Raw genomic sequence first — 71,360 nt, 5'->3', positions numbered from 1 at the left:
AGAGGAAATAAGGGAAGTCATTAAAAGGTGGGCTATTATATGAGAGACCAAACTTCACCTGCATCCCATTCATTCCAAGTCTTATCCTCCTCTTTAGTGACTACTATTCCAAACAAGTAACCTGGCTCCTTTTACAGCCAAGCTTAATGCAATCCTTCTGACCCGTGTTACAACACTGCCCAGAAGAGAGAAGGAAACCCGAGGACGAGCCAAAGACCTAACGTAGTTGGAGAGGTCAGGCAAGCACATCACCATCAACCTGTTTTCCCACATCTGCACTCAGATGCACCCAGCCTTTTGTTCAGGACTTTTGTTGACTCCTGTCAGCTTAATTTCACTTTTGTCAAGCAAAAAGCTCAACTATCCAGCAAGAACCTTCTTTCCAGCTTAGCCATTCACTGCAACATCCAGACGGGCACTGGGACAGAGCTCTCCTCCTCCATCATCACCCCACGGCCACTGAGACACCCGGCTCCTTCCCCTGCCTCTCCCTCCAGGGTATAGACGAAGAACGGCTTGGAGTTTAATTAGGAGCTCTGTGGTCCGGTTAAGTAATCGGTCCCACTTATCAAGGGAAAAAGAACAAGAACTGCACAGACATTTCATTGAAGTAGGTAGCACAGTGTTGCAACTAGCAGCCCAGAGCAAGGGACTGAGCCCATAAGCAGCTCTACCAGGCTGTAGCACCTGGAGCCTGATCACCATGGCACCTGCAGCAGGGACACCTTCCCAACTGAGCACGGAGCAAGCAAGCACTGGCTAGGAAGAGTAGCTAAGTAGGAGGCTTCCAGAACACTGCTACTCACGGGAAAAACAAAGCTAGGCAATTAATTGAAATGATATTTCAAAACAAACGATCCTTGATCAGGAGGCAGTTTAAAAAGATCCCTAGGAGATCAGGGAACTAGGATGTCTTTTGGAACCATTTACAGAAGGTCACATTGCCAGCAAAACATGTGTGCTAACATGTAACTAAAATGCTAGGGAAACTTTTCAGTGGAATTTCAAAACCAAAAGGAAATCCTTAAAATAGATTAATTTGAATTTCATGTTGTAACACAAGGCTAGGCCAAACCCTGAACGTTTTTTTTGCATCACTATTTAACAACTGTGAACTTCTCCTTACCTGATATGACCAACCAATTCGATCAGCTTGTGACTGAAGAAGTAGGCAGTGAGCTCAGACACGTGGCTAAGCACAGAACAAACTCCGAAGAGAGTGGTCGTGCCATTCAGGTCTTCCAGGTGCCAGTAAAGGAAGGTGAACACGAAGCCATATCCAAATCCCATGAACCAAGCCACAAAGAGCACAGAGCTGTACTGGATACTACACAGCAGCTTTATCAGATCCCAAAAACTGAAAGACTGCGACTGGCTCACGCTAGTGGGGGTGTTATCAGAGGACTCGTTGGAGGTGTTTCTGTCCACCTGCGATATCTCTACTTCTTTTCTCTTATTTTCATCTTGCTTGAAGTGCACATAATGAAATCGGAACTGGGTGGCCACAATTAATGCCATTGTCATCAGAACGCCAAAAACTATGAAGACTATCCTGTAGTTCTTGTACTCGGGGGCTTTGCATCCTTGCCCTTCAATGGCCACTTCGCTATGGGTATAGTCAATGCCAATGCCCACAGAGAGCATGGCCAGCCCCCAGCCCAGAGAACCCCACATACGCTGCAGCCCATAGCGGTCCCTGTGTTTGCCGAGGTATTGCAGAGTTACCGTGTCCACGATAGTAACGGAGGAAGCACTGAAAAACTCTCCTATGATGACAACCAGAAGAATGAGGAGGAAGATGGCTTCTACTTCTTGATGATCATAGACAAGCACAGCTTGGTCTGACGGCATCGGCTTTGTGGTGCTGGCAGCTGGAGTGCTTCTCTGAGACATATTTCCTGGTGAGACTGGGCTAGTGGTCGTGTTTTTTGACATGAAATGGGTGCTGTTTTCCAAGGCAAAATCCATGTTGGTGCTCTGAGTAGGTAACAGGAATGTGATTTCAGGCCGAGCTGTCCCTGTTGTTTCCAAAGTGACTGGGTTGGAGGTGAAGAGATCTCTCCTCCCACGGACTTTCTGGGATGTGGTATTTGCTGTGACAAGCAGGGAAGAAAGCGATGCATTTTGCAGAACTGTTGTTAAATGGCTGCTTGCATTGGTAGGATGCGCTGGGGGAAGGCCCTTTGGTAGGCACCGTAAGGTGGCTGGTCGAACAAATCCAATCCCCAGGTTAAACAAAACCCAGCATAGCAGTGAAAAGAGAAGGACGATCTTCCCTTTCCTAAAGCGATCTGCCACCACCCCCCAGAATGGGGCACTGCAGAACTCAATGAAGTACCTAATGCCCACCAGAAGTCCGCTCTGGCTGGGTGACATGCCCAGCTGCTTGTAATACACGGGCAGCAGCGGGTAGAGAGAGCCATATGCAGAATAGAAGAAAAAATAGAAGACCTTTGAGATCAGAAGATCGTTGTTTATTTTGACACAGTGCTTTTCTAGCCAGTCCAGCTCTTCATCCGGGACAGTGGTTGTCTCTGTTGAAGGGGATTCATTCTGGGGCTGCAGGTCTGCATCCTTGGCAATGCCATTGAAGGGATCGGCAAGCACATACTTCCTCTTCTGTTCCTCTTCGTCGTCTGTTAAAATGGCAACTTTATCATCAGCTGCCATGGCTTTACCGCAGACATCCAATATTTTGTGTGCACTGAGAAACTGCTGCTACCCTATGGAACAAGGGAAAGAGACCATGGTGAGGTGACACACGTGGACAGACGTGCAATGCTAGTCTAGTCGTCAGGGACAAGCACAACCAATGGTTTACTGCCCTAAGCAATAAACACAGCATGTACCATCAGGGCAGGGAAGGCCATTTGCCTGGACAGGGGGGACACAGTAGGTTCAAGAAAAAACAGATTTTATGATCAAGGCTGTTCTTCCATCAGCAGCCTTAACATGGCACCTTTTGTGTCCAAGACAGGGAAAATGTGTATATTCAAAGTTACAGGGGCCATTAAGTGGTACCATTTGCAAGTCTTTTCTTTTGAGTTGTCTTTTCTCCTCCAGTACTGTTCTACGTCCTGTATTCCCACAGGAGCAGAGCAATACCAAAGGACAGGAAAGCCATGATTCCATAATTACACTATGCTACCAAATACATATCCCACTTTGTTAAAGAGCAAAATATTAGCAAAATTACTATCTGAAGGCTGAGGATTAAGCAATCTCCTCTTGAAATATGATTCTCAAAAATTAAATTAAATTTTAAAAAATAAAAGGGTGCCTCGAAGGCATCCAAGACCTGACAACAAAGAAACACAAAGACAGAAATTAAATAAAGGCCCTATAATGATCCTTTCAAGTCAAATTCTGAAATTCAGGAAAGGGGGCTAAGGGGAGGGAATGTGCTAGTCTGTGCACTTGCACTGGGCCTGCAGAGAAATAAAAGGTGGCAAAACTGACGAGCTGCCCTTGAAAACACACCCAAAGCCACCCCTGCTGAGACTCTGATTTCACACAGCTGCTTTCACATTTGCAAGCAACAAGCCATTTGCACAAACCAGGACTAAAACAAAGCTCTACCAATGGACAACCAGCTTAAAACCATTTTGTTAGGCAACTATTCTTTGCCATGCTCGTATCTGTAAATTTAACCTAGGAAAATCAGCTTACACTCATTGCAGACTGAGCATTCAACATGTTTGCGTTCTGTCACCCCTCTGCTGTTTGGATTGCTGCTAAGGACACGCAAGAACTTTGCAAGGACAAAGACTTGGATGTGACATTTTAGTAGTATTCCAGGAGAGCACTGAAGCCGTAGGTATGGAACATACCTCCAGAAAAGGGAGTATATTTTGCAGCTGTGCCCTTGCTATTCTCACAAGCAATGCTTCAATGAAGCTTCAGCCTCTTGTAGCTTCACTGCAAGCATAATTATTTTAAAGCAGTCATGCATCGAGATTGCCAGCTCATTTAAATTATTTAATTATAAGTCAGATTTTATTTCAACAGCAAACCACTGGAAGGGTAATAAAAGGGATTGTGAAATCCACATGTTTCATGCCACCCAATGTACACACAACTAATACTTCTAAAAATCAGCATCCATCGAGAGAGCTGGAACCTTACACTTTTTTTTTTTTTTTTTTTTTTTTTTAAACTTCTACTTCCCTTTCCTGTTGGAAAAGGGCTTCGGTTTCCCAAGATGTATGAAGGTTGAGTATATTAAAAATTGTTATATTTTTAAATCTCACCTGGACGAAGAATTCTAGGAAAAGCATATTTCATAACAGATTTCATAATAAGCTCAGCAAATATTTCCCCTCCCATACAGTGTAAAATAGAGTATCATTAATAACAGGGAATATACTCCTCAGACCCATAAGAGCACCAAGGCTTGTAGGAGCCATACGGCACTCTTCAGTGTTTCGATCACTACTCTGTCCGGGGGCTGGGTTTTTGGAAGTGATTTTATTCAGCAATCTTCTAAAATTCTTTAAAAAAAAAAAATGACAGAGACAAAATGGAATGTCAACTAACTGGTGCTGTTACTGGAAATGAGAAAAAAAAAAAGGAAAAAAGAGTAAACTATGGGTCTTTTCTCCTGAAAACAAAAATACATGGATAGGACAGCAGATTTATGCAAAAACCTTTCTCTTTAGATATAGGCTTGCTCCCCGAACACTTTCACACTTACAATCAGGAAGTGAATCCCTGTTTCGGCATCACCCTGTCACTCCTAAGGTTGCACCAACTCCTTTTTCAAAGCATTAAAACACACATCCTCCCTCCCCCCCCCAAAGAAACCCAACCTGGTTTTGCAGGCACAGGACTCTACATCCCTTGCTCAAAGCTACACAGGAAGTTTGTGGCTGATGTGACTTGACTTGAGCATTAATTTCCGTGCAAGAACGCGTATTCTCCGAGCCTGTTTGCAGGAAAGTACATTCATTTCTTTGCTTTCCTGACTCTGCTGGAGCAGCAGAAGAAAAACCATTTGCTCCAAGGAATTGAGCGATGGTATTTTAGCATTTGCAACAAGCCTCTTTGGCAGGTGGGAGGGACCAGGCAGACACAGGTATGCTCTATTTAGTTAGGTATCTTCTCACGTTTTAAATTGATCCTCACTTGCACCACTTAATAATTAGGGGATTTTTCAAGACCAGAAAGGGCAGAGAGCCAGTCTAGACAAGACAACCCAGCAGGACAACAAGTTCCCTCCAAAACAAAGACAAGTAATAGCGCAAGAAAACACTAGTACTAGAAACTTGGTTCTGCCTTGGAGCCACTCTTCCCAAAGGCTTTGCATTGTGTCTCAAAAAGATGCTAATCACCAGATCTGACTGGGGGAACGAATCCCTGAACCTCTCAAGGAAAGTCCCAAGGCACTTGTGGATTTGTAGGGGTTAAAAATAAACAAAAAAGCATTAAAATGTCACTGCAGACCAAAAAACAATTAGGAGGAGGAGCACTGTGGTTTTTAAATAATGCTTAATTCACCATAAATATTCGATGAGTGGATGTTAGGCTTTGCAAATTCAAGTATAATGAAGCCTCATAAAGCAAAATGTCTAAGACCCTCAAAGTCAGGGTTTGTGTGTAAACAGAATGTGTATATATGTGTGTGTATACATAAATGTATATATTTCCTCTCTTATAATTCCTAGTAACAAAATGCAAGCAGTTAAGAATAACTTTAATCATCCAAGTACCCAGTAAAACAGTTGCCCAAGGTCTGTGTTTACATAGTCTCTGAAAACATACTCTAACATGCTCAAAACGGGAAACGTTAATTAAACTCTCAAACAACACGTAGCTATGACAACCGAAGCAGGTTGGACGGCTGTCTGAATCATGGGCATAACAAAGCCAGCCTATCTGTGACATCAGATCTTACTTTACACCAGTCAGGCTTTTTTTTTTTTCCACTGGAAAATGAGTTTTGAGCACCCATCCTATTCCTCCACTCTGCTTATCTCACTGCTCTCAACTACAAAATACTGCTATCAAGGACTTGCTGCTGCAGTTTCTGTGCAGTGCCTAGCAGAAATTAAGCAAGTCTATAAGAAACTGCTGTCATAAACATGAATAAGAGAGTGTGTTTTCCCCCTTACAAGGGAGTTTCACTCCTATGCAAAAGCCTTGGGTTGTCACCTACATTGAGGCCAAGAAGAAAAACGTTACGCAAAGAGCTGACGTGTGACATAAGAGCCCATACTCTGCATTTACTCCCCCACAGCACCTCACTCTAACACACTTAACTCTTAAGACAGGTTTATTTTGCTTTGCTTGGCCTGCACTTACTTGATGTTTCAGCCTACAGCCTTTTCTCCATCACTTAATACGCACATAAACCCCCACATACTTCAACATGTTTAGTCAATTAGCCCGACGGGCTAAAAATATGTCTCAAGCATGTCAAGATTAGCTATAGAATAAGCTTAAATCATTCTGTAATAGAGTTGAAGTTGCTAAGCTGATACAATAGAACTCGTGTTAACATTAAAGTGCACTATCCGCTCCCAAGCTGCTCAAGAAAGGGCATTAAACGTGCACCTTCGCACTCTTGCTTCCTTTCCCATCCGCATTTTCTGTTCAACGTGTGCAAATTAAGAGTAAGCTATAAGCATATAAGCTATATACATATATAAGCTGTAAGTAACCTATATATATAGGCACACTTTATATATATATATATATATATATATACACACACACCATTTTTTCACCGGCGCCTCAAACTTTTTAACAGGCTACTCCCTGCTGCCCTCCACCTCCCTGAACTTCTCATTCCCAACTCGCCCAGGGCTTCCCAGCGCATTTCCAGGCGCGGCAGCGAAGCCCTGCTCCGAAACGCGAGCCCGGTGCGGCGCGGCGGCCCCGCGGAGCCACCGCGCCCATTGCGGGCACGCGCCGCGCAGGGCCGGGCCGCGGCGGGGCCCGCGCGCCCCGCGCCGTCTCCCCGGGCCCCGCCGCCGCTCGCGGGAGCGCAGCCGAACCCGCTCTGCTGCCAGGGCTGTTATTGCTGCCCGGCGCCGCGCTGCTTACTCGGTGCCGGAGAGCGGGCAGGCAGCCACGGGCACTGCGGGCCGCGGCGCCGGGGGGGAGGCCCTGCGGCTCGGCCGCGCCACTCACCTTGCCCGGGGGCGGCTGCGAGCGGGGGCCCGGCCGCGGGCATCGCGGGCATCGCCGGCACCGCGGGCACCGCCGCCGCCGCGCCCAGGCGCTGCGGGGAGGGACAGGCCGCCCCCCGCGGCGGGGAGGCTGCGCCGCCGCCCGGCGCCGCCTCCGCGCGGGGCGCCGGAGCCGCCCCCTGCCCGGATCATCGGCGCTAATAATATTTGGGAGACGCGCGTTTGTTTTACCCGGCCGCGGCTGCTGGCCTGCCAAGGGCTGCTGCGCCTTTCCCGCCGCCCGTGCCCTGCGTTGGAAATGGCTGCCCGGGGAAGCCAGGAGGCTGCTGGCGTCGGCGCGCTCAGAAGCGGCGTTGCGGGAGCAGCCGGGCAGCCACACAGCGAGAGCCCCCGAGGCCCACGGCCTCGCCTGCTGCTCCGCCGCTTCCAACCGTGTCACATAGGGCATGAGGAATTCAGCTGGTACTGGCAGGGCCTTCCACAGTGTCACTTAAGGAACCTTTCCAGAAGGATGCACACGTACAACTAGCTAAGCTCGGCCAGCGGGGAAATCTCCCTCTCTCCACCTTGAGCCAAAGTGAGCTCGGAAAATAATGGCCATGATGGAGGTGGAAATATCCAGCAAGCCCTGAATGACTCAGGAGGCTGCCAGGACATTGCAGGATAAGTGACTGCGTTTTGTACACAAGAGCTGGGATCCCGGGATATAAAACAAGCCCAGACCTCACAGGGATGTCCGGCGCAGGCAGGTAGCCCTGTGGAAGTTTCCCAAGCGGAGCACACTTCAAACTTCCCCTGACTCCACAGTGCAGCCCAATGTCTTTCGGGAGACACCTTGGTGCATGAGGAGGCTTGTTTATCATCTGCCCAGGCTAACAAAGCTCACTCTTTCTGACACCGAAAACATCCCCTGAGGCTGTTTTAACCACCTAAGAGTAGGGCTTGTACCACCTTGCAGAGCTCAGACATTCGTCAACTCACACTTTCTGTTGTGTTGATTTGATTTAAATTTAGATTACCTGCATGGATCAGCTGGAACCATGGCACATTGTTAAGAGCAGCAGATCTTGCTTGAGCAACACCACAGGAAGTACCAAGAACGCTTGGCGGTGTTCACTGAGGCAGCTTGCTCGCTTCTGGGCTAAAAGAAAAATAAAGAAAATCTGCTATAGTGTAACACATACAAAACTTTCACAGAAAAAATCCTTCATATCATATATATAATATATGCATGTTGTGATTTTGGTATTTTCCAAACGGCAAAGGCAAAGCATCTGAGATAGGTTGGAACGGTAAGTTCAAGGTGAGATTATGCTGCTAGACTTGCCCCAACACATACTGAAGCCAACAGAAAAGCTCTTCTTTCTGTCAGGCCTTTGGGTATCTTTTGCACCAAGCGGACTTCAGTCAACCCTTGGCTAGGAGAGGAAATGCTCCAAGGTGACTAAGGCACTTGGTTCTTCCTCTTTCAGGAGGTCTTCATCACATGCTGTTTGTATCTATCCCAGAATAAAAATTAAAGGAATCAAGTTCCGAGGAACAGGGAAAAGTGGCTTTTCTCTGCTGTTTCAAAGAGTAAATCTAATATTGGTCAGAGAGTACATTTCCATCAGCCAGAGAGAAATCCAGGCGGGGGAACTGAAAAACAGGCACATGGTGAATCAGCAAATCTTACAGAGCCAAAAGCAACATTAATGGCAACAAGAGTGAGACTATTCACAGCTGGTCGCACCACGAGATACAATTACAGTGGTCTGTCTGGTTTAGCAGGTGAACAGAGTATTTGCTTGCCCAGATTTTTAATTTAACACCTTTAGAAGTATTAAAATCATTAGCAAAGAGAAGGCAAAGCCATGTGCAGAAGCAAACATTAGCTACAGAAAGCATGTTTACTGTATACGCTTGTGTGCTTCTTCTGAGCTCACAAGCCTTTTTTATCCCCTCAAATTAGGTCGTGTATACACTTTATCTGTCTATACAGAAGTCAGCTTTTCCTCCCCCAGGAAGCACTGCCATCCACTGGCACATGGCAAATTCAGTGAGCGGCGATGGTCTCACAAATATTAATTTCCTGCAAGTCTGCACAAATGTCAGTAGCTAGCAAAAAAAAATCAGTGCTCAGTGTCTGAATTTAAATTTCTGAGATTAGCTTTGAGAGGAAATGCAGTAGCACTGCATTTCAAAATATTTGTCGACCAAAACAAACTTTAGCCAAGCTTCAGCAGTAAGCTTCCCACTGAAAGATGAGTTGGTCAATAAAAGTTTCTGATTTTTACACAGCATTACATAATCTGCTCCTTTAAGCCAAGGACTAGCTCTTACCACTCCTATGGCTGAAATAAGTGGTGATAACTCAGAGCAGTTTTTAACCCACCTGGCTTCTTTGAATCATATTAAATTCATGTCTTCTACAATGCAGCTGGGTAAGCAAACCACCACCAAGACATGCAAATGAGAGTTTTTTTACACGAAAACTGCTTGAATGATGCAAAGCAGCAAAGTCATCTTTTCTCTTGAGAAACACACTGAAGCGATTTCAAGCTAAGGCTAACTCCAGTAGCCGCAAAGGACTAACATCTAACTCTCCAGAGCTGAATTCCTCTCATGAAAACAGGAGCAGCACATGGCACTTCTGATACAGACATGACAAGGCATGCCTTCTTCCTCTCAAAACAAATATATATTTTTTTTATTATTATTATTATTTTGTATTTAATCTCAGGACCTCTACTGTAACTAATGGTTAATATATCAGCATCTGAGCGATCCTAGTAATTAAATTCAATCTTAAGGACAATTTCAAACATTCCCTTCCCAAAGCATAATTGACTGGTGCCCTTCTCAGACTCCAGGTGATGATGTTCCTCACTCATAAAAATAAGGACCTTCATAGACCATAGACTCCAGTTACACTGAGATTCAAAGCAGTATCGCTGATGAAAAAAGCGCATGTGAAACAAATAGACAAGCAGAAACATTTGTGTATTTAAAATAGGCTTAAAATGGGTAATCTCTGTTGTTGGCCATGCCATGAAATGGTAATAAGAACTTTAATGTGCATTGATAATATAAGCTAACGTGATTCCATTTTTCTACTCAGATTTCTGTCTGGAAATAAAACTCATTAGGAACACCTGAGAAACATTCAAGATGCTTTCTTTGTAGTGCCATCAGGGCAATCTGAAACAGACTTCATGTATGTAAACAATTGTCTCAGAAGTACTTGACAGAGCTATTCACCCGTTTTCTACAATATACAGATAATCACAGTGTATTCAAAATAGGGCTTCATATGCTGTAGGATTCGCAATGCAAAGCCTTAGAACAGCTGTTTGTTTAAAAGCCTAAAGCTGAAGGTAAAAATAACACAAATTTTCAGAAGATATTAATAGCTCTATACTTACCAAGCTCATTAATAAATTCATTGCATTCCTCCCCAGCAGTGTTTCTTTTCTAAACCTGGAAACTAAACTACTGACTGTCAGGAAAAACAACATATGTTTAGTTTTCAGCCAAATGTTAATTCAGGTTTAAGGAGCCTGATTCTGCAGACAGCCTCTTCGTCTCAGCCTCTACGACAACCAGCACCAACTGGACCTCAGGATGAAGAACGCTGAACAAAAGAACACTGAAACAAAACCAAACAGATAAACTGCTTTCCAGTGCTAACTTTTTTGCTGCTTCATTGGACAAGGGTAAGGTTTCACCACAAGGCAGGGCACTTCAGGAAAGTTAAGGCATTTCAGAGGCCAAATGGAAAAAGGGAGCGAGCATGAAGAATTTTAACAATTCAAATTGCATGAGCAGTGCCAGAAAAATTACTGTGTAAAAAAATATATATACTGATTTAGTGGCTTCACAATGTTTATAAGAGTAATTAGCTCTACTAGCTTAGTTTTACAGTAAGTAATTACTGCCTTTGCAGCACCACAGAAGTCCTAGCTGCTTCCAGCCAGCTGCTCTGCAATGAATGCAGGTCCCTGTGCCACTGAACAGAACATTTCAATCCTAGTGCTTCCCCTCGGAGATCTGCCCGAGAGCTTGAGCCACCTCTAAATTTTTCAGCTAACCTTTCACAGCATTTCCGTTCCCTTTGCCTCTTGCAGAGCACAATCTATTTATAACATTGCAGCTATTTCCAGATCTCCAGCAGACAGTGAAGGGGTGAGTCATGGCAAGGATTTGCCTTTGAAATGCCTGGGCGGGGAAATGAAAAAAGATGAGAAAGTGACAAAAGCAGAAAAATATTCTTTGCCTATCTAACACTATTAACATTTCTTACTTTTTTTTTCATGCCATATTTCACAACTTTCTTAATGAGCCCATCAGCTAGATTTTTCAATAGCTCTACTTTTGAAAACAGTTTCCTGATTCCCTTCTTTTCCATTTCTTTCCCCCTTCTACTAACATTTGAGAAAAGGACTCCTGCTGCCTGTTGGGTTAAATAATTTTAGCTGCTTTTTTGGAGGTACAAACTAGCTCCCTGAAGATTGCTGGTACTGCTACAGTGTGCTATTAGCTGTTTGTTACCAGAAACTTCAAAATAAATGTCAAAGTACTCATGAGTATATGAAAAATATTGTAAGTGCAAAACCAATTTAAAGGTAAGAAGGAATTCTACTTCGGCAAACTACAGATTTTTTTTTCCATGCTGAGAGAAACTGAGACATGGATCCCAAAGGGATTCTCCGAGAAAACCAGAATTGGTTTCCTTGTTTGACACAGGGAAAGAAGAACTGGGAAAGGTTAAGAGAAGGATGATCAAAATGATGGGATGACCCATCTGCACAGAACAGCTCAGTGCTCTGATACTCCTCGGTCTGGATAACGGACAACTAAGGGGGCATAGGACAAATCTACAAAGTCAGACCGACTTGGAGGAAATGGATGGGTTTACTCTTTCTTCCCATATTAGGGCACATGAAACACAGCTCATGCACTTAGCGCATCCCATTATTGCACTAATCCGGCCTCCTGACTCCTACACCACCTTCGGGTGACGCTCTCGGAAATACCACTCAGTCTTGAAAATTCTCAGATAAGCTGGGTCATTTATAATATCCCATGCTCAAAATGAAAACATTTATGGACATGAATGCATTGTACATGACATACAGGCTCCCTATATGTTCTGCCTCCAACACTGTCTAAACTAATAAGCATAAAACTCCATTTTCAATAGTAATAATGACAAAGAATTTTAAACACCTAAACTGTGACATGTCTCTTTGACCTAACAGCACCGAATTTTAGGTAAACATTATATCATTTAAATAAAGTGCAGCAATTCTTTTAGAAATCCTGTCTTATCTAATATACCTTTAGAGTCACTAGCTAAACAAATGTGCCAAACCTTTGGACTCTGAGCTGGGTGGAAGTGATATCCTAACAAGGGCAGTGGCTGAACAAATGGAGCACGTTTGTACCTACAAGACTTAAAAGGAGGAAATAGTTTTTTCCTCCTAGACTATGAGTTAGCTGAGGCCATTCTGAGAAAAGGAGAGGTGGAACGTGAAAATACAGTTTGGCTTCTGAAGAATTGAACTTAGTTTTTTTGCTATTGTCAGGTCTGTACTTTACAAACACAGCTGAATTGTTATTTTGATGATGTAGGTCGGTATTTTATTTTCTAGACAGATAAATAAGCTGTAAAAAGTGATGGCCATATAGAAGAGGGCATCAACATCTACAATACAAAATTAACAGGTAGTTAAGGTCAAATGACATCTTCTAGCAAGAAAGATTTCCTTCACCTCCTAGAAACAACTCACAGATCCCTCAGCGAATAGCTATGTTACAAGCTTTGTGACCTCTTATTGTGAATAAGCATCAAAAGCAAATGACTCACCACGAGAGCTGACTGGTTGGACAAATACCCAATAAACTTGCATATAATTGTATACTGGATGACTGTAAGGAATTCTGGGCTTTTTAATTCTGTAAATAATATGCCTTTTCACGCTTAAGCAGCGAGTAAGGTGGGAAATGCTCAGATGGTTGTATCTGCAAAATTCTGCTGTCGTTTTCTGTGAAGAAACTAGTCTGTCATGAGTGTGCTGAAAGCCTCCCAGGGGCTCTGGAGATGCTCCCAGTGGCCCAAGGAAGGTAATGCACAGTCCCAATATATGATTCTCTTGCTCACTTCAGGGAAAGAATATTTCCATGATGGTTACAGATTGAAAGTCATTTTTTTTTCTTGATTTTTTTTTGAAAAATTTAGGCTAAAATTAACAGTAAAAATCACTTTGCAATGCATTAATTTTGAAAAAAAAAAAAAGTCCCCAACTAATTCTACATGTAGCTAACTTCTCCTGGGTGGAAGTTCAGCCTATAACTCTGTCTTTGCAGGACCCAGATTGAAATCCTGCTGTTGACTTCTGCAGTTAACCATTTAATACGGTATCTTCTCACCCACGGAGCCTGTGCTCTTAGCAACTCTTTTATAAGGTAGTGTCTGCATATTTCTTGGCAGACAGAGGTGTGTCAAAGTAACTAAATCACACTGTGTAGCATATTATTTCTGCAGTAATTACATATTCACATGTACTGCTCTGAGCAATGAGAACATCCATCCCAGTCACCAAGTGCCTCTCCCATACACTGCAAGCAGTTTGTTTGCAAATTGGGATGATTGTATGTCTTGGAAAAACAGCCTCACTTCTGGCATGCTACCTATCCTTTCCATGAGGTTCATGATTATGTATGGTCATAGAGAGCTGGTAAATTGTGCCGCACTGAAACTAGTATTTGCTCACAATAACTCCACGGTGAAGGCCGCTAATTCAGACTTTAAACAGAAAATACCTGCAGAAGTGAACAATATATGCCTGCTTTTTAATGGCTTTGAGACTCCTGTTTTTCTTCTGCTGACCTATTTTATTCCTCATTTTTAAATTCTCCAGTCTGCTCTGCTCTTTCCATCATTTGCAGTATCAGGTGAGATGTCTTTCCCCTAGGCAATGTTCTGCAGATGCATTTCATGTAACAATTTTAGCTTTACTCCAGAACTAAGAAAATAGAAGGATTTTTGAAAACAAAATCATTTTTTAAAACCAAAGGAAGATCAAGTGAAAAATTATATCCATGCAAGGTGTCAGATGAATAACTTAGGTTTGAACACACTTAATAAAAGATACTGTCAAGCTGTCAGCCAAACTGCCCTGCTGGAGGGACTCACTTTAATACAGAGCAATAAACTCTCAGAAGAAACATCTGAGATTCAGCTCTCTCTACTCATCAAATTCCCGGACTGTCAAAAAGCTACTAATTAGCATCAGTGCTTTTGTGCTTGGATCACTATGATTTTGACTGAAGCAAATTAAGTTACCTAGTTGCTCACTAGCAACTATGGCCCTTGAGAAGAAATGGCCTACGGGATAACTCGATACTAAAGATCTAACAGTGAGAGGGCAATAAGAATTTTATATATAAAACAGATTTTTAAAGAGTATTTTCTAAAGCAGAGTTTAATTTATTCTCTTTTTTTCCCTGCTTTTTGAGTAACATAGTTCCATCACAACCAGAGGAGGAAATATCCAGCCAAACAGCAGTCGGCAAGACAGGTATATAACCTGCATTTAGAATTTTATGCACATTCATGGATAGAAATGGTGTTATAAGCACTACCTTTAAAATTAACTGAACGCATATTAAATGCAGGAGAGAATTATAAGTGGGCCAACAGTCTTTCAGAAATGCTACCGACAAAGGATTTACTGCTATGTTTCCAAGTGCCATGAACTTACGATTTGGAATGTTTTTCCTCCTCAGTGCGGGTATGCAATTCCAGTGGATTATAATTACAAAATACATAAGAATCAGTGCAAGGCTATAAAGATATATTCAAAATATTAAAAGTCATTCAGAAATTAGACTTCTGAATCACCAAGGTAATTAGTTCCAGTAAGGCTAGATCCCCATAGATTTTTTTCTCTAGCTCTTGTTGACATAAGTCCATCAAGCGATCTTTGTTTATGCACATAGGATTATTCATAATTTCCTTTGTTCTGAGCTAATTAGTGGAAGAATTATGCACACTTTTTTCATTCTACTTTGGATCAAGTCTGCAGAGCTATAGCTTGGAAGTGTCATTTCTCAAAATTCAGTAATTGCTTGTTACACTGTTTTCTGTTTTCCTTTCTTCAAATCACTGCAGACTACACCTTGATACGAGAGTCTGCATCAGTAGTAATTTTTGGAAAGGGTGAGCTTGGTGAGAAATCTAGCTGTAGCAAATGTATTGGTTGAGTTTTGGACTGAAGTCATGCAACAAAACCAGAATTAGGACAAAATCGATTAGGATTATATTCATCTAAAGGTTTAGATAAGTCAACCTGAGTCTGAATCCCCCGCCCTGCTGTTCTCGATCCTTGTTTTTGAAGTCTGCTTAAGATACTTCTTAAGAAACAGCAGGACCATTTGGCACTGCACACCACTAGTCTTAAAAAGCTCTGCTTTGCTAGAGTAGTTTTGCTACTATTTTCATGTAATACAAACAAAGACTCCCAAGTAACATCCTGTTAACATAAACAAGCTTAAATTTAATTTCTCACACAAGCACAAATTTGGAGTAATTCTTCTCAAGCCAATTGATACTCTGCTATTCCAAGTAGACCAGCAGGAACTATACCTGGGAATGCAGGCCCACGGTGTGTGAGAAACACATGCCTGTTACTGCCTCTGCTTAGGGGCTCTGAATCCCAACAGATCAAGCCCATACACTGCGTGCAGGAGACACAACAGGATATGCAATAGGATATGGCTCTCCAGGCAGGCTCCCCTGCAAGCTGGCCTGAGTGCGGCCTGCAGGCTGCCACTGCCTCATCACCTGGGCTCCCAGGGGAAAGAAACAGCTTCTTTATTTCCAGACCTGAAAAACTCAACCTGAAGATTTGATTACACACCTAAAGGCACCCTCTGCAATAAGATACCCTTGCTTTTTCTTTTCTTTCTCTCGTCTACTAGAAAGAACTGTCCTACTACCAGCAAATTCACTTTCCTAGGGCCCCATTCCCACATGCGCTCCCTAGAGCTATTTCCACCCACGCTACGGCTCTTTTTAACTATGTTCAAAAAGCAGAAAGAGAGGAAAAAAAAAAAGAGTGCTGCTGCCGCTCCTCCTCCTCGCGTGGGCGGGTGGGGAGCTGGTCAGTCCTCTGCAGCACTGCTGCTCGGCGCCGCACTGCAGCGCGTGGGAGCGCGGAGCGGGAAGGGGAGGGAGCCAGAGCCGAGCGAGCGGGCGGCAAATCACCCCTTGCCACCCGCGTACGCATAATTACATGCAAATGCAAAGCTGCCACAATAGACTTGGCAAGCAGGGCTCTCGCGAACGGCACCGAACACCTCTGCTCACAAACCCAGGCACAGGGGCGACTGGCTCTCTGGGAAGGCGGCATTTGCCTTGGCGATGGCGAGGGGAAGCATGCAGGGTGCGAAGGAGGGAGGGAAGGGGCGCTCCTGCCAGCAAGGCGCTCGTGCGTAGGTGGGGAGCGGTTTGAAGAGAGGAGCGACAGATTGCTCGTGGCAGCAGAGGGAAGAAAAGGGGTGTAGGAGGAAGCCTGACCAGGGAGCGCCGGGGTGCCGGCGGGGAGGCCTTCCCCGCGGAGCCGCTGCTGCGCGGCGGTGTGGGCGGCCGCCGGCAGCATCTGCTGCCGCACGCAGCCGCCTCCGCGCTTCCCCCCTGCCTCCGCGGGGGCCAAGGCAACATGGAAGCGCTTTCACCCGCACGGTTTCGTTATGCCTCGGCTTTCATCTCGTTCCAAACTTTGCCATTTCCCCCTGCCAATAAGATGCAGATTAATTGGTAGAGAGAGATATGAAAAAAAAAAAAAAAAAAAAAGATTTGTGTTTTTTTTTTTTCCCCTCCTCTCTCTTACACACCTACTTGCTATAGGAAAATTTCACCACTCAACGGTCTGCCCCTATCCCAGATCTCTAACTTCAGATGTTAAATGCATGCATTATCTACAAAAGCATCTGACTAAGAGCCCTGGGGAATGCTGTCTGTTCCCATGGGATTAGCCACAGTACAGACAAAAGCAACAACTTGTTTCTCTGTGTTGAATGTCACTCCTTCCCTGGCTGGTCTGTTTTAAGAGGGTGGAAGGACAGATTCGTTTTCTCCTTGTTTAGTATCTATTCCTACTGCCACTGAAGCCAAGGGGAGGTTACTCATCACAGACACGAGCTCTTGGTGTCCCTGCTGAAGCAACCAAATTTGAGCCTGTGCCATCTGTGGAGGGTTTTTTTTTTTTTTTTTTTTTTTTTTACAATATTGACAATTGGGATTGGGCAAACAGAAACAAACAATCAAAAAGCAGCATGAAAAAAAAAAATCAATTTGAAGTCCTCTTGCCAGTACAGTAATAGCCAGTTATCTGGAATGAATGGAAAGTCTTCCCCTTCTGGTCTCCAAGCCTTTACACAAAGCGTGCGTGTGTGTGTGTGTTTTTTTTTGTTGTTTGTTTGTTTTTTGTCTCCACACCCTACAGGGACAGTTTCCTTACCGGCACTGGCTGCACCTGGAGAAATCGGATGCTAGCTCTTAGATTGGTGAAGAAAAAGGTTCAGCTTGCAGGAGCACAGGACATCATCACCCACTTGTACCATTTATCTCCTCTCAGTGAGCTACGCTAGGTGTCTGCAGAAGCAAATGAAATACATATTAATCATTAGGAGTAAGTGACATGCAGCACACACCTGCTCTTGGAATCCCTTTTGGGAGCAAGAGCTGCCACATCCTGATGTGGAAGGTGGGTTTTTTTTTTTTCCTCCTCCTGGAATAATAATAGTAAAAATAATAAAAAACCCCACAAACCCCCAAAGATCTGTTCAACTCTAAAGTCCTTCCACAACCTGCAATTTATTTTCTCTTTACAAACCTGGTGAGCAGACCATCAAAGAATTTCTCCAAGGGGGAGGCATGGCAACCTGCCTACCCCTGGCTGCCGCGCTTGTATTCCCTGCTCGCCTGTTTACTAGGGATTCTTCTTGCCTCAGAACACCCTGTCTTTGCTTACAGCAGCAGCATCCACGAGCACTCAGGTTAAAGGCCATGCCACTTGATTCTTGCACAATTTGGTAGTTCTGTGCTTTTGCTGGCAAAAGTTTCACCTGTGCTGCAGTGCCCTGCCTGTATACAGAGACTTTCGGACAAAAAGCATGAAGTGCACAAACGTTATTGGCCTATCCAGCTCCTCTCAAGTCCACTCAGCGCCATTAAGACACATCCACTTCCCCAAGCGGAGAGCAAGGTTGCCCTCTGGGGACTCCTCTGGGAGTAGGGATTTTCATTTACCTCAGTGATATAAAGTTCTATATATTTTTTTATATATACACGATTGTGGAATGCCATGTTGGCCTAAAACATGCCGTGGAGCAGCGTGATGCTATCCCAACATCACGAGCAAACCCGTGACTAGGGACACACCACCCGCACAGCGCAGCGGGGCCAAGGAACAGGCCCTCCCGGCTCCGCGTCCCGGCGACCAAGCCGCGCTCAGGTTGAAACGCATTTTACGGCGACAAGGTGAAAACGCGCGAAACGCGGCCGTTTGTAACGCGCCCGCGGCGACCGTTAGAGGGCGGGGCAGGGAGGGCCGTTGGCGCCGGCCCCCCGGGCCGCCAGGCGGCGCTCGCGCCGCGGCGGGAACGAGGCGGCGCTTCCGGCGGCGGCGGGGCCGCCATGGCGGCGCGGGTGCTGCGGCCGGCGCGCAGGTAACGCGGAGCCGCGCGGGGAGGCGCCGGCCGTTCCGTTCCGTCCCGTCCCGTCCCGTCCCTGCGGGCCCAGCAGCGGCCTCTGGCTGGCCCGTTGCCAAACACAACTCGAGGCGCGGTGTGCTACAAGCGCCGAACGCAAAACAGCTGCTTGGAGAGATTGACCTGGCAAAAACTTGGCCCGACTCGGTGTCTCTTTTTGTATTTCTGCGCGTGCGTTGTGGTAACCGACAGCTGTTTTATGCTTTTACTCACCTTTACACGTCGCATTTCTCATTTCAGACTGCAGCCGCTCAGCAGATTGCAGGTGATCCTGCAGCATGTGGTAAGAAGAGTGTTTTGTTGGGCCAAGTTGGAAGCCGTTGGGCCCCACAGCTCCCCCAAGACATGCAAAACAAAGGAGTTTAAAAATATATATATATACACACCAATACATCTTGAGGTGGAGTGGGGAAACTTTAGTGTAAAATTCGAAGACAGACATTTCACGTTACATTATTTTGGGAACATGTAAACACACTTGTAAGCATTTACTTTACATACTTAAGATATCTAATGTTGTCATCTTTGTTAACTTCTGTATATGCAGAAAATGTCTAAGCATACAGATTCTACAGCTGAAGTGTTGTTGGAAAAGAGAGGAGGAGCAGGAATAATAACTTTGAATAGACCCAAGGCTCTCAATGCAGTAAATCTTTCTATGGTCCGACAAATCTATCCACAAATAAAGGTTAGTAGATCTTTTCTTTCCCAGCCAACACATGTACGTTATCAACTAGTAATAGTAAAATTCAGCAGCCTCCATGCAGTCAGTATGCACATATCGCAAACTGTACAGCAGTGTTACCACTTGGTTGGGTGCCCAAGGCAAAGGTACAAATCGTTAGGGTACAAGGTACTGTTGGTTTCATTCCTTAAAGGACAACTTTATGGAGTCAGAGGCCTGAGGTCTACAGGCAACTAAAGTATGAGAAGTTTTGTGCATGCAAATAGTACCTTTAAATTTAATGTTATTATTTATCATATGCACACAGTCACATTTATTAGTATTTGTTGGATAGTTGCCTGCATTTTTTTTTGAAAGATTATGCATTCTTAGAAGTATATTTAAAGAAGTAATTTGCAGTGCTGAGCCTTATTTGAAAAAAGGCCATAAAGGTGGCATAATGTATGAATAACTAGTACATAGAAATCTCTCTCCTTTTATCTTAATGTCCTTGACAAAAATATAAGTACAGTTCAGGGGAAAGAAAAATCCTAAGGCAACTTGTTTTTTAATCTTGATATGGTTGCATTGCTGTTGAAGTCTCAGGTCAGATTTAGTTCAGAAAAAAAGAGATCTAGCCTTTCTATGTGGCCAAAAAAATGAAAGTTTGCAGAGAGCAGGCACTGATTCTAGTCACTTTGACAAGTCCTGTCAGTAACTTGAATATTGTTTTTCGTGGCTCACATCTTAGAATCACACAGTTTTCATTATCTGGCCTGAAACATAATTAATAGATCTTCCACATCCCCAGCTTTCTGCCCCTTCATCAAGCTCCCATTTTGATTATAGGGCCCTGTTTTAAGGAGGCCAGCATTTCATCAGGGATTGGGAATGCCACATAGGCATTCTTCTGAAACACGAGGCAGCTCTGCTGATCCGTGATGTGGAGGTTGAATAGCAGTAATGAAACCCAAGCGTAAGTCAAATTCCCAAACATGTATGTTGCAAACTAGTTTATCACTGAAGTTGAAGCATGGGGCAAGCTGCTCTTTTGAAGAGGTGAAAGAATTATAGGCAGTATATGGAGAAAGAATTTGTTGCACAGATTTGGATCCTAGGTGTTTTGTTTCCTTATAGACATGGGAGCAAGATCCTGAAACTTTTCTAATAATTATAAAGGGAACTGGAGGAAAAGCTTTTTGTGCTGGAGGTGACATCAGAGGTAAGGACTGTTATCCTCAGAGTATTTGACATAGGTTTCCCAGTTACCAATTTAGAATTGATTTCCTTTATTTAGTGATTCAGGTGCACAGCAGTAAGATATTAGTTACACTGGCTTGTCACACCTTGATGTGCAGATTTAGTTACTAGTCTGAGGCAGCAGGTAGAATATGGTATACAAAAGCAAAGACTGATTTGTTAATGAATAGCTGGGTAGTGGGAAGCAGCCATCCCAGGAAAGAACAGAATCTTGCCTCTACTTTACCATCACAGATTTTCATTACTGACAGCTTTTTTGCATGCAGTTTGGTGAGTTTCAATAGGCAGCTCTACTCCTATTGAATAATGTGTATATCTGATGTTTAATTGTTCAGATACAGAGCTGACTACAGTGATCCATGGATTCACGGTTATTCTGTAGCTCTGAGCTGTAGTAAATCTCCAAACTTTGGAAGTGAACAGTTTTAAATCCTAGGCAAACAAATAGCAGAGGTATGTGACAACCCCCAGCATGATGATAATGACTCAGATTTGGAATTTTGCTGTCATTTTTGATTAAATAATTTACTCACATAGAATACATTAGGATAAAGTTAGTGTTTGACTGCCATAGGGAAAAAATGTTACCAGGCTATATTGATTTTCATACTTTTAAAAATATTTTATCCTAAGTTTACTATTATCTTTAGAATTTTAATTTAGCCATCTTATACATATCTTATCAACTTATCTTATACATTCTTAGCCATCACGGATGCAGGAAAATTTGCAAGTAGTCTGGCACAAGATTTCTTCAGAGAAGAATATACCCTGAACTATGCTGTTGGTATGTTTAATAAATTGTAGTAAATTCTCAAGTTTCTCTTCCTCCCCGCCCCCCCCATAACAGTGGCTCTGTGTGCGAATCCACTTTCTTGCTAATTATGAAAGACCAAGAATATTGAAACAGGAGTAGTGGTTTTTTTGACCAAGTTCAACACTAGGATTGTAACCTCATTCCTGTACCTTGCATGCAGTGTTTGTTTCTTGTGTTTAGGTACTTCATCTCATCCCAGGGTTCTTGGTAGGTATATTTGTGTTATGGCTGAATTAAGTCTTAGATACAGACAATACACTTGTGCCCCAAGTATTGTCGATCCACTTGAAGAGAAAAAAAAATAGAGAGTCCACTCTATACATGGCACAGGTATTACTGTATACATGACACTATGTTAGTCACAGTCCACTTCCCAAAAATGTGCAATCATTTGTATTTCTTCTAGGCACTTGCAAGAAGCCATATGTGGCACTTATTGATGGCATTACAATGGGAGGGGTAAGTAAAATACCCCAGTGTGGTATGTGATATCAGTTGTCTTAATGTATTATTCTGTATTCAAGTTGAATAAAGTGTGCACATCATATTTCAGACATTAAATTTGATAATAAACATCTTAACCTGAACTTTGTCTCTGTAGCTTAGAGTAGATAGCTGCTCTTTTACTGCTTCTGCTGGTTTTTTGATAGCTTTCACAGCTATTGCCAGATCCTCAGAGGAAGCAGTCTGGAGAAAAACAGCGGGATCCTGTCACTTCAGCAAATGGCATTCAGAGAGTTTTTGGAAGACTTAAACAGCAGCTTTTAGATGATAAAGAGCTGACAATGATTTTGCATTCAAAGTATATACAAAATTAGAACTATAATAGTGCAAGTAAGGGTGAGTCTGAAGACTGGAAAAATCTCATTCTAAGCTATAGTTTGGCAGAAGTTCAATTTTGATAAGATGTTCAAAACATGAATTTATGCTTTTCCATCAAATGGTCTGGAAACGCATCTGTCTCACCTGGACAGTACTCAGAGCACAGTAAGAAAATCCTTCCACTCCCTGCCCCAGGCCACAGTTTATTTCTAAAGATATGACTAAAGAAAAGCCCATTACAGACCCAATTACATTGGTAAACATCAGTACTATGCTTTTCTTCATACTGACATGTTACTTGTTCTCTTTGGTTTGACATCTGTTGGATATATTTATATCATAGCAGGGGATCATATATGACACAATCATTCTGAGATATTCTGAGCAATGAGTTTGACTGCAAAGTCTGTTTGCCTTCCATATTGTTGCTGAATTTTATGGGGGTGATCATAAGTATTCCTACACTGCCAATTAGGGCTGCTTCAAAACTGCTCTTAAAAAGGTACTCTCCTCTCACCACTGAAAGCAAGGATATAAAGGAACTGTTTAATCCAGAGCAACAACAGTTATGGTGAAAAACTGCTTAAATACTTATCCTGTCAGCTTACTCAGCAAGAAGAGTTTTTAGATATGTCTTTGGTTTGAACATACTTGCTTATGATATAAAGTTGAGGGTATTTATCACCAGACTTGCACAGCCTGAATATGAATGAAACCCTTATTTCTGAACTAGGGAATTTGAAACATGACATAGATGTTAAAATGTTACATAGATAACTCAGAAATGTAGAGGACCTTCCACTATACAAAATACTAGTATTTTATATTTCAGTTACATCAGTCTATAGCAGTATTTCCACAGAGGTATTTTGCTTTCTTTTGCACTTTCTGAAAGGACAAATATGCAACAAGCACTGTCTCCAAAGCCTCTGTGTTTCAGCAGTCATTAAATGCTGCCATTTAGAGGGAAAGCGTGCCGCATCCACGCTTGCCTTGCTCGCTTTTTGGCTGGATCTGATAGGCAGGGTTTTGTTCTGTGTTGCGCTTAAAACATTGCACTGCTGGCAAGGCCTCAGGCTGAGGCTACTGTTGTCTTTCATGTCAGTGCAATATGAGCACGTAGTCTATTCACTTCAGGTTGCTCTAGGGCAGGAATGAAAGCAACTGAGCACTATGTGGCCATTCACTTGTGACCATTCCCTTTCCCTATTCCCTTGTTTATCATTTCATCCATTTTGGCTATAAGCTTTTCATCTTGTGATCAAAACATTGGGCAACAACTCTCTTCCCTTTGCTTCTCCCTAACCAAGCCCCAGAGATCTCAGCTAGATAGCCTTCTTCCCCTGCACCAAACCAGTGTGCACAATTACTCATTTCCAGCACAAAGGGACTAGTCTTACAGTTCTTTTTGCAGTAAAGGCCTTTATCAGAGATATGAACCCTGGAGATTTGTGGATAAGAGATAGGGAGTCCATTTATTGTGTATTGAATAATGGCCTTAGTAGCTGTGGAAGACCAAAACCGCCTGAAAGCTGATGTATTTTTAAAGGCTGCATAGATGGTGCATTATAATTGTGGCCTAGGAAGGAATAGAAATTTGTCCTTTGAAAGTATTAGTTTTAGATTAGGAAAAAAAAAAAAAAAAAAAAAAAGCATAGTGGGTCAGATGATCATGCCAGCGCTAAGGCTGTGAATTGCCTTTCTTTTAAGGGGAGCTTGAAGTTTTTAAAAGACAGCAATATGAAATATTAGTATAAGGCACTCAAATCTGCATTTCACTGAATCCCTTCTAGACTTCAGCTGCAATTAGGATTTGAATGACAACCTGCTTGCTTGTCCTCAGTTTGGTGCAGTTGTCCTCATTCAGGGAGGCAAGTAGATTTTGACTGAGCAAGTATAAATTTAGGGGAAGCAGCACCCAAGTCTTGAGTTGCAGACAACCTAATTCTTTAATAGATGATCAAGTGCTCTTTAATTCAGACTTGTAACACCTAAGTTCACTCTTAGGATGATGCCCTATGTACAGCAGGGCATACTTTCAACCAGTATACATATTTTCACGTGCAATACATGAAAGCATAGACTTTGAACTTGCTAGTCATACTGTCACCTTGTTCTGCTTGCCAGGAGTATATACCCTATCCCATTGAAATTATCCAGTAGAATATAATCCAAATATACAGTATATACAAATACCCAATAGCGCAATTATCCAGCACTAATATGGAATCATTTTATTTATAGTACTATTAGATGCTTTCTTTTAAGCTTCTTATGTCTAGATCACAGTCTTATTCCCCAGAAGAGGAAGCATGAGCACTGCTTAAAAATAGAGATACTCCTCTACAGCTCTACACATATAGAGTGCACTGTTTCGATTTGAAATCAATTAGAAGTCAAATAGCATAATAGAAACTCAGTTATGTGTTTAGGTAGTAAATACACAAGTACCTTAGGTTTTGATGGCAAAACTTGGACCAAGAAGTGAACTAATTTTGTTTCAGTATTTTTGCCTAGAGGTTGAGATGGCTTTCTTGAGAACTTAATTAGCCAATAGATGGGGTTGTGGAGCTTGTTCTCCACAGATGCTGTTCTGATAACTCATCAAAACTTGAAGAACTATGTAGATGTGTTGTTCTCCCCATCTTTTTATTCAGCTTCATGGCAATAGGATCAAGCAACAAGACTATCTGCTTCAGCAAATATGATGTCCTGTCATACTACTCTGATGTTACACTTTTTAACTATTAGTGCTTTGAGTTTTAGGGTGAGAAAATGTCTTTCAGGAGTGCAAATAGATTTAAAGTAATACTGAGATTGTTGTGTTACATTTTCAGTACAGAAAGTGTTAGGTACAGTTACCAGCTCTCTTAGGTCCTCTAGACAGACCTATTGTTAACATTACTCTTCTCATCTTCACATTTTCCTAAATTTCCTTCCAAATAATAGGAAGCTTGCGAGTTGCTTGTAATTCATAATTTAGAAAGATAATATTCTCCTAACCTTACTGCTAATTGGGTCTTCAAGTTCATCAGTGGCTTCCTATTAGTTTAAGGCATTTAAATTTAACACACTTAGTAATACAGTTCCTTAGGGAAAAGCTTTTACTTGAATTGGGAGTCTGTCTCCAAGTTAGAGTATCCCTAAGGTGGCAGTGAGAACTATTTAAAATACTAGTTGGGATAGTACCACTCGAGTGACCTATGAAGACCGGTGTGTTCAGCTGTGGGCTGTACAGAAGCCTAGAGCTGAAAGGAATATCCAGATTATTCTTCTACCTTTCCAGGGGGATTAAATACAGGTAGATGAGCTCTAGCAAGTTTTCACCTAATCTGTTCTCAGAACTCCCCCACATCAGGCTTTGCACTGTCTCTGGGTATCCTGCTCCAGTGCCTAAATCTTCTTAGAAGTTAAAATTCCCTAATAGCTGATCTAAGGCATTAGCATGTGTGCTCAGTATACTCTTGTCTTAGTCATGGCCCAGTAAGAATATTTTGAAATACTTAGTTCTTTTCTTCTACCTGTCTCTTTTTAACAGGAACAAGGCTAGTTATTCAGCCTTTTAACATAGGTTATATTTCAGTCTCTTGGCCTTCTTCTAATCTTCTGAACTCCCTCCATTTGTGTACTTTACAGTTCATTACCAGCAACCAGACATTTTTTCAGGTAGGGCCCCATCAGCACCAAGCAGAGCAGAATGACAATCTCCACAGTCCTAGCACCATACACTGCAGCTCATGGGAACAGCAGCCTCTCAAAATATCTACTGCTGTGAAGCCATCTCTTTTGGGTAGTCTTAAACCTACTACTTTTGCCTCTTCCTCCTTGCATCACAAAAACTTTTAATCACAATACATTTCACCACTTACCTTGTTCCACTTCTCAGTCCTTTTTCCTTAAACAGACCTTGGATGCCAAGGAATCATCATGCTGAGCAAGCCTTTTTAACAGGTATCACAAGGAGAAACTAACACCTAGTTCCTGCAGAAACCCTAGTCCTGGCTTGGGTGTTGCCTTTTACAGGTGCAGCAGATCAGGCTGATGTTTCCCAGATGTACAGCATCTTGGCTGAGGGGGTGCCTTTCACTCCGTTTATGCCCATTAGTAGAGACTCTGCTGTTTCACAATGTCTCAAGTAGCTCTTTTGCAACAGCATCACATGATTAAACTGATTTAAAATCAGGGTTGCTATAACCCCTGAAAATGTCTACTCATTTGTCCCATTGAAAATGTATTTGTAATCTGTGTTTGATTTGTTTTCTCAGTTTCTGGTTTTTTTTTGCATGCTTTTTCCAAAGTGAGATGGTTTTAAAATCTGATCTAGTCCTTCAAAGTATTTGCCTTCCAAAAATGTAATCTAGAAAGTATATAAATCCTTATCATGCCATCATCCAGGTAGCTAGTGAAGTTACCAAATAAAAATCTGTTAATGATTGGCTTCTATGTGATCTCAACTGAGATACCCTCTTTGAATACATTCTCAGGTGATTGTGCCCTCCATTTCTTAGTGATACCATCTAGGCTCTGTTCCTTTAGTTTGCCTGTGAGAACAAATTATCCTGCATATGGGGAAGCATCAGAAAATTTGCGGTCTGGGGTTTGAAGCATTTTCAGAGTGCCATTTTTATTGCGTGATAAGATTTTAATTTAAGTCATAGGATTGTTTAGAGGTTCCAGAGAATAAGAGACAGACAAACTTCTGGACATGCTCTTACAATTTTGCCGTGAATTGAGAAAAAACTTGTCCTGTACATCTGCCCGTCCACCCTTTCTGAAACAAAGATCAAAAATTACTCCTTTTTTCTGTGTATGTCCTAGCAGAAAGAGTGAATTGAGTACCTAATATTTAGCTCTTTTTTCCTGTGTTGGTTTCATGGGATTTGATCAGTAAAAGATTAAAGTAGCTTATATAGATTTTCATTGGAAATAGCCAGATGTCATCTAGTTTTTTATGGAGAAATTTGCTTAGCTTAAGTTTGTATCTTTGCTCCATAATTATTCTCTGGCATCAGCTGAAGTCCATTTGTCTTTGCGAGGACTTCAGAAGAATTTCATTTGGTGAAGAGTAATATCTACTTACCTTGCAGCTCTTAAGTAAATGTTTATTTGCAAATTAGGTGTCTTCTGATATTACTTAAGCACATAAATACAACAGGAGAAACAATAAACAAAGCTCCCCCACCTCTCCCTATGTCTTGATGTATTTTTTCTTTTTTTTTTTTTTGCATTTGCTTTAGAATGTATCAATTTAATTAATGTATGTACAGCTTTTATACAGAGGCAGAGAGTTTGAGATAAATTCAAAATAAGAAAACTTCAGAAGGAACCATATTTGGAAAAATCTCCTTTTTTTTGCTCACTTATAATGGATTTTTTGATTAGAACAGTGTGCTTTCATAAAGTCCATAGGTGGATATTACTCACAGATGAAACAGCTCCTCATTTATTGTGCAGTGCACAAACAATAACTGCACCTTATTTTACATTTACTTACTAATTATTATTAATAATATACATTGCAAGGTTTCAATGAACTTCTTTGAGTGGCTTAAAGCTATAGCACCTAAATGTTCATGAAAAATAATTACTTTCCTTAGCATAGCACTTTTATCCTGTAATGGCCATTATTCTTTTAACCCTCGTTATGGCTAGGAAACTGGAATTTGTAGATGGTACTGTGAAATACACCACTGCTCCTTGGCCCGATTCACCTTTTCCTTCCTTTCTTATTAAATACCCCATTCATTTGTTTCAGTCATCACTCACTGAAGCTCAAACATCCTTGGTTTTGTTTTAATTTAAGCTCTAAACTCTGCCCTGGCGCAAAAGTAATTGTCCAACTAAATCTAGATAAGCTGCTTAGTGATTCTCTGCCTCCCTTTCCCCCTCCTCTCCCTGACTCCTCTCCAAACTCATGCCTGTATGCTGTACAGATCTGTGTCTCAAAGCTGCAGGAAGCTTGTACCATAAAGATAAATTCAAATTTTGGGAATAGTTTTCTGTCGTCAATCTTTGTTAGGCTGGCTTGTGCACCGCTTTGCTTTTGTAATGCAGAGTGTTGAAAACTGTGGAAGCAAGTCAGAAAAAAAGGATTCACTCTCTACTGATCTTGCAGCGTAGTCACCATCTGGCATGTTGGGCTGCCTGCTAAGCTCCTGCATATGATGCTCTGGACAAATAGAGCACTTCATTTTGTAGTTAATCGGACTATAATATAAACAGCTCTTAACATCTATTAAAAAAAAAGTACTAAACATTCCAGGATTTGTGTGTGATGTTTTCCCCAAAGAGCTCCTTGTAAGCACTGTCTTGAAAATAAGTATGTTAAAGTAGAGGTTTGACAACTGATCTGGTAAAGTAAGTAAAACTCCTCTCCCTCTATAACCTTCTCCCTTCAGAAGCTACAGTGACTGTTGTTTTTGATGTGCAATATAAGAAGGAACGGGTAGCACTTTTTCCACCTAGGAAAGAAAGATAGACTTCCTGCACATAAATCACACAGATGTTGGTGTTATATAATGGTACTGCACTTCAGTGTACTAGAGTCAGAGATTACATGTGCTTTACGTTCCTGCACAAAGCAACGAGAAGGAGAGAGAGAGAGACACCACCTAATAGAGCAAATGTCAATTGTCTGCTCAGAGGGAAGTCAGGGTTTAAGCTCTGCTCTCTAGATTATTATTTTTTGTGAAGTTTATATGTATTCAAGAGGTTTTACTTGCGACTTCATGGAAGGCCTCTACCCCTGCAGAGTTGAGCATGGTTGCAGAGGTCGTGTGGGTTTTGTTGCAGCTTTTTCCTTTCTAACACCAAATTCTTTCTTGCTAAGAGTCCCACTGTTTCTCTCCAATTCTGTGCCTCTGTGTAGATGTCTCATCTCGTTATTTCCCTCTTTATTAGAGATCAAGGAAAAATAGTTCTGAATTATCTTTGCCTCCATCTTCTCATATTCCTGTTAATTTTTCTCATTTCTAGGAGAATGTGAATGCTTATTTTCTCCTTGGATTTTAATATTTATCTGCCTCCTTTCTTTTCATGCATTCTTTTCCCTAAGAAATAAGATACCACTACAGAATCTCCTCAGTTTACCCTCATCATTTCAAATAACTATGTCCCTGTTTAAATACTGTTCTCTGGCATGTATCTGTTTTTAAGAGCAAGATTTTTCTCTTCAGTTGTCAGAGAAAAACCATAAAAACCTAGGTATGTGTTGATGCACCTTGCTGAAACCTTTGCCCTTGCCAGGCCTCCCTGTGCTCATTATGATGTGGTGAGATGTACATATGTACTTTACCCGTGGTAGCTGAATTTTTAGGTGATACTGGGGGGCAGAGAGCCAGAGCTGGTCTCCCAGAATTTAATTTTCCTGTCCATTAACATCTTGAAAGGCAGCAAATGCATCATACAATAAATTGCAGAGACCGGTCCAGATTGTTTTGAGAATTTGATTGTATACATTGTATTGTTGATCTGATCATGTCTAAAATAGTACTGGAATGGAGAAAAAAAAGTATCCTGGTTACTATCTTTTTCTTAGCATACATGACCAGTAAAAATATCATATTTATATAAAAATAGAAAAATAACATATTAGAAATAGAAAAATAACATATAACCAGAAAAATAACATATTTATATAAAGCAGCTTCTGGTGAAATGTTCACTAGAGAGTGTTTGTAAGCAGGTAGGATCTAGCAGACACTTTCTGTTAATGTGTATCATGATGAAAAGCTCTGAGGAGTGAGGCTGTTTTTTCCCATATGTCGCAGTTGTGCCCAGTAATCCGAATAATCTTGGCCAAAGTGATCTAAGTAACAGTGATTTTGTCAGATAACCATTTCTCTTTAGTTTGCCTATTGAACAACTGTTGAAAGAAATAAAAAAAAAAATTTTTTTCAGTCCTTGCTACTGTTAGGCCCTTGTTACTGTTACTCTTAAAGTGCTGAATTCTGTTTTAACCAACTCCATGTGAAGTGTTATTAGTGTTTGAGCCATAAACCATAAATTTTTAAACTTTTAATCTATTTTGAGAAGTGTGCATGGTAAGTCTATTATTATTTAATTTCGTAGTGAAACAGTCGGTGTAGTTTTTATGGTTATGATTATTTTTACTAACAATTTTGACAGTTTCCTTGGCTTGTGCTCCTCTCGTAGGGAGTTGGCCTCTCAGTTCATGGACATTTCCGAGTTGCTACGGAAAAGACAGTCTTTGCAATGCCAGAAACAGCAATAGGCAAGTATGCAGCATATCACCCCATATTAAAATGTTTCAGGTTTCATTGGTCATTTAATTGGGATAAAATGTGTTTGACTGAAAGAAGTGGAGGAAATGAAGTATTTTAAAATGGAATTGAAGATAGCCATATATTAAAGATTTTCCACTCATACATATTGTCAACTCATTTCAATACAAGACAAATTAACTGTACCGTAAGCTGATATGCAACATTAAGGAGACAAACTCTGACACATTACAACTTTACAGACTGTGTGCAAGCAAGATCAGTTTTCTCTCTCCCCCTTTTTTTTTTTTTTAACCAGCCGCATTTACCTTGCACATTCTGATGTTTGATCCTAAAACTCCTTTGTCAGCTCTTAAAGATGTGATAGAAAAAATTATGTCTCTGAGTTGTATGTAGTGCTATATCTCAAGAAAAGAAATTAGAGCAGCTTCCTGCTAGCTGCTAGTGTGCTGTGAATTTTCTGAACAAGTAAGTTTAGGATGAGGAAAAAATGAGACTACATGAATTTGCTAAACTCATGACATTTCTAATCAGCTTTTTTACAGGAAAAGTGAAACTAAGGCTTTTTAAACGTAAACACAAATTTTCACATGTAAAATTATTCTAACAATAAAGGCATCTTTGTTTACTTGTTGAAGTGTAAAGACATGGATAATCCTATGTTACCAAAGATGATGCATTTTACATATGTTGCTTATGTTTACAGGGACTTGTTTAAGCAAAAGTAAACCGTGAAGATCTCTAGAGGAAAAGCTCAGAACTTGCTTAGGGAAAAAAGTAATCAAACCCTTTTAGGTTTAGTTTAGAAGCCAAACTATTGAAATCTGTCTGGATTTGAGGGCTTAGCTGTGTTTTTTTCTCCATGATAACACGTTTAAAACATCTAGCTGTCTAGATATTGTAATAATAGATCTTTTTCGTATATGCACTTATTTAGTAGGCATCATAGCTCTCTTGTGAAAACAATAAATTCATTTAGCTTATGTGTTTTCATGCAGTTAATTATACACTTATACTCCACCATATAAAATGATGTATGTATGCCACTGTGCATATAAAAATGGAAGACAAAGTTCCCATTTGTAGAAGTTTAAAACTGACATAGATGAGATAAAACATAGGAAAGCAGCTCACTTGTCGGAGATGTGAAAAACCCAGGGTTTGGAAGGCCAAAATCCAGAATTATATTACAAGAAGTGCACTGTGAAGTGCAGTTATAATAATAATCGTCACTTTTAGTATAATCCTCTAGCCTTTCAGGTTTCCATAAGTCATTTACTAACATATCTCCAGCTACAACTGCAAGGTAAAGTAGAAATATAGCAGTAGTACCTTTATCTTAGTGTTGGTAATGGCAGAAACAGTTTTACATTTGGGACTGTAGTGAAGCTGATCCCATCTGTCACAGAATTGAGACACAAGTCATCGTTCCAGACACAGCTTTTAAGCTTGATCAATCCAACAGACATATAGCTCTTACTTAAGTGAGGGATTTGAGAAGTTCTTGGTGAACGCTGCCAAAAGGAAACATTTTCAAGTAGGTGATAAGAGAAAGATGAAAAGGAAAAAAAACAAACAGGTAGCAAGCAGCAAAATGTGGGAAGCGGTACTGACAGGTTCATGAGGAATTTATGGAACAGGGACAGGAAGAGAGTGAGTAAGGAAGAATGGAAGCTTTAGTGGACTTATGCAAGAGAGTGAGTTTAAAGTGCATTAGCTGCATCTTCACTTACCTTACTTGTAAAATTCTTACAATTTAAAGAGATTAAATTTAGTTTTATTCACCTCTAGATCCGGTTAATCAGCTTTATGTAGAAACTGTTTTCTTGAGTCTTGCCCTGTGGAAGGACTCTGTAAAATACCAACATGAAGATTGCTGTTTGGAATCTGAGGGACCTTTTTGGAGGATAGGGAGAGAAGTACTGCAGCATCAGTATTTTAATTACTGCAAAGAAAAGGTTGTTAAGATTGCAGTCTGGCTGGACAGGGAAAGTAATGTAATCATCATTTTTGCTTTGGAGAGCACTGGTAAGAGAAATTTCATTTTGAAATGAGAGGATCTATTGCAGGAGTAGGAAATCCAGGAGGAGGCATGAATAGAAACATAAAATTAAATGGCAGTCTTGGCAACAACATATTTATGATGGCTCAAACTGAGATGGAGAAATATGGAGTAAACTGTTCGGCAAGTGACTACAGATGAAAAAGAGGGTAAGTGATGAGCTGATCTAATGCAGCTTAGAGCTTTTGAAAGGTGCTAACAAGACTTCAGCATTTTAGAAGAGCTGCATGCCTCAGCAGTCTATGAAATTAGGAATAAATCAGTTAATGGCAACACACATCGGTTGGAATGAGAATAGCGTAATACAGTGATAACTGGTAGGAAGGGGCTCCTAAAAACAATTTTATAGTGTATGAGAGGCAGCAGAACTTAGGAAAGATCAAAAGGGAGCCAGAGGAGGGGCTGAGAGGAGACTGAGAACATACAGCAGTGAGGAACCTGTATGGGCTATGGAGAGGAAGAAGACACTGAAGAGGAGCTCTTTTAAGGATACTTTTCCTTGATTATGTCCAAAAGAGAGGAATATTCAGAGGACACTCACTACTCCCATCTTAAAACCTTTTCATGTGTATAACACGTACAATGAGTCTTGTGATCTAAGCCAAGTGAAATATTGCTGGTCCATTAATGAACTCTCAGACTAATTTTTTGTTCAAGCTTTCTCTGCAAGAGGTAGGTATGATTTCAATATTTGAGGATATCATCATAAGAGATTTTAGAGAAAAAGCAACTGCCAGTTTGAATTTGCAAAAATTACTTCACAATTCTTTGTGTCAGTTCTGTTTGGTGGGAGCATGCATGTATTCTTCAGACACCTAAAAAAGTTTCTGGAAAAGGTTAGAGGCAAATGAAATGAACATTGTTGTCTGGTATACGCTGGTAACGTGCTAATGGAAAGGATAAAATTTGAAAGGTGTTTTTACAATAGTTCGCTTTTAGGAAGAGTTTAGATGGTGGAAAAATGTCAAACTAAGTCAAGGAGAAACATCATACAACATTCATGCATAAGTCATGCAGACAAAAGTGAGCCAGGAATAAATTGTTACTGAGTTATAGTTATGATTAGGATAATAGGTTTTCCCTTCATTTGTTTTTTGTTTTGTTTGTTACAGGCCTTTTTCCTGATGTAGGTGGAGGATATTTCTTGCCAAGACTTGCAGGAAAGATTGGCTATTTCCTTGCGCTAACAGGATTTAGGCTAAAAGGAAGAGATGTGCAAAAAGCAGGCATTGCTACCCATTTTGTAGAATCAGCAAAGGTAAACAGCTAGCCCGTGCGAGCCGGGGCAGCTACCGCGGGGACACGCTGAGTTGTTTCAGCACATTTGCAGTGTGCACTTACCAGCAGTGCCAGCTCGTGCAGTTGCCAGGCTCTTGCTGCTTTTTTCTTGGGTTTTTTTTGGCTGTCATAGGCTGGCTTCACCTGCTTGGGCTGTAGCCTGTTGGCAAGCAGAGTTCTCTGCTGTTCGCTGCAGGCATCATTAAATCAGATGTTTTAATCTGATGCCTCTTTAAATCTGGCTGAAAGTTGTGGTTTTTTATTTTTTTTTGTGTAGCAGTTCTGTACAGTTATAGTATGTATATATATGTCTTTGTTTATACGTATATATATATGTAGTAGTATATACTATAGTAGTAGTATATACTACTACTATATACTACTATAGTAAGAATAATCCAAGAAGTACATTTGCTTTTACCTATTTTGCTTATTTTTAACAGCTTCCTGCCTTAGAAGAAGACTTGATTGCACTTAAATCTCCTTCAAAAGAAAGTATTGCAGACTTACTGGACTCTTACCATGCGAAGGTAATCTGGTTAATTACTGTCTCAAAATTAAATCAAGGAAAATTGTTAATTAAATATGTGTAAATGCTAATTCTTTTTTTTCATGCTACTGATCTTTGTTTTCTGGTTACAAAAGTAATGGATTTACACGCTATCCAGACTCTATTTGTAGCACTAGTGCCTACAGTGTCAAAATAAAACATAAAGGCCTATTTTTTTCTTTACTTTCTACCTTTTATTCATTTTGAACTCACCAAACCTCTTTCTTTTTCTGTGCCTGATTTTTAAATGAAAATGTTTACTCACTTTATTTCTGTTTTAGAATTACTAAGTTCTGATATGAAGATAAATTAGAAAAATAAATTTTTATGAAAGCTATTTTACATAGAAATTGCATACATAATTTACATGGTACTGATCATTTTGACAAAATGGAAAGTTACAAAATAGAATGGATTATAAATTGCACTATAGTGCTTTACAGGATGACATTTAGTGGAAAAGGAAGTTGCATATATTTGATTATTAGAGCTGGAATAAGAGGGAACCTATTTCTCATCTGCAGTTGCTGCTAACAAAACATCTGTTTATGTCCTAAACCCTTTAATGCAGCAGGGCTAAACATTTGTCACACTTTCTACTTAAATCCATCAAATCTTTCAGTCTCTTTAGCTGTCCATCAAGATCAGGAGCCAGTGCAAACTGGTTATTACAAAATTGTTATGTACTTCATGGCACTGTGTGTGTCATTTAGCTGTAAGAGCAAATTCTGCATTAGTATTAAGTGAAACAAAGGAGAAATAAGTGTGAATCAAAATTAGGCTCTTGAAATTAATATATAAATCAAAAAAAGGAGGAAAGCACAAAAATAGGAAATATCTCTAAGAATATGATTCTAAACTAAAAGCAAATAATCTAGAAAACTACATAGAATTTTATAAAGGGGTGAGAGAAAAGTGGAAGAGATGCACATTCTTTCTGTTCTGTCCTTTCTTTTCCACTGTGTATAAAACTACTGTAATAAAGAAAAGTATATATATATATTCTGAATTGGAAGTTATTACCCTTGCTTTTAAATTCTCAGGTTTTCTGGGATTTATCTACACCAGCTTTCTCAGTGGATCTGATGCAGAGCTCGATAGGACAGTTGTGATTTATGCACAAAGCACCGCTCAGTTGCACACCCTGTCCCGCTCAAAAGCAGCGCTGCATCATGACACGACACCTTTAACATTCAAACCACGTGCTGTAAAACTGAGTATCACTAAAAACGGTGGTCTAGAGAACATCCAGCGATCTACCTGTGATATTTCTGCAAATCACTGAAATTGTTCAGTGCTGACCTTTCAGATGGTCAAAAATAACAAAGTAAAATACATGTTTGTTTTTTAAATAGAGCAAAATTGATCAAGAAAAGGAGTTTGTACTTGATGAACACATGGAGAAGATTAACAGGTATTCTGGATTTTTCCTTCTTTTTTTTCCTCTTTTGGAGGGAAAATGTCAAGTTAAATCCAGTAATAATACCAGCACCCAAAAGATAAGTTGGTTCAAACGTAGTCCTTTAAACATTTCTTTTTAGGTTGCTTTACTTGAAACTCATTAGATTTTATACTTATTGTGGTATTAAATAATTCATCATTTTGCCTGATTCTTATAAGCCATCATTCTTAGAAGCAACTTATATTATTCTTATTTGCCATCATTCTTATAAGCAACTGCCCTATTACGCATTAAAACAATCATTTTCTCTGGAAACTGGACAGAGGATTTTGTGAGACTAACTGTTCAGTTGGCCAGGAAATATTGTATAGCACATTTGTGCTCGTTGGCCTGAGGCCATCTCTGTGATTAGTTTGGGTCTGATGTGTGTCATGAGAAGCTGAACTCATGAAGAGCAGCAGTAACAAGGGGGGAAAGGCACAGACATCAAACCAGTAAAGTGAAGCTAATGGCATGTTACAAAACATAGATAAAACACATGGCAGTAATTAAAGATTTGGGATAAATATCAGAACTTGTAAGTAAGATATCTTAAAATGTTAGAGATTTCTAAATAGAACATGCCTGTCAGTTAAGTTGCTTAAAATTGAACAGCTGAGTATATTGCTGAGAGCAAAGCAAATAATCTGTCTAACTCTCCATTTCACATCTCTGTAAGTTACCAGCATTTCATATGGAAGAGTAAGATAGAAGCAATTCATTGGATTATCGATATAAGATTTCTTTCTTTTTGTTTTAGTCTTTTTTCAGCAGGTACCATGGAAGAAATAGTTCAAAGATTGAAACAAGACGGTTCTGCTTTTGCCATTAAGCAGCTAGAGGTAATATATTTCTTATTTTTGTTATACATGTGAAACCACAGAAGGCAAATGCTATCATGCATTGAATAAAATTGCAGTCTGCTGAATGGGAAAAAGATTCTTTTTATAGCTTCTCATTTTATTGTCTGTGGGTTAGAATAAAAACAGGAAAAAAAACAAACTTCCAGGAAAATGTTGTTGGTTTTTCCCCCTCAGAAATCTCTTTTGAGTAAATAGCAAGCAGTTTATCATGAGGATAAATGTTTTTGGATTTTGCTTTTTTTGGTTTTTTTTTGAACTGCCTTTAATGTGCCAAAGACTGGCAGTATCCACTGCTCACAAAAATATGGAAATACTGCAGTAATTCAGCTGCACGCTTCAGCCTCATTACTGAAGCAAAAGGCAACTTTTGGTCAAAGACATTTATAGAAAACATTTTTATTTTCTCTTCTTTTGAAGTATTCGCACTCAGCTGGCTTATATTTGTTTGGCTTGGGGCCATTCAAACATTATTTACAATCATACGGAATTCAAGCATTTAAATTTAACTTTGAAGAACTTGCGGAAGAAAAATCCTGCTCTTGTACTAAATTCCTGTCACTTTTTCCCTGTGTTACAGATGGCAGGAAGATAGTTACATGAACTTATGCGAGATGGTTTGATAGTGTGCAAGTGGCAGTCCTATAGGCTGGCTCTCCTCTCTTTATAATATTGCATTAGAAGATAGTATTTTATTTTTAGATATCAGTTGTAGATTTTGTAATATCCTTGCAGAATGTTGTTTTTCTTTATGTTGATTAGCTTTAGTAGAAATCGCAAAGAATAATTATTTGCAGATAGCTTTTCCCAGGTTAATATTTTACAGTTTTATGGCACTGTAAATCAGACATAATAGATCTGTTTTCAATGGAGCGTGGTCTATAAAGGATAGTTTGTGTGTTCAAAATACAGTTTCTATTACAGCAAAAGCTGTCATAATCCTTTGGTATGTAAGTACGATGCCTGGAGGGTTTGCCCTGCCGTGATTGCTCCAGGCAGCCCAGTGGAGAGGCACAAGACGTGGTTTGCACATCACGGCGCTTTCCTGCAGCTTCCTGGCAGGACAGGGCACCCCCTGAGCACAACGTTGCAGAAGGCTGCTCTAACAGGGCAGCGAAAGACTGGTGTCCCTCTCCTTAAACAACTCACCTGCAGCACCTTGGCTAGATGCTCTCTTGTCAAAGCTCAGCCAGGAGCGTGCGGTTGGGTGCAGACAAATGCTTCGATGTTTCGGAAAACAAGCAGGGAGCTCCCTCATCTCCTGCAAGGGAGGTACATGTGGGACCTTGGTGGGCTCGCTGGCTTGTTTTAATTTAAAGCAAACCTCTCTCGAGGACCCTCAGCATCTGAGGCTGAAGTCAGAAAATTTAATGGGCTTTGGGGATAAATGCAGCAGTTGTTCCAGCTGCCATGCTTGTAAGGGACTCAATTCTGTCCTCTTCCCACGGGGCCTTACTGGAATTTAGCTGTACTGCATATTCAATTTATAGATTTCAGGATCATTTCACTGAAATCAAGATGATGGCAAAAACATTAGAATAGGTGTCAGATACTACTATGAAGCTGCCTTTGCATTTTCACAGTCGCCTTTCTAGTTGAGCCTATCCTGTCTGCTTTTCAGGCTTGTTTCCTAGTACTGATCTCTTCCTCCTCTTTGTAGAGAAAGTTTATTTATAGCTACACTGGTGACTCATTTTTCTACATAACACCTACCTGTTTTCTTTCCTTGTTCCTTCTTCCTTCAGCTCAGTTTATGGCAGTGCCTCCTCCACCTTCAGCCTCGTCGATATGCCAAGATAAGGCAGCTGATAGACACAATAGATTAGTTAAGTGCTGCCTTCAGATTATTCCAGTTTCAGTGCTTGCTTTGCCCAGAACCAACATTTCACCCAGAGAACTCTCTCCTTACACTGTCCATGGCAATGCAACAATTTTGCTTTTAAGTTATATTTGCACAGGCTACTGTGTGTATAGCAGTGGCATGTTTTCTGGCTTAAATAGGCAAAAATGGGTCACTGCTGCATCAGCTGGTGTCTGGAGAGGGATGAGGACTAATTGGGAGCCAAAAAAAAATGCTGATGACTGGAAACCTACCATCTCAGTCTGTGTGTCAGGAGCCTAATGTCTGAAACAAAAATAATGCAAAGAGGTAAATCTTACCATCTGCTGCCTTTCATTCGAGTGGTAAAGATGTCCCAAATAACAGGGAATGTCTATTGTAGGGTGAACAATGCAGAGCTTTTATTTGGTCTTACTCGAAGAAAACAGTCATGTTTGAAGGAGTAAAACAAGAATTCAGCTCTTTCCCCCTTGACCCTGAAAGCTTTAGAGCTCGATTCCCTTTTCTTAATGAGGTTCCTCTCCGTCTCCTCACTTCCCCCGTGTGCTGACGTGCTGTTAACTGATAGTTGTGAGAAGCAGATCTGCTCTATTTGTGTGCCTCAAGCAGGTCCTGCCTGCTGCATCATGTTTATGGCCTATATCTCTGTTGCAAGGAGGAAGGCAAGACCTCCAGGCTTCCTCCCAGCGAGCAAAGCAGGGCTGGATTGCTGCAGGGCCTCTCGATCCCAGACAGGAAGCGTGGTTTGACAGGCGTTTTGGTTGGATTCTTTTCAGTGAAATTCCCCACTCCTTCAGCCCCTGCAGTTTACTCCTAGGTCTTTGCAGGTGTGCAGACCTCGGTGTTCTGGGCCAGGCTTTCCTCGAGTGGTGGCCAGCACCTCCGAGATGTTAGTGAGAAAGGTTTATGCCAGTTCATTCAGAGCTTTAGATGTAGTGTAGACACAACGGGGATAGAGATCTCATGGACGAGCTCAGGGAGGAGAATCCTGTACTTTACAATGCTTCAAATGCAGAAACCAAGACGACTTACAAATGTGTCTGAATCGAGCAGAATAGCAAATAAACTCTCTTCCGCAGACCATTGGGAAGATGTCCCCGACGTCCTTGAAGCTGGCGCTCCGGCAGCTGCGGGAAGGCGCTTCCATGAGCCTGCGGGACGTCATGGCCATGGAATACCGGCTGAGCCAGGCCTGCATGGTGAGTGCCCCTTCTCCGGGCCGCGTCACGCGCCGCCTGCCCTGCCCTGGTGCCCCACTTGCTGCTTGCTTCTCCCTAGCTCCGTATTTTCAGGTGCAGATGAAAGAGATGATTTTATCCATGGATGGATAGGAATGGTACAGTCCTTTTGTTATGGAGCAATTTTACAGCCCTTTCAGGAGTGTTGTGATAGATTCCTCAAAAAGAGAGCCTTGAGTACTATTTATAGTAGAGGGTTGGATAACACATGAAACATTGATCCTTCCAGCAGAACAGCATTACTAACTGGATTATTTGAACAAATTCCTCACCAGACTTTCGTGTAGAAGCCTTATTAGTTCTGTCATGTTTAATGTGAGCGTTTTTCATTTTTCCTTAGTTTGAGCAAATGCTGATGTTCAATGTAAATATTTAGAAAAAAAAATAGTGAGAATGCAGTGTTTCTAATGATGGGGTGTGGTAATGTCCGACTGCCTCCTTGCCATCTCTCTCCTGAAACTAATATTGCTGCTCCATTGCTAATGAAACATTCGTAGGTATTTAAGTGTTATATTTGCCTTTTTTCAAGAAATAAATTTGTTTCTGGGATTCTGTTCAGCTGCAAGGTGTGCTAAGTGTGTAGAATATATCACAAAATTCCTGGAGAAGGAGAGGTGGCTCTTTACCTAAATCATTTCCAACCCTGTTAACATGCCCTGTAGCCCATCATGCAAAACTCCGATGTAGCGGGGCTGTGTGAAAGGCACCTGATGAGCCCCAGTGCACAAAGTGCAGAAGATGTGTCTGCATCTCAAGCAAGGGCATCTAGAACCCTCAGCAAGCGAGGCACAGGTAGGACGCGATGAGCAGCCCGTGTGGGATTTGATAGAAAGCTGAGAACTCCAAGCAGAATAAGTTGGCTAGCCCCTGGGGAAAGAAGGGCTGAACTGAATGTGTAATCATACTGCTCATTTCTGTATTTTTCAGAGAGGCCATGACTTCCACGAAGGCGTTCGAGCAGGTAAGGTGCACACCAGAAAGGTCACCTAGGGCCTTGCAGACTCGCCGTGGCAGCCCAGGGAGCACTCGTGAGCTTCCACTGGCTTTCCTTCTTGTATGGTAGAGGTTATTGTCTGCACTAACCGAGCGCAGCAGCTCCGTTGTTTCCTTTGTTTCGATGCCCTAGTATGTCTTTTGGCTGCCTGGTAGCAAGATAGTGAGAAGGTTGCACCAGTTCATGTTTAAAAAAAAAAAAAATTCAAAATATATTTGATGCTCATAGTAGCAAAGTTGAAAAGCAGCTGCATCCTTTGCGTATTCAGCTTTAATTTTACCCCATAGCTGGCTTAGCCAGCTACAAAATGCTTCAAGAAATCAAGCCTCCAATTCAACATGTGTCTGTATAGCAGGTTGGGAGAATTGAGACTACTTTTGACCATGTCCAAAGTATCTCTGTAAAAAGCTATCTTATTATAGGGAACTGTACCAGTTCTTTATGCCCTGTGCAGCACACGATGAAATAAAAGAGACATTACCTTTTCCAAGGTACAAGACATCTGGAAGAAAAACACTTGCTGCGGGCAGGAAGACAAGACAAGACTTGGCTTTTAATCCATATATGAGATATATATATATATATATATATAAGTATACACACACACACATATATACAGCTCAAGTATTTGTTATCATTTCTCCCTTGCTTCTCACCCCTGCCTTCGTGCAGCAGTTTAAAATCCCCTGGAGCAGTGGATTGTGCACTCGACTGCCCTGTTGGAGCACTCACCATGAGCACTCCCTGTTGCAAAAATGGCCCAAGGATCACAGATGTGGTTTGTTTGTACAATATGGAGAAAGTTTCCAATTTTAAATAGTCTTTAGTCCTTGTTAGTACAGACTCCTTTGAAGTTTTGTTCAGTTCAGTCTGTTGAGACCTGCATGCTTTTTATTGTGCTAGAAAGGAGTAGTGGAAGGAAAGAGGCTTTATGAAGATGCCATTCCTAGGATATAGTGCCTACCACTGTACAGGCTTTCACAACTCACTATATGAGAAGTGACAAACCTCAAAGACTCAGAGTCAGATGAGACCAAATCCAGTTCTCAGTTTTGTAAGGCACAAAGTCATTAAACCATCTGTGAATGAGGCAGAGGCCAAAAACAAATTACTGTGTCACCATGTGACAAGTAAACTGCACAAACTGCTCATAAACTAAAAAGGCTGCAAGGAACAACAGCTGGGAAGCTTCCCTTTTGCATAGGATGATGTAGCAATGTTTTAAAGCAGTGCCAAATCTGACACAAGATAAGTTTAAATTTAGTTGTAATCCATTGGATAAAAAGAAGATCCAGCAGGGTGCTGAGCGTCCTGTCTTTGGCTGTCTTTCATAGAAAGTAAGATGCCCAAGCACTCTGCAGCCATCCTGAATAAAGTGGTAGAATGTAGTCAAGAATTTGAGAGTCAGCTGTTTGTTATCCCTGCCTACCAGGAAGGCTTTCAAGACATACAAAATTTGTTTTTCCCCCTAAATAAAACTAGAATCTAATTATCAGATATTGGTTGAGATTGTCTTTCAGCAGCAATGGCCTTAGGTCAGGTATTGCTTGTAATAACTTTTATCTGCTTCAAGATAATAATAGGTTTATTAGGTATGTTAGGAAAGTAATTCACTTAGGAGTGACCCATCAGGATTTTAAAACTTGACCTCAGGTTCACAGCAGTTTTTTTGCTTTTACCAGACCTGCTGGCAAACAGCCCTTCCCCATTGTGTGCTTGTGGCTGTCACTATTAAAAGCTAAAAACCCCTAAAGCCTGAAATACCCAGATCATGCTTTAACCACAGCACGGAGTCTTCTTTTAAAACAGTGAAGAGGCTCTTTGAAGGTTTAGGTGCCTGTATTTTGTCTTGATTTATAAAATAATACCCAGGCTCCAGGAACCGCGTGGCTCTGGGTAAATACCAACAGCTGGCATTTTTGTGCATTCATTGCGTGGTGCAAGAGGGGTGTTTTGCAGTCAGTGCTTCAACACATACAGTCTCCTGCAATCCCACCTGCGCAAGGGGACGAGGATGTCTCAGTTAGCCTGTTACCACCTCGAGGAGTCCCCCCGGGACCTGCGGAGCCCGGCCTGTGCCTGGAGGCGCCTTGCGCCCGTGACACCAACCTCAGCCGTGGGTCAGCCTGGGCCATGGGTCAACCTCGGCCATGGGTCAACCTCAGCCGTGGGTCAGCCTGGGCCATGGGTCAACCTCGGCCATGGGTCAACCTCGGCCATGGGTCAGCCTCAGGTCCTGCTCATGCCCAGCCAAGGTTTGCAAGAGAGGCCCTTCCTGCTGCATGGCAGGATGGCTTCTTAGTTACCAAACACACACAAGAACAAGCCCTAAATGCAGGGACAGTGTTCAGGGGCTTTTCTTAGTGAGCTTCTCTTAACCTACCTTAGAGAGTCTTCGGCGTTTTTGTTCCATTCTTACGCTGAACAAGATATTTCCATCCCAAGCCGCACGAAACACATGGAAGTCACACGAGGAAAGGGAATATTTTCAGGATCCTATTAAAAAATTAAATATTTTAACCTAGACAATAGTAATCATTTTTGTAATTTCAACAGATGAGCTGCCAAGTTTGTAAGATTTATTGCTAAAGAAAACAAACTTAGGTAGCAGCAGGAAGGGGCCTAGCATCTGATGTTTCAAGAACCTGGTGTTCAAAACAAAGCTGCTCATTGGCTTATAAACCACAGGGGTAAAATGCCAGAGAAGTTCATGTGTTTTCAGGATGCAGCTCAGCTTTAAGATGCCGCTGTCATCAGGGGTGAGGTTGGACACGCTTCCTTCTGGGCTTCAGATCCAGATGCTGTGCACGGTTCCGCTAACCGCCATCCCTAGCTTAGCCCGCTGGGATGAGCTCTGCCTGGAGCAGCTGCAGCAGCTCACCGAGAGGAGCCGCAGGGCTTCCCAACGCGTGGTCTGCACGAGCCTCACCTGCCCTCGGCCTCCAGCAGCCTCGTGTTGGCCACTGCTCCTCAGCACAGGGGCCAGGGGCCGCCTGCCCTTCTCCGTGCACCGTGGGCCGCGCTGGCCGGGAGCGCTCGTCAGTCTGGGACCGTTTACCTGGAAAAAGCTTACAAGTAACCTCTGTGTTTTTGTGCTTCCCCTGACAGTGCTGATTGACAAAGACCAGGCCCCGAGATGGAAACCAGCTGCTTTAGAAGAAGTCAGCGAAGAATTTGTGGACGACTGCTTCAAGCCTTTGGGAAACGATGATCTCCAGCTGTAAAGGCAAAGCTTAAAGACCAATACCATCTTATACATCTGCTTAATTTTAGGGCGTACAAATTAATAGTGATGTGGTGGGACTCTTTTCCTAGCCTGTCTTCAGTTTTTTTTTTGCATTCAGGACCATTCTCTTGTTTGTGCTACCATAAAGACAAAAAAAGCAAAAAAAACACTTCAAGGAAGATTATTTTTACTGAAAAAAATTTAGTACGCTATTGAATTCTTGGCATTCGCTCTGCTTTTAGGAGCAGCCTTTGAGAGAAGCAGCATGGCTAAAGGATGGGAAGCAAGGAGCTCTTGCTATTCTTGGCCTGTCACTGATCTCTTAAATAAAACGAGTAGGAAGTATATTTGAGGCTGTGAAACAGAGCTATGAAGGAAGACACAAGACATGCTAAATCCGTGGTGCTAAGCAATTTTTTAAACAAAAGGTCAGGCTGACACATGAGTCTGACAGCAAAAAAAATAGTCTATTGATGTAATGCTTAGTCTTGCTGTGTGATGTAGACCCTGTTTCAAGTGTTGTAACAGCAGAGCGCACAGCACTGCTCTGTCAGACACGCCGAAACCGTGAAAACGCCACCAAGTCTGATGGAGCTTTGCAATGAGCCTTTCTAAAACACGTCTTGGGAGCTTTTCCTGCGCCGCAGCGGCGAGGACGCCACGGGGCGACGAGCCGGGAACATCCCGGACGGGAAACAGTGCTGGCGGCAGGGCGGAAAACCAGGGAAAAGCGGGGGAAACGCAGCCGTGTGAGCTGGTGATGCAGGACAAATACAATGACAGGGGAAAGGTTAAGTGGTCAGCTGCTCCATGGATCCTCTGCTCCAACAAATACATGTGCTGGGAAAAAAGATGAGTACTCATGTCCTTAAGTTCTTCTGCCAGTGCAAGAGAGGTAAGCCAGGCCATTACAAATAGGATATATATTGCAATATATTTGTAATGACATCTGTAATTTAACATTGGCTCTGCAAGAAATACATTTTCACATATTCAGTTGCTTCCAAAGTTTATGTAGAGAGGAGTTTATTCAGCACTCGTACTCACAGGATCCAGTCCGCTAGGCCAATTTCTTGTTAAATAAAGGTCTTACAAGCAGATGATCAGTTTGGTTTTATTCAATTCAAAAGAAAGTATTTTCCACAAAAATATTGTAAAAAATATATTGCAGTATGTGTTATTTGGATATACCGACGTATCTTACTCCAGAAATGTTAGTTTTACAAAGTTGTGCTGCAGTTAATGTGTTTTAAACCATGGTTAGGATATCAAGTCACCTGCCCCCTGCCTGCCCAGGCTGCACAAAGGATGTTCCGTGGAGAAAGTGCAATGCAAATGTATTTTTAAACTCCTAAAGAGAAGTAAACAATTCTGCAAATTATGCCAGCCCCCTTACCGAAGTGGTTTGATTACATAAAATTCAATCAAAGAATTGGTGGCAACTTAAGTTGGAAAGCCACTCTTTCCTTTTTGTAAGACTAGAGAATAGTTAAAACAACACAGTGAGCAGACACATGTAATTTTAGTTCTGTAAAGAAACCTTTGTTAATAAAAGGCAGTATAGTATTGTGCCTACTAAAATACAGCAGAGCTCTCTGCTGGGAAGAGCTCTCCGTGGAGCCCTCGTTAAACTGCAGTGTTGAAGTTTCACTTTTTTCTGTTTTATTCGGGACGGGCGCATTATTCCCTATGGGTTATGAGGGGCCCGATGATGTTCCCGGCACGCGCGGGCTCCCTCCTGCTCTCGCTGCTGCCTCAGCCAGCGCTTCCCAGCCCAAAGAACGGTTCAGATTCAGGCTCGCCGCTCGCCAGGGCTTGGAAAATCCTGCCTTGTACCCATTCCTAGGACCGCGTAGGCCTTCGGAAAAGAGTGAGGCTTTTCTCCAGCATGGGAAGCAGATTTTTTTGTACACGTGTAAAATGGAAACATAAAATGGAAAGCCCTTGGGCTGAGGAAGAAATACTTTAATTGCCCTTAACAAAAAGAAACAGAAAAACAGGAGCTAAACAGGTCCTAAAAATACCAGTCCATCCATGTAGGCTGATTTCACTAACCGGTATGGGCAGCTTTTGCACATTTATCTGGGTTACAGTAAAGGAAAAAGCTTCTCTGTCCCTCCAAAAAACACCAGCTTTGGTCTGAAGACAGTGATCAGATGGAATTAAATGCTCTTACTGCAGGATTTTGCAGAAGAGCCTTTGTGCATTTGCAGCAGCCGGAGCATCTGTTAATTATAGTGCACTGTTTATCAATATTGTAGTGTTTCTCATTGCTTTGCTTAGGATTGGAAGTTGAATGCGAACATAGTCCATATGGTTCCCTGAATACTCCTTGGTTTTATAAAACACTTTGTAATACCTTCCTTCCTTTGCACTTTACAGATCGAGTCAGTAAGATCAAAGTAAGATGTATGACAGCAGTTTTCCTTGCTACACAGTGATCCTTGTTTCACTTCAGCAGAACACAGATTTTCCAAGCGTACAGCTCTCCTTTCGCTTACACCCAGGTAGGTTTTATGATGATCATGTTTGTTGTTTTTCCCCCCCGTACACAAAAATAATCCATGCTTTACCCTTCAGCATCTGCGGAGCCTCTGCAAAGTGGCGGCAGTGCTGGTCTGCTTCAGCCTCCTCACTTTTTACCACTGAATTCTGACCACACCAAGAACAGACTCAACATACAGCTGATAACAAGCAACACACTTATAGATTCTACTGTAAGCCAATTAATTTCTTAATAATATCAATTAAAAGGCATTTTATTCCGGCCTCCCTTGCAGACACAGTCACAGAGCGGCATCGTGCTCAGACCACAGCTGATTTTACTCACTGCGGGTCCGGCCTTTGCCGGCTGGGGCTCAGGGCACGTCGCTCTCGATAAAAGGGATGTCGCTGTATTTGCTTTCAGTCACTGCCCACTGCTTCATAGCCTGATCCAGGATGTCCTGGGAGAGCCGGTGCGCGTAGTCCAGCACGATGGAGCTCGACGGACCCTTCCCGTCCAGCTGTGCTGCCACCAGGGAGGATTTCTCCCCCGTGCCTCCATCGTTCGCTATCCCAATCCTCTCATCCTGGATAGCATGTGAACCTGAAAAGGCATTCTTGGATTTGATGCATCCCATGGTACATTTGAAAAAAAAAAAAAGAAACTGCTCCAAATTTTAGTTCAACAGCATGTTTTGATAACTTGGAAGCGGTGTCCTCCTGGGTGGCAGCTCAGTGCAGCTGTCCCGTGCCAGTGGGTTCCGTTATTCCAAACGGACAGAGCGTCTCCCGTGGTGCTTCTTTGCATCTGAAGTAATCTGTGAAAGGAATGTTTCACATACATTCAATGGAAGGTGCTTGCTCTGCTCCATGAGCTCGCAGGAAAGCTAAATGCACTCCCGAAGTTTACAGAAGCGACTCCAGGACCTCTGTGCCTAACATGTTCTTACCAGTAACATGTGTTTACTAGGCAGAACTTGGCTCACCGAGCGGCCCTTGAATCCAATTACCAACATGATACAAGCTAGGAAAACATCTAAGAGATTTACTCTTAGATGGCAGATGCTTCGCAGCCAGCTGATTCAAGAGTATCAGGTTCACAGCGATACTCTCTCCTTTCTGCTAAACTGCCACTGAGTAAAAGGCAGGAAAAGACAGGATTTCCTTAACTACACAAGAAGCCCTGTATTTTATTTATATATATGAAATATACATATATATGAAATATACATATATAAATGCTGTGAACGTTTGCACTGTGACCATGAACTACACGTCCTGATGGTCCTTAAGATGTTCCCACAGCAGGCTCAGAGCCTGGCAGCCCCAGAGATTCAGTGAATTCCCATTGGGATAATACCTTTTATACACTAGTATCTGGTGCATATCTTCAATATGGAAGTTACCCCTTTTTTGTGCCATTTAAAGGATGCCTGTTGAACGGTGACCTGTTTTGTTTAGGTCACTGTGCTACTCACCAGCAATGACAACAGCTTCTCCCCATGGTCCCGGGACACTGCGGAGACAGCCTCACCACCAGGGCTCTGTAAAGGGAACCAAGAAACAAATGGAGTTACACAGGCCCTTGGGAAGAGGACTCGGATAGTCCCAGCGCTGTCATTATCATGGGAATCATCAATAACGGCCAAAATGGCCATTTCTTAAAGGTTTCCAATCCGCCACAGTTCACATAACCCATGTGCATTCTTGGGCTCCTGGAAAGAGCAACAGCGTGAGTTTTGCAGGGCTGATGGAGAAGGGAAGTGTACAGTCTGCCACAGAACAGGCAGGAGGCAGAGGATGAGGAGCAGGATGCAGAACAAGGATAGAAAACTTTTGTAACTGCTCTGCACAAATGCTCCCAGGAAAATTCAGCATCAGGTCTGGTCAGATGGGCTGAGCTCAGCCAGGATGTCATCTGCAAGAGGCCTGGCCAAAGCGGGGGCCACTTGGCCACAGCAACCGTCCCTGGCTCGGGAGGAGGGAAGCGGCTGCTCCTGGGGGCAACCTGGAGCTCTTGGAGCCCGGACCCAGTAATGCTCAAGACTGGCAAGCGAGCGGGGCAAACGGGCAGGGGCGTCCAGCTGCTGCTACCGCTTCAGTCTATCGTTCAGCGAAGGGCACACTGCTTTGTTTCAATTAATTACTAGTTGATCTGCTAACCTACAACGTGGAGATGACGCCTGCATTTGCCCCAGGATGCTGCTCGCCGATTCCTGCCGCGGGGCTGACATCCCCAGGTCAGGGCAAAGCCCCAGGTGCGTGGGGGACAGGGCAGCTCCGGTCCTTTCGGCTGGGCTGCGAGCAGCAGAACCGCTGCCCTCACGTGCAGCTCAACAGCGCCTGGGGCGGCAGGTCTGGAAGGGCCTTTGCTGTCAGCACCTGCCCAAACCCCAGCGCAGCCCCGCACGAGGGAGGCTCCCCGGCCACCCCATCCTGCCAACCTGCACCGCGAGCGCGGGGCTGGGAAGGGCAGCGGAGCCGGCGGGGGAGCCGCGGAGCCGCCGGGGGAGCCGCGGAGCCCGCGGGGGAGCCGCGGAGCCGGGCGCCGCTCCGCGCAGGGACGCGGCTCCGCCGGGCGCGCGGACCTACCGCTCTCCGGGCGCGACGCCGGCACCGAGGGCGGCTCTTCCGCCGCGCGCGGCCGCCGCATCCAGGCCTCGTCCCGCCGCGGATCCCGCAGGAATCCCCGGGAGCCGCCGCCAGCAGCAGCGCCCGCCGCCGGCGCCGCCCCGGGAGCCGCCCGCAGCCTCCGGCCCCGCGGCGGCTCCGCGCGATCCCGCCCAGGAGCCGCCCCGGCCCCGCGGCGGCCCCAGCTCCGCGCGGCCCCCGGGGCGGCCCCAGCTCCGCTCGCGCTCGGGATGCGGGAGCCGCGCGCGGCCGGGGCCGGGTTTGGCTCTGCCCTTGGGCGAGGGGCAGGAGCGGAGGGCGCGGGTCGCGGGCGGCGGCTCCTGATCTGGGGACGGGGCTTTCTGGGACATCCCACCCTCCTCCTGCCCCCAAAGGCACGGGCGGGTTTTCACCCGGAATGTGGAAGCACAAGTCTAGCACTAACAATGCTAATAAATACCAGCAAGTAACATAACCAGCAAGTACACACAACACCAGCAAGTAACAATGCTAATAAAAAGAGACAATCCATTTAACAGCAATGTTGCTGTATGTTATTCCATAAATATTTAGGATATCTTCATACAAGAAAGCAGCATTTCATTTATGCATTTATTCATTCAAAAAGAACTACTGTGTGTCAACACTGCATGCATCTAAACAAGCATGCTGGAAAAGCATCACGGGGCACGTGTCTCCACCCCTGGAGCCTGCGGGAACCTCCTGGATCCTCTGCTTATTTCCAAACCCTGTTCTATTTATTTGGAAAAAGGTTCGCTTGCTCTTTCTGCGGTACCGTTGACAAAATGCAGAGCTGCAGAAGCTGCCACTGGAAGTTTGATAGTGGCAGTTTGAACCTCAGTTTGTGGTAAGCTCAGGGTACAAGAAAAGCATGCCCAAACAGCCATTAATCAACAGGCATCTTTCCATTCACAGCAGAAAATTCCAAATAATAGTGTCACGCAAAAAACAGTATTTCTATGTCAGAACTAAACCTATCCAGTTGTTGGAGAAACCGCAGAGAGCCTGTGTCCTGGGTTTGTACATAAATCACCCACTACTACCCAGTACTTAATAAACCCAATGATTCCCTTGTATCTAGTTTCTACATGATGTTATATGATTATAGTTTTAAAATTCTATAAAGTGTTAATACAGAAGAGCAAATAAAATCTGAGAGACAAATTGATCCCACACAGTCCCAGCAGGCCATCCTATCCCAGGTGGCCCTGCCAGTGACCCTACTGTTTATTTTTTTGGAAATCACTCCTATTAACTTACTCCTATTAACTTGAGAATAACTGTTCATTCTCCTTCTGGCTACCCCTTCCTCCCTTTGCCTGGAAGTCAGATGCCTGTTTTTAATGTCTGAATTAAACATTGTTCAGGCTGAATCGCCTCTTACTAGCTGGAAGAAATGAGTCGCAGACGGACCCCGCGACCCCGGCCAGCGCCCGGGATCTTGTGTCACCCAGCTCTGAAACTTGTGTCACCCAGCTCTGAAACAAGCCTGTATTGAGCGACCCGAGGGAGGCCCGGCCAGGAGCCCACAAACATTCACAGCCCAACAAATTCTCCACATCAACAGCGCCCGCAGACGGACACGCAGCATTCGGAGCTTCAGTCCTGAATCGGAGATGATGAATCGGGACAAACAGCTTGAGCCAAACAAGAACATTCCTTGTTTTTCTCTCTCTCATCTATGAACAGCACTGCATGCTACCAGTCCCCCTTATGACAAGGCTTCGTATAAGGAAAAAAACAAATCATATTTTTTGGATCCTAGTTGGCTGCAGAAGAGCCAGGACTCTGCTGCTCTATTTCGGAAAGCTTTATGATTTCTAAACCAAGCTATTATTTCATGAGGATCATGTCATTAATGTCACACTGTTGGGACATTGGATACTCACATAAAGACACCATTTAAAAAGAAAGCATTAGCACAGCTCAGAGTTATGGAAGAAGTACCTGTACCTTGAACCTTGCCTTCCGAGTTGAGACAGACCCACGGCAGCTCTGGAATAGCCTCTGCTGTCACAGATTTCTTATTTTTCCCCTCAAATTGGTGTGCCCGGTGGCTGCAGGAAGCAGCAGCTGGACAGGCCGGTCCTCATCGTCGGGAATTGCGTAGGCAGCCGGGATGTCTCGATGGCAGCCGAACATCACACCTAGGAAAGCATCGTTCCGTGCTTATCACCACCTTATTTAAGGGAAGACCACTGCAAACGGCTCGTTTTAAAGTTTCAGTTCAGCTGCAAGGTGTTTTTGCAAAATTACAAATATTGGTGTGCAGGACGAGTAAATATGAAACCACTAGAATTTATCTATAGCTGTAGAGTCTATATGTTGCATTGGTGGGAATACTGTAGAACAACATTGATTACCCCATGATAAAAAAAAAAGCCACATTGAGAAACAGCAGAGAAATGAAAATGATAAAGGTCTGAAACACTCTAATATTGAAAAATCTGGGCTATTTACAATAGAAAAGAAAGAGCATGATGAATTATCCAAAATTATGCATGGAACAGAGAAAGCAGGTAAGAAATTGTTGTTTGCCATTTGTCATAGAGCAACAGCAATAGGTCATATAATGAAAAGGAAAGAAGGAAATTCCATAGGCATAGAAAGAGATATTCTTTACATAACATATGATTTGGAGACGCTATCAAACAGTTTTTTATTGACCATGATTTTAAGAAAAGGAAAATAATTTTACAGTAGCCTTGAAGGACCTTGTTACGTGTTCAACATACAGATGATACATCCTATTCTCACACTTTTAGCAGAAATTGAATGATTATTATACGGCAAAAAGCAGGATATATTTTACAGAATGTAAATGAGACTTCCAATGGAAAGCAAAAGCAGCAAGTGGAGCAAAGCCTAGAGAGAACAAGGTGGAGCAGGGATCTTACTTTTTGGTCACATTCTGCTTTCCGTGAGCAGCTCTGTCAAGAGAAATCACACAGCAGGAGAAATTCCATAGCCAATGTTTCTATTCCTTGCCTCTCTGCTACCTTTATTATCCATTTTCTAATCCTGTGGAAGAACGAAGGGAAGAAAAGGTGCTCCTAAGGTGATTTTCAAATCCGTGCCTTTGCAAGATATCAGAGTTCCCACAAATTAGTCTAAATAAGTCACTTCAGGCTCAGTCATTCACTGATGATCATTTCCACTGTGCATTGCATTCCTAATTGACAGCATCAACCATCTATTTCAATGAATGTGTCAGAAATTCTTACAGTTTGGTCAACATTTTATTTTATTTAATCGATCATAACCTTGGCTTTGCATGTAGGGAAGTGTTTTATTGTCCCCTGTTAAAACTGAAGGAACAGCCTTTCCTCAACTGCTTGCTTCAAGTTCCTCAGATTTATATATTCAGACTACCCTGGTGCTCAATTCATTTGACTTAAAACAACTTTGTGCAGTTATCACAAAGTTGGCAACACTCAGAATTAGACTGGACATCCTACTAATATATTTTCTATTTGCCCTTCCAGATCTATTAGCTAAAAATTATTCTTTTGTCTTCATTTATTGATAGGATAATCATTATTTCAAATAACATCAGGCCTCTCGGGCCTTCAAAACTGAATGCCAAATGTTACACAATATTCATGGTGTATTTGGAAATATTCATTTCCAAAGTGAAGAACGTGAAATGTTTATGCTTGTAATTTTTATCAAGCATCAGCTTGGAGACCCGGAGGAATTGTAAGTATCTTCTGAGAAATGAGAGCATTCCCAGGAGGAAAAGGGTACTGAAGCTAAAGCTTTATCCAGCAGCTGATGCTTTTAGGTAATGCTTCATAATGGAGCTCATAAATAAGAAACATCTTTCCTACAGCAACAGAAAGCTAAAGACCAATAGAGAAAGGTCTTGGGAAGGAAAGAGAGGGTTGGAGCTGCATTTCTCCAAAGCTACACCACTGCTAGATTAAAAAGGTATCTGTAATTTCTTACCTTCCTCTCCTCCAAGCGAGGATCACAGTCCTGGCTTCCCTGAAGTTCTTGTTCTAGGGCAATATCTGAAATTTCCACCTTCCACGCACCAAAGGAAGAGCAGAATCCCTCCTGCTGCTCCCTGTCGCGAGCGGATGCAATTCCAGGGCAACCCAGCAGGCGACAGGCTGCGCCCACCAAACCGCAGCCGGAACATCCTCCTGCACGCGCTGCCTTGGGGGACACGAAACTGCATTCCTGTTAGTGACCCCAGCACAAACTGCTGGGGCTCCTCAGGCAAGGAGCGGGTCAGGAAGGCGGCCGCTGCACAGAGCCAAAGGCAGCACCAGCCCCACATCATCTCCTGGAGGCCGAAATCCTGCAGCACCTCTTGGGCCTGATGCACCTCCAGGAGATGCCCCAAGCCTGGGCTCAGGGCAGCACCCACCTTTCTCAGTTTTATCTCTTCCATACATTTTCCCCGTGCGTCAGGTCTTGTCAGGCACGAAGCCCCCTCTGCAATGCCTGAAAAGCAAAACTGACAAAGCCAAGGGGAACATCGGCTGCCAGTAGCTGATGAAGGAAATGTTTAGAAGACGGTATCTGACTGGCTTTTGTATGAAAAACAAAAAAGATAGCAGAGGAAAAAATGTTTTAGGGTTATTTTGGGCTTTGTGATAATGCAAAAAGCCCTACATATTAGTCGCAGATTTCATACTTTATGGCAACTAGTTCAATAAAAAACAAGGTTATTCTTGCCTTATGATGATTGTAGCTTTGATTGAAATGACATAGACGTGATGACATTTTCTTAGGCTTTTTGTTACTGCGGCATTCCGCTATATGTTTCCTGGGCATAATCCTCTATCTGCCCTTAAGCTTCAAAGAAATGCGTTTTGTCTTACAATTCAGACAGCACCTCATGAGTTAAGAGAGCCGAGCTGAGAGCTGCACCCACAAAATGCCCCAGCTCCATCCCATTTAATCACACGCCTGATTCCTATCCAAACAAAACTGGCCTGACCAAAATTACTTCACCAACATCACTGCCAGCATATTGCAAGACGGTGAGGAACCCAAGCCAAGAGATTTTAAATGGAATTTTTCTAACCATTTCCATATTCTATCCCAGCATGGAAATTAAGACTTTCTGCTGACAGCAGTAAGAGTGAAGATGACTAAGGGGACATCTTACTCAGAGGTTCAGAAGGCTCCTCGTAATACTGGTTTCCAAATTCGTGGAAGCAGCTGCCTTGTTCTGAAGGGAAGGCTGAAAACGGCCATAAGCAGCACTCGCCATTTCGCAGGGGTTCTCCACACAGATGACTTTGTGCTCGGAAACACTCTGGTTCCCTCTCCCTTTGGCTCAGCCCCACAGCCCGCGGGACTCCCATGGCGCTTCCCGCTCTTTCGCATGGATCCCCGGGCAGGCGGGAGCCGGGGCGCTGCGTCCGTCCCGCGCGCGGAGTCGCTAACGAGTGACGAGCCCGCGCTCCCCGGCTCATTACGGGCTGCCAAACGACGGGGCAATGCTTGGGCTGCGCCTGCCTGCTCCTCGGGAAGGGCACCAGCAACCTCCTCTAAACTTCACCGCCTCTTCACAAACTTAGCCTAACTTAGCACCTCCAAAACCTACTCTGTCCATCAGATCAGTACAAAAGGAGGAAAAGGAAGGCAAAGCTGAGGGATAGGTGGAGGGATGTTACGTTTCTGCCCTGGAAGAAACCTGTTCTTACACTGCTTGGTTTTGGGGGTCTGACTCATGATCAGCTGGGGCTGGCAACACGCCGGTATTGGCAGGCACAGTGGGTAGGATGACACAAATCCCAGAGATAATATTAAAATGTCAAAGAGTTCAGTAAGATGTGAAATTCATTTTTAACTCTTCTTTTGTGTCGTTGGTGGCAGTGTATTCTTTATTATTATTACTACTTTTGTAAGGGGCTTTTTTTTTTTAATAATTCATATCTGGTAATTCGTTACCTGCTTTTATGTCTGCAGCTACCACTTTTGAAAAAGACTACAAACAGCATAAGTCAAAAAGAAAGATAACTCCCACACTGTATGGTTAGAAAAAGCAGATCTTTGAATAAGTCCTGAAGAATCAACAATTTAAGGTTTTTATTATTATTATTTTCAAATTCTTGCAGCCTCATACAAAAGAAGCAAATGGCAATGATGAAAGATGAAGTTACGCTGCTAGCAAGAGGTTATTCAGAGTACAACATCTAATATTGATACAGAATGTATTTTATGAGGGAAATACTAGAAATATCATTTTTGGTTTTGCACCTACTGGGGATTTTATCATCTTTGATAGTATCTAGGTGACCATCCTAGTTGCTGGCTCCCACTTCTAAGTAACATGCAGCTACATGGCTCTTGTATAGAAATAAGAGAAAATAAAAATATAGTAATAATAATAATAATAAAGACCACTGGAATCTGAAACAGGGTTAGTGCCTTTCAAAGAGATTCTCAATGTGAATCATCATTTTCACCTTCCATCATGAGTCAGAACTTAAAATGCACTGGCCTTGCTAGATTAAGGGAGCACTGATAGCCCACTTATAAATAATATCTGCAATAGAGACGTCAGAAAGTGTCTACTGAGAAACTCCAATTTTTCCTGAGCTTCCAAACCCAAATCCTTGGTAACGCTGCATCAGATGTCAACTATCTTGCTGTATGCCCTGATAAAATATAGACTGTAAAACCCTGTCTATCTTTTTTATTAGGGCTTGCTTGCAGATATTGAAACACCATCTATACCGTGCCATGCTTTAAAGCAGAAAGCATATTAAAATTGTACTTTTAAAATATAAGCAGAATATAGGGAATTTACACATACCTCAGTAGAAAAAAAACCAGCACAGGAAGACATCACTAAACTGGCATAACAGAAAGATATTTTAACTGAGATAAAAGATGTCAGGGGAAAAAGATGATACATTCACAGTACGCATTTAACCACTTTAATTCTTCCAGTACTTTTGTTGATAACGTGCAAAGCAAACTGGACTATTTCTGTGTAATATTAGAATCAGTAGCTGATGATACTCCTTAAAAAACAAAACAAAAACGAAACACTTTCTACTAAAGTTCTGCCTCTATTTGATTTACTGCTGAGGATTCTGCTGTAGTAATGAATGGCATTAAGGGGAGACAAATTCATTTTACATAATTAACAGTAGTCATTGTTTAGTAAAGGATGTGTACTGTGGATTTTTATATATGCTAAAGAAAAAAAACCCATGAATTTACTAATAAGCACATATGTACAAAACATAGTAGCAGTTTAGACTTTTCTCCTTATTAAGGTTTTCTATAAGCTAAAAAGTGCTCAGAAATAAAAATGTATTTTAGGTGTATAGCAGAATAAATTAGTGGTTTGCCATGAAGTATTTATAAAGTAGTTTTCCTGTCTGCTAATAATAATTGGAAAAAAAAAAAAAAAAAAGGAAAAAGAAACTACAAGCTGCTAGTTAAAAATACTGGCAGAAGTCCTAAGCAACTTTAGCAAGGGCTCTGCCTTGATTAATAGCAAAAGCACCCAGTCAGTGTATTTTAAAAAAGGCTAGCGCTGTCTTTCAGCCCATAATAGTGGCAATATATCCTTTCAGTATGTGCAGGCATATCCTCTGTGAAGCACCCAGATAAATCAGCTCCCCCTTGGCTGTAACTAAACGCTGTCTAGTGGCTGGTGATGGACAGGGCTTTAACCTCTGACAGCGAGATTCATTGTTGGTACAAGCAACCAATCATCAGTTTTGACGACACGAGCCTAATCAAAGTTGGGAGTATAAAAAGCCCCCTTGGAAATATATAAGGTGCACCAGTGTGGCAAGCTGTCTCTCAGATTGCATTTGCTCGCACGGATCTGTGTAGTACTGAACAGAAAAAAAGGGGAAAGGGGGAGGGGAAAAAAAAAAAAAGAGGGAGAAAAAAAAAAGGAAAAGAGCTGCACTGAATGCGAGATCATGCAAAAGCTAGCAGCCTCTGTTTATATCTACCTGTTCATGCTGTTTTCTGTTGATCCGGTGGCTCTGGATGATAGCAGTCAGCCAGCAGAGAATGCTGAGAAAGATGGACTGTGCAATGCTTGTGTGTGGAGACAGAATACAAAATCCTCCAGAATAGAAGCCATAAAAATCCAAATCCTCAGCAAACTGCGCCTGGAACAAGCTCCTAACATTAGCAGGGATGTTATTAAGCAACTTTTACCCAAAGCGCCTCCGCTGCAGGAGCTCATTGATCAGTATGACGTCCAGAGGGATGACAGTAGCGATGGCTCTTTGGAAGACGATGACTATCATGCCACCACTGAAACTATTATCACAATGCCTACGGAGTGTAAGTAGCCCTGCGTTTCCCAGCACGCTGCTCCAAGCGCTGTCTCTGTGCTGTACGAGCAACCCAGCTCCTTCTCAGTGTCTCCCAACAGGCTGCAGCGTGCTAGAGGGAGGGAGAAGAGCATGTTTTTAAAGAGTCAGAGGCAGGTTCGGATGACCGCGGCGCAATCCGCTCTTTTGCCGGTCGGTTTTTTGCTCGTTACGCTGCGTGTGCTCGTAGCTCGCAGACTTGCTCAAGCGCCTTCGCGAGCAAAGCGCGACTTGCAGCTCAGTTAACTTGGTTGTTTGCAGGATTCGAGGCGCTGCTTATCACCGCGATAAAGCACCGCTCGAGATAACAGGATAACCATTTTTTCCTCCGAGTAAGGTTTCACTCACCAATATTTTTTTTAAGAGTAACAGAAGTGAGCAGAAATACAAGGTAGAGCTACTGAACTGCAAGCATTAGTTTTGCATTACCGAACTGCAAACGTTAGCTACTGCAAGTGCAACTATAGAGTTAAATTCCTGCTTCGTTGCTGATCCCATAAACTAGCACCACCCACCCCCAAGTTCAAACTATATATTTAAAGCAAATATGCGTGCAACAGATTTAAATGTTAAACTGCCTGTGTTATAGCAGTCCAGTAATTGTGTCAAGGAAGAATGAAGGCATTTACTGAATGAGCAGATTCTAAGTTATCTTCTGAGTGCTAAACATCTGCTCTGACTCCTATCAAGTATCTTTTGCACAGCTAGTACTATAGTATCTTATGTTCTTCATCAGCTAAAGTATTTGGCTATGGCAGCTGTTTTTTTTTTTTTTCTCCTCAAATAACACATGAATATGATGTCAAAAAGGAAAAAGATAACAGGACATATAAGGCATAAATTTGTTACTCCTAACATATCGTTACAATACCCATACTAGAATAAAACCAGCTGCTGTATCTAGCTAAAGATGTACACATCAATTAAAAATTAACTTTATATGGAAAGCTTTTAACTGTAGTTAGTAGGATGGGTACTTAATAGCACTGTATTATTGCAGTCCTACAACAGTGCTGTAATTGAGGTCTAGCAGCACTTTTATATCAGTCTATTATGTCCAAGCTTTTGTAAGTATTTATTTTATTCAACCATGATATAATTACAGTAACTGAAAAAAGGGTTATTATGCTGGATTGGTCTCTTAACTTGCAGTTCATTCCACAAAAAGCCTTTAACCTATCTTAAATGCTCTAAGAAACAGTTATCTTTAAAGGGGAGGTTTATGAATGTCAAACTTCTGCACTACTTTAAGATGAATATTACTCCTTTAATACTAGCATGGAAAAGTATTTTCATGAGTAGGTAAGACAGCTGTATCACAGGCTACAGGAAACAAGAATGTTGCATTGCACGTAACTTCCCTCTGATATTGGTCAAATGAGAAGAAAAGATGATCCTTAGAGTGACACTAATTATACTAGAGTAGCACTAATTATACTTTTCTTTCCAGTGTTCATTCATGCAGAGTGCTTGCCCATAGATGCCTCTGTTCATATGACATTGAGCACACTAATATTATCTCCTAAATTAGAAATACATGGAAGATGGACTAAATGTTGAGTCAGCTGATGTCAAGGTGCCTTTCTGCAAGTTTTGGAGAGGTTTTCAGGAGGTAAATACCAGATACGGGCTGGTAGTAGTCATTGTGTGTAGTGGCAGAGGCTGTGCTCTGTCTCCAGGTACTTTTTGTGTAGAAAAGAGATTTTTTTGCAGCTTCCTCACTCGGTCTGCAGGCCTGACCAGCTGATAGAGCTAACCAGAGCCCTGGCAATACTGAGGACCGCGTCCTCCGCAGCTTCCTTCTTTCTGAAATGTCAGTCTGTGCACGCTTCCAAATGGACAGAGTTTAATGGAGTTAAATGGCTAGATCTATTTAGAAAGTGTTTAACCAAATCTCATTTTAGTCTGTTTACAAAAAGACCGTAGACTCCTTACCATATTAGGTTATATTTCAGTTGACAGCATAATGAGTTTGTTGACATCCATTACATTTTTCTGCAGAGTGTAAAACTCAGAAAATTAATTATGCTGTGTCCACTCTGGTACTGATAATTCTGTTTATACCATTTTGTAAGATGTCCTACATAGTCTGTAAAAAAAAAAAGAAAAAAAGGGTTTATATTTGCATATTTCTTTCTGTTCCCTGTTCAGTAATTTGTTCTTTCCATTCATTTATAGCTGATTTTCTTGTACAAATGGAGGGAAAACCAAAATGTTGCTTCTTTAAGTTTAGCTCTAAGATACAATATAACAAAGTAGTAAAGGCCCAATTGTGGATATACTTGAGGCAAGTCCAAAAACCTACAACAGTGTTTGTGCAGATCCTGAGACTTATTAAACCCATGAAAGACGGTACAAGATATACTGGAATTCGATCTTTGAAACTTGACATGAACCCAGGCACTGGTATTTGGCAGAGTATCGATGTGAAGACAGTGCTGCAAAATTGGCTCAAACAGCCTGAATCCAATCTGGGCATTGAAATAAAAGCTTTCGATGAGAATGGACAAGATCTTGCCGTAACTTTCCCAGGACCAGGTGAAGATGGATTGGTAAGTTTATTTAGAAAAATCCCATTTCAATCTCTTGCATTTTATTGGAAAGCATTTAAGTTGTGTTTTAAGGAGAAAATGGAAGTGTTGTTGAGGGAGTGGGAGATTAAAGTTTTTTAACATTAGTCTGTTCAATTCTTTGCTCTCTAAGCATGTCAAAATTGCACAACATTCTTACTTCCCCAGGTCCATATATGAAAAATTGAGACAGCTGCATTATTTCAGAGAGATGTTGAAAGACATTAACTAGAAAATACCTTGGTAGTTACTGATGGATGGTATTGCTGAAGCAACATTGATTTCAAATTCTAGAGCTTAAAAAAAAAATTCAAATACTGCTTAATAAGAAGTTACTTGGTATGAAATTTAAAAGTACAGTCATTAGGTCCTTTTACTTGTTGCCTCAACCTGAGTTGCCTCAAATATTGTAGGCAAAGCTTCACATGACAAAGCATGACAAGAGAGAGTTTCTCCTTAAATCCACATGCATATATGTTCTATTAACAAAAATGAGAATTATCTATGGGAGAACAAATCTTTCTCAGAATCTGCCTTAAATTATAGATAGAATGTATTGTTCTATCTACTAGAAGTGCTTGAATAGAGAAAGTCTGCTAGGTGCAATCAGTGGTATGTACACTGAGAAGGATCTTGGCTTTAGAGCATTAAATAGCTATCAGGTTTTATTTTGTAAGTATAAATGAACAAATTAAATCTGAAGTGTACCAATTAAACTCATTTATTTCCCCAAACCATGAGTCATCCGCAACCTGTAAAAAATTCTGAGCCTACATTATTGAAACAACTGCAACCTGGAAATTCCTGCTCTTCAGCAAAACACCTTGCAGCAGATAAGGCTGTTCAGGCATCTGTGCAATGCTGAGTTTCTTAGCAGTACAACACACTCAAAAGAACTTAATGAAATTAAGCACTGTGATATCTTAATTTTAGGTCTATGATAGAAACGAATCTCCTACAGTTGCAACAGGTCAGCTAAGACTTACAATAAGGGATGTCTTTACTACCTCCACCTGTCTGAGTATTTGTACCGTGTTTTCACACGTGTCGACAACCCACGGTCTCCCTATCACCTGTAAGAACAACCCAGCTGGACAGAGGTGCAGGGGCATCGCTGGCCTTCCCTCAAGCATCAGGGCATCTTTGGTAGTGCCACAGCAGCTGTGGCCCTGACGCAGGCCCAGCAGCATGGACGGGAGGTTAGCTGGGCTATTAGCTGGGCTGCTCATCCCTGAGGAGCAGCGGCGTGCAGGTCCGGGTCAGAGACAGGCAGCCTGGTCAGGTCAGCCTCGTGCCAAGCTGACACACCACCCCGACATCAATCTGGAGAGGAGGAAACGTCAACAGGGTTTTCAAGCTCGTGACCATCAAGGTTGCGAGTCCTTTCTATTCTCAGTTGGTGACTGTGCAGACGCACCTTCAGTACTGAGCATCTGTCCCCAGGACTTGCCAAGAGCATGTTCTTGGCCACCACGCTCTGTAAGCAGCCAAAATATTAGAGGCTCATGCAAATTCTGTGCGGTGATTCAGTTCTTTATAGCAGAGGTGAGAACTGTGAAGCCAGAGAAGCCTCTACTAACAGCAAAACATCATTTATTACCCATTTCAATCATTTAGAGCAGTTAGCAATTACGGACCAATTTCTCTTCTCCTTTGGCTGGAAAAGACGCCTCCCTCAAACCTGCACTGAACTCTTTTCGTAAATTAATTGTAATAAAAAAAAGACAACAAAAAATCTAGCATCCTCGACATCACTGACACTGTCCTTTAGCAGTTAGCAGAAGCAATGTTGGCTAACTTTGGCAATTACAGGAAGAAATTACATCTCCTTATAGAGGAGCAGCAGGTAGATTCCAGTCCTCAGCGTGAGGAATAATCCTTCAGAAGAGGTCTAAAGTAGCAGAAAATTCGAAGAAAAAATTGTCTGAGGGGTAGAACTTTGGAAATATTTACAACCATCATTTCAGAATATGGATTTGTTACAATCTGTATGTGAGCTATTATCTATTTGCATGTTTTTTACTGAACTGACTCATAACGACTTCAGTAATATTTCCCGTTCCATTTCCTCTCCTCACAGAACCCATTTTTAGAAGTCAGAGTTACCGACACACCGAAAAGATCCCGCAGAGATTTCGGCCTCGACTGCGACGAGCACTCCACAGAATCCCGATGTTGTCGCTACCCGCTCACGGTGGATTTCGAAGCGTTTGGATGGGACTGGATCATAGCACCTAAAAGATACAAAGCCAATTACTGCTCTGGAGAATGTGAATTTGTATTTTTACAAAAATATCCACACACTCACCTGGTGCACCAAGCAAACCCCAGAGGTTCAGCAGGTCCCTGCTGCACACCTACCAAGATGTCCCCGATAAATATGCTGTATTTCAATGGAAAAGAACAAATCATATACGGAAAGATACCGGCTATGGTAGTGGATCGCTGCGGGTGCTCATGAGATCTTCGTAGCTCCAATACTTCATAAATCATGGAAGCTACCAAAAAAAAATGTTATAGCCCCTCATCAGTCTTTGAAACTGTGAAATCGTGTTATGACGTCCAATTGCTGACATCCCACCCGCTGTACGACACAGAAGAGATTTAGGACAACGCAGTGTGAACTTAAAGACAATACAGGTACCTAATGGTTGGCTTTTAGCCATTGAAAAAGAAAAGCTACAATCAAAATCACCGGATTTGACAAATGCATTTCTTACATGGTGAGGGAATCAATATTCAGTCATTCAGACACAAATTTGTATGCAGGTTTCAACACACGCTGGTATGCAGAAAGCAAGCTCCTTGCCACCTGAAAGAGGGAGGAGTGGGCTTTTTAACTATTTCTCCATAGCTTCATTTAATATTGCATTTACAAGAAAATGAACACTGGTAACACATACACCACTACACAATCCCACCAGAATTGTCCTTCAACACTTGAATATATAGTGCAGAATTGTGAAGTGTATAAAATGAAATTCCACATAAACAGAGAAATCCCGAAATCAGGGATGGTATAGCGTATTCTGTGTGTTTCCATTCCTTTTTTTTTCCATTAGTATGTTAGTAATCAATGGCAATGGTGCTATGTAAGCAGGCTGAGTAAATATAAAGATAGTTATCTAATTGAAAGAATTTAGAATAATAATGAATTTGCCCTCTCCTCAGGTACAATACTATTCAACATTCACAAAGTAGGTATTTTTTCAATTAAAGTGAACAGTTTTCTAGATGTAGTGAAACAAAAGGCAGACAAGAAGTCTAACATCAAAATTCTAATCCTACATTACAATCTGCCTTTGCAACATTACCGTTTGCACTATGATAAACCAATGCAAATAGTTGGTTGCTACAGGTATCGTTACAAAGAAAAACTTTGATATAGCTGACTTGTGTAATATGTATGCCTCAATATTTTGTAAATAAATGTTTATTTTTTAAACACTGTTGGGATATGTTCAAGAAAGGACTGAAGTTAATCTGTACTTTTGTTTAATAAATAGCCTTCTCTTCATAATACGACTTCCTGGATTTTAACACAAGTAATATGTAGGTAAAATAATGAACAATGCAATTAAGTAAATCAGATGTTGAGAGTTATAGTACATTTTATATGTTTTTTACATTGGTATGAGCCATCTGTGGATAAACGATGGGTGTTGACATGTTTATATGGTTCTTTGGGACACTGTTTTTATGGTCATTTTGATCCACAACTGATTTTCCATACTTTGAATATTATATCCATAAATAATGATACCATAAAAGATTGCTATTAAATGCATTTTCTTATATTTAAAAATTTGCAGCCAAGTATTGTCTTTGAGTAAACATAGTAAGCTCATTTCCACATAAATTCTGTATATTTTCTTTATAATGAGAAACTGATAATCAAAATTAAACAACTTTTTGTTATAAAGTCCTTTTCACTTTGCATGTAAAATCTAACTGATAAAATAGGCATTTGTTAAGGCAACACAACCACTCTTAAAGCATCCTAGTGTAATGTTCAAACACCCAGCGGTCGCTTTCAAATTTTCCTTTGTGCAAAAAGATTTAAACATGTTTGATTTTCTTTTCCCTTTCCCTTCTATATTTTTTTCTGTCAGGTTGGGAAACATTTTGTATTGAGTCTTCTACTTTTTTTACTTTTATGTAAGGACATGGGCTATTGCTTGAGTACCAACATTCAGAACTTAAAAAAAAAACAAACTTTTTAAAAGAGTTTATAGATTTTTTTTGAAGTAGTTTGGGTTCTGTGAAAGCTCTACCCAAGTATCCAGCTTCTTCCAGTATAGTTCAACATAGCAGATCTCTGGGGCACTTAAGTATATATTCAATGTAATTTCCCATCAAGCACAATTAGAGTAAACAAAATGTGTTTCAGAAACACTTAGGATATTAAAATACAGCATGTAATAGAAACATCAAGAAATGAAAGCTGCTGCTTCTCTGAAAAGCAAGACCACAGAATTAAGGGAGAAATCCTAGGTTCGTTTAAGTCAATGGCAAAACTTCCACGGACTTTAAGGGATGCCAACATTTTACCCTTTGACTTTGAACTTGTGACATTCAGGCATCAGACAGTTCAAATGAGCAGCACTACTATTGGCTGTGTGTGTGCACAACCTGGGCCTTAAAGTAGAGCAAAATCCCCTGGAACTGAGGGGGAAATTCATCTGAAATCTGCTCTGCACTCTGAGCAGTTGGACCTTCACTTATGACAGAAGTGAAGCCCAGACTGGGAGGTTTTGGGTTCCTAAATGCCTCTGCTGCAACCAGGATAGCATCCCTTCTCGAGGAATCCTTTAGATATTGCCTAATCTTGGCATTCACATGTTCTTGGTGCTGACCCTACATCCCAATGGAAGGTGCACTGCGCTTCTAGTTTGCTGATTTTAGCACTGGAATGGGTCATAATCCGGGTCTTTATTGACAATCAACCTGAGGTGTAAAAGGCCTAATCATTCAGTTCTTACTCTTACCCATTGGTATTTCCAAGGCTCAGGTCCTAGGGACTTCAGTGGCATCTGCAAGTCTTCCCTGGGCATCTCAATAGCCAAATTCTGCACCGACACTGACACCACATCCTCCTGGGGCTCCCCTTTGGACCCTGAGCCAGTCTCAGTGCCTGGCCAGCATCACCTGGCCCCTTCCCTACCCCTGCTTCTATACAGGGACTCATACCATGTGTCCCCCTGCTCTTCATGCAACTCTGGCATGTTCAAAAGGAACAGCAAAAGGCCATTCACGTTCGTAACATTAAATATTTTCCCTTGATTCTGTAGATGTTAGGGTTTTGATTTTTTTTCCCCTTTTAATTTCTTTTTTAAACCAGCAAGATTATTTAATTGACTCATTCTTGGAAGCAAATGAGCTCTTCTGGCTAAATGTCTTAAGAGAGATCATCCTGAGACTAGGCTTGGAAAACTCAGGCAGTTACATATTTCTTAAAGCTGCAGCAAGACAAAGCAGGGTATTATAACACAAAGGACAAGAGAAACTTAACAACCAAACGCCAAAACACCAACCACAAATTTAATGACTAAAGTTGGGAAATAGCGAGTTACGGAAGGCACTATGTAGAAATGCTACGTGACAAGTTTGATTCAAAAAGCACTATATCTTCAAAATTTAGCGAAGATGTCACAGACAACCATAGTTACCCAATTTAATTAGCCCAAGCAAGCCAGGGGCTTGCACTTTAGCTTCATCTCGAATGTCACCTTGAGCAACAGCACGCCTCTTAGCATCATGGATATGTATCCACTGATTTAATAAGAAGCCACATGGCAAGGAGCCACTCGGTAAATCAGTGAATGCTGCTGCATCTGCTTTTCTATTCAAACTCCCCTTGCAAGACGGTAACTCTCCCTTGACCTGCATGTGGTGCATCCTCTGAATCAACAGAATCCGGCATAAACAACTTCTGGAAAAGACTAAAGCCCCCTGTTCTCCTTCATTTTGCTTTTAAAAGCCCTGGTGAGATCCAAAGGAAGAGGTTAGGGCTGTAAGCCAACTTCTGACTTACAACAGGGATGAAGTGCAGTTCTGTTCACTCTTAGCTATTTCTAACTAATCTGAAGGCAAGTGGCAGTGCCAGCATCTTTGGCGACAACACCTTGGAAAAGAAAGCAATAGAGAAGTGTGATTGTACAGTTGATTCAGCACTAAATTGCTGCAATTCATATATACACACGCATTGCTAAATTATCCAGAACCATTCCCCTTGATGGCTGCACAGGCTGAACTTGGAGCATGAAGAAATAAAAAAAACGAGTATTCTACTATGCATGTGTTGGCACTGCAGAAATACAGATGACAACAACTCATGAACCCCTCTTCAGGTCCAGTGATGAGATCTGCAGAGACCTTTTCCTACAGTTCGGATATGGTTCTGAGAAGTTCACCAGTTCTGAGTGTTGAAGCTCTTTTGATGCCACAGGAAAAACTCATCCTTTTGCTTAGAAGTGGCAAAGCTTGGTAGCAAAAACACCCTATGACCCAAATAAAACTCTACCAGTAATGTGACCTTTTAGATATATATAAAGAAAAATAGGGGACTAATGTCCTTAAAGCATCATGAAGCCATCACATGATGGGTAGCTTTCACAAAGCAGGAATTATTCTATGAACACATGAACCTTAATGATTTTCCCAGTGCAGAAGCACTGATTGAAAAATCCTCTTTCTTAGCCTTTTATTCTCATTAAAATCTGCTGTAGTGAACCATGTACTTGTATTCTTTGTTATCTTCCTAAGACTGCTATTTTGATTAAATAAAAAATACATTCTTTGATAAAACACATTCTCCCCATTCTCAGCACTGTCAAACCAGGTAATTTCTTGGCAACTCTTTTCATACATGTCCTTTCTTTCTTTCTTTCTTTATTATGTTACAAGCAATAATGAGTTATTTCTTATTGGGCCTTATTTCCATTTTACAAGTTATAGGCAGCAAACTACTCATCTAGCAGCAGGCCCTGCACAAAACTGTCCTATCTTTCTGCCTTTTCTAACCTTACTGCTATCTTACTGCTATTTATATATTTGTTATAGGACTATCGGCCTTTGCAAAATGCCTCAGAAGTCTATAGCTCTCCACGATTACTCTTCTTTAAATCTCCCACCACGCAAGAATCCCTAGATTCATGTTGAACTGTTGCTACCATACAATCATATGTGGCAGTCTTTTCCTTTTACACAATCGAGTTCAGAACAAGTCATGTCTATGGAAGGTGCAACAAAACCCTCAGTAGCTGTGGTTTGAACTGGATATGAGTAAACTTCAGATCTTTAACTGGAAGGAAACCAGAAATTGGTTCCACAAATTTCTTTTGAGCTTACTCAGAACAAAATTTGATTATTCGGTTTTGGCCATGAAGTCTTTGCAAGATTTTCGAGATCCGCTCCCACGGACCCTAATTCTGATTCAGAAGCCAGTTGTTTCTTGGCAGTTTTGCTGTGCATCACAAGCGGAGACTTACCAACACCTTCACCAGTAATTTACAGCAAACACCATAAACCCACAGCTTTCTTCTACCACAATTTAAGTTATCCATATTAGATTCTGCCCATGCCCTTTACACTTAGGAAAAGGATAGAAATCTGTGTCAGTTGAGATGGATGCAGGCTTTCTGAGAAAGAGGAAGCTGAGAAAGTGATGAGGCCAGTCTTGAATGCATTAATATGCATTTAGCTTGCATAAAGTCATCAAACTTTGGAAAAAGTAAGATGCTAGTGAAGGGCTTAAGGACCTGTAGAACAGGGAAGCCAGCAGGGGAGACATGGTGATGAATACCTCATCAAAGAGGTGTGGAAGCTTTTTTAAAGATCTAGAAGCTTTATAACAGCTTAATATGGGGCCTTGATCCACCCCAATATCTGCTGGAAGGGCGACCCAGTGGGACACACAGCCTGAGAGATTTCTACAGGACCTTGGACACAGGAGCTGCGGAAGTTCTGCTGCTCACAAGTAGGGAGAAGCTGGTTAGGAATGTGATAACTGAGGACAACATTGTACATATAAGCCTTACCGAGATACGCAGGAATAGGATTCAGCCTGGGTTTATTTCACCTGAAGGAGAGAAAGCTAAAGGGGGATCCGATTACTACCCTCAAGATGCTGCCAAGAGGATGTTAGAAGGAAGATGTAGCCAGGATCTTCAGCGGTGAACTGCAAAAGGACAAGAGGCAACAGTCACATATTGCTGCAACACCAAAGAGGGGAAAAAAAAAAAACAAAACTCCACCAAAATAAAAACAAGAAAATGCTGCCAGAGACTGAGGAATGTCCATCCTTGGAGATATTCACACCTTGATGGCACAAGACCGCAAGCAGATGACCTAACCTTGAAGTTGACCCTGCTAGGTGACCTCTAAAGCTCCCTTCAGAACCAAACTGTTTTGCAATTCCAGGCCAAAAATGTCTGTGTTTTCAATCAACAGATCGAACACACAATGTTTTTTTCTGGCTTAAAGCTACACCTGTTTTTCCTGTTAGCCATAAGACAATTTACTACTGTCAGTGGACAGCAAAAGAGAAATAACTACATAATAAAAAAGTCAACTTGATATTTTGACAACCATTTCCTTGCTCCTAGCGACTGCAACATTTCTGGGTCGTTTCTTGCAAACTCAAGGAGCAAAACTTCTATTTGAAAACATGAAATGATTTAAAACCTTGTCTTTTGAAGCCCTTCCGTGCATTTCACCTGTTGAGAAGTGCTAAACAAGTTGAAGCAAGCATGAAACTGAAAAATTGAAACAGAAACAGTTAAGCTCAAGGGAACTATTTCAAGAATAACCTTTCCCCCTTTTCTTAATCCATAGCATAAAGATTTCATTTCTGGAGCTGTTCCCACCCAACCATACAAATGTGATATAATGCTAATAGGAAAACAAATTGGATAGTCCTCATTCAGGGAAACCACCTGTTGCACTTGGCTGTCTCTATAATCTTCACCATCATCAGACCTTTTACTTCACTTTCTATCTGTAACCATGAAAAAATTACATACTTTCCACTTAAGGAAAAGTGGGGTTTCCAGAGTTACTAGAGCGAAGATAACTATGTGCTTATAGGTAGCTCTCTGGAAAATAAAAGGAGCACATTTTCCTTTGGATTTGTGGTCACAAACCCGCTATATAGTGGTCCTCCTCTTAGGCTCCCACCACGACCTGGACAGAGTGTTTACTAATCCCTGCCTTTCTCAGCCTGACATTCCCCAAGGACGGGCATCATCTACCTTGCTACTGTGTTTTACTTTTGACTGTAACCTGCTGCTTTGCCTGTGGTTTTCACGTTGCCGTGTACGGATACAAAGAAGAGTTCCTGCTTCTGGTAATTCAAACGTGTAAGAAGTCCTTAGGAAAACAGAGGGGTTATTGCAGCTCTTGGGATTCTGCGAGATGCAAAAAAGAGGGTATTTGGGAAAGAGTGAAAATCTCTCCCAGCTGGAGAGCTACAGAAATTATCTGAATCTGGTTAACTTGATGGTTTTACCACTCGAGCCTATTCATTAACAAAAAAGTGATGGGGCAGGGAAAACAAAACAAAACACAAGATTATTTTACAGCCTCCTCAAAAAAATTGCCATCCTCCAATAAAATTTGAGAGACATTGTGGTTTTGCTTCATAAGTTGCAAAATTCAAGTAAGCAAGGTTTGGTCTTATCTTGCCAATAGGTTGAGGAAAAAGGATGTAAAGTAGCAGGAAGTGGAGATTTTCTGAATTCTGAAGGCATCCATTTGTCACTTTGAGTCCCGCTTCTGTAATGGAAAGTGTTCTTGGCGAAACCAGACACCTGCTTTTCCGTAGCACCGAGTTCCCCGATGGGCCATGAATAATCTGATACACTTCAGCAGTGGTTTTCATCCTTCTGAATCCAGCAGTAATCCAATTTAAAATACAGAATGGATTTTCCAAGGTAATAAATTATATCTGTTATTAATGTAAGATTCTGGACAATTTTCTCTTGAAGTTTTTCTAAATATCTGGGTAATTGGTCAATACTGTCCATTGTGGTATCCTGCTTTCTCAGTATAGAGATTGTACTATTCAAGCTGAAATGCAACTCAGAAACAAGGCAACATAATATACTGTGTAAAAAAGAAGGCATTTATATTTGAAATATTTGTGTTATGTGCCAAATCAATATTTAAAACAGCTGGGAAACTAAAAACATTCTTGAAAAGGCAAAATACATTTTATATATAGTACCAGCACCTTCAGTGTACTGGAAAATAAGCATATTTCCCAGTCCAAAATCCAAGGCTAGAAGGATTATTCACTATTCCTCCCTCTGCTTACACTTTTAAACCAAGTGGTCCTGTTCAAGTCTATATGTTCTATATTGAATTAAAAATAATAATCCTGTGAGTTAACTAGCGACGCTTCTGCTTGCTTGCTGTCATCCTAGCCCAAGGCATGTTAAACTGCTGCACAAACTTTGATAAGACACACAGATGCAGTTACATACAGTCAAATGCATAAAACTAGATGGTCTGGGTACGAGGCAGCAATAGCAAGAAGTTAAGTCAGATTCATGTTCACACCCAAACTGAATGTTTTTCCAGACATCTTTAGCATGACCCAAGTGAGTCCAAGAAATGCACCTGGGGAGGGGAGGGCAATTTTTAATGTTAGCCTAAATCTAGACCTGTCCCTAACTGCCCCAGATTAAGGCTTGTACAAAGGGCTTCCACGATGGAACTTTAAATACAAGAAAAAAACCATACCTCTCTGCAAAATTTTCTGCAAAGTCTCTCTGATGTTTTCATTTTCTTATTATTTTACATGGGCATGCCCATTTCAGCAGCACAGAAGGGATGATGAAGATCATTCAATACCGTTGCCTTTCCAGCTGCAGTTCTAGTTGAGACATTAAGCTATCGCATGACAGTGGCAACTCGCCAGGCAAAGAAGGAAAAAGAGAAGTTTTGCACCTGTTTACAAAGTATTTAGTCATTATCCATCATTACCTTAACTTTACATCTAATTAAATGCATTCATGCCAGACTCACTTTTCATTAAGATTGTTTCAATGTCTTTTTAGGGTCAAACAAAGTCTACTTTCTCAAGAGGGAATCCCAAATGCACTTGCCAATTTACTTTCCTGCCTCAGTCCAATCTTCTGTGATTTAAAGAAATCCTTATATACAGATTTTCACCATTTCCTT

The 71,360-nt window shown here is 41.9% G+C and overlaps 4 protein-coding genes across 4 annotated transcripts in view; 2 read left to right on the top strand and 2 right to left on the bottom strand.

Moving 5' to 3' along the window:
- MFSD6 (major facilitator superfamily domain containing 6) overlaps nt 1-7,169 on the bottom strand; it is a 20,426-nt gene extending 13,257 nt beyond the window's left edge. Inside the window, exons 1-2 of the mRNA XM_088523777.1 lie at nt 7,132-7,169; nt 1,127-2,723 (exon numbers count right to left, since the gene is read on the bottom strand). Coding sequence (XP_088379903.1) covers nt 1,127-2,670 — 1,544 coding nt within the window. The 5' untranslated portion in view covers nt 2,671-2,723; nt 7,132-7,169. The remainder of the gene's footprint in view (nt 1-1,126; nt 2,724-7,131) is intronic.
- Nucleotides 7,170-19,413: 12,244 nt separating this feature from the next.
- HIBCH (3-hydroxyisobutyryl-CoA hydrolase) lies at nt 19,414-44,194 on the top strand. The gene is made up of 12 exons (XM_010212243.2): nt 19,414-19,575; nt 20,689-20,773; nt 21,518-21,598; nt 22,035-22,087; nt 30,605-30,683; nt 33,868-34,013; nt 34,477-34,563; nt 35,939-35,997; nt 36,785-36,866; nt 39,804-39,923; nt 40,890-40,923; nt 44,065-44,194. Exons 1-12 carry the CDS (start codon nt 19,429-19,431, stop codon nt 44,178-44,180), a joined length of 1,089 nt encoding a protein of 362 aa, XP_010210545.2. The 5' UTR covers nt 19,414-19,428; the 3' UTR covers nt 44,181-44,194.
- A 2,833-nt stretch (nt 44,195-47,027) lies between these two features.
- AKAP19 (A-kinase anchoring protein 19) lies at nt 47,028-47,320 on the bottom strand. Its single transcript, XM_010212233.2, has one exon. The coding sequence runs from the start codon at nt 47,302-47,304 to the stop codon at nt 47,041-47,043; it is 264 nt and encodes an 87-aa protein (XP_010210535.1). The 5' UTR covers nt 47,305-47,320; the 3' UTR covers nt 47,028-47,040.
- Nucleotides 47,321-57,197: 9,877 nt separating this feature from the next.
- Nucleotides 57,198-63,020, top strand: MSTN (myostatin). The gene is made up of 3 exons (XM_010212234.2): nt 57,198-57,577; nt 59,785-60,158; nt 62,257-63,020. The coding sequence occupies exons 1-3, from the start codon at nt 57,205-57,207 to the stop codon at nt 62,635-62,637; spliced, it is 1,128 nt and encodes a 375-aa protein (XP_010210536.2). The 5' UTR covers nt 57,198-57,204; the 3' UTR covers nt 62,638-63,020.
- Nucleotides 63,021-71,360: the final 8,340 nt, after the last annotated feature.

Source organism: Tinamus guttatus, unplaced genomic scaffold (assembly GCF_059628265.1).
Source record: "Tinamus guttatus ecotype Peru unplaced genomic scaffold, ASM5962826v1 Tinamus_guttatus_pri_ptg000197l, whole genome shotgun sequence".
Lineage (NCBI taxonomy): Eukaryota > Metazoa > Chordata > Aves > Tinamiformes > Tinamidae > Tinamus > Tinamus guttatus.
Note: the sequence above shows the minus strand (reverse complement) of the source record. Positions and strands in the feature narration are given on the sequence as shown.

Excerpts from the sequence above, each read along its gene's own strand:
- HIBCH (XM_010212243.2), top strand. The coding sequence starts at position 19,429 with ATGCAGAAAATGTCTAAGCATACAGATTCTACAGCTGAAGTGTTGTTG. Across the intron at positions 20,774-21,517 it reads TGCTGGAGGTGACATCAGAG|CCATCACGGATGCAGGAAAA; the intron begins GTAAGGACTGTT and ends ATACATTCTTAG. Across the intron at positions 22,088-30,604 it reads ATGGCATTACAATGGGAGGG|GGAGTTGGCCTCTCAGTTCA; the intron begins GTAAGTAAAATA and ends CTCCTCTCGTAG.
- AKAP19 (XM_010212233.2), bottom strand. The coding sequence starts at position 47,304 with ATGGGATGCATCAAATCCAAGAATGCCTTTTCAGGTTCACATGCTATC.
- MSTN (XM_010212234.2), top strand. The coding sequence starts at position 57,205 with ATGCAAAAGCTAGCAGCCTCTGTTTATATCTACCTGTTCATGCTGTTT. Across the intron at positions 57,578-59,784 it reads TATCACAATGCCTACGGAGT|CTGATTTTCTTGTACAAATG; the intron begins GTAAGTAGCCCT and ends ATTCATTTATAG. Across the intron at positions 60,159-62,256 it reads GACCAGGTGAAGATGGATTG|AACCCATTTTTAGAAGTCAG; the intron begins GTAAGTTTATTT and ends CTCTCCTCACAG.